The sequence below is a fragment of the Phascolarctos cinereus genome, unplaced genomic scaffold (genome assembly GCF_003287225.1).
Source record: "Phascolarctos cinereus isolate Bilbo 61053 unplaced genomic scaffold, phaCin_HiC Scaffold_7;HRSCAF=346, whole genome shotgun sequence".
In the NCBI taxonomy this organism is placed as follows: domain Eukaryota; kingdom Metazoa; phylum Chordata; class Mammalia; order Diprotodontia; family Phascolarctidae; genus Phascolarctos; species Phascolarctos cinereus.
The window spans coordinates 105,018,312-105,079,259 of NW_027556180.1; the positions used below are offsets into that span (position 1 = coordinate 105,018,312).

The window sequence follows — 60,948 nt, forward strand, 5'->3', positions numbered from 1 at the left end:
AGAAGTGCTACATTTATGAATGGGAAATTTTTAGCATTTGGAATTAAATATTTCTTTCAGGTAAAACCAATCTAGTTTCTTTTAGTCAATATTTGTTTTTATATTATTGTGCTTCATGACATTACACAAAGATATATAGTGCATATTTAGAGTTGTTTCTGTCTAATAAAGTCTCAAGGAAATGTGACATTCAAGAATCAATTTTTGTTCTGCAATGAAACTATTAAGTAGATATAGCTAGAGAAATAGGACATTGAAAGCAACACATTTATATAGATTCATAATATAGATTAAAAAGGGACTGCAAGGTTGGAAAGACTAAAAAATAAGCAGACATATTTTGGAACAACTGAATCTAGAAAATTGAATATTGATTGAAATTGAATAGGACAAAACAAAAGGAATTGTACTCTGGGAAATACCTTGCATTGAAAAGAAAATTAATATTGTACCATCATGTCACTTTTTTTTATAAATATTGTATAGGTAGAAAAGTTAATGTTGATGAAAAAGAAGACTACAAAATAATCAGGGCCAAGAAACTCAGATATATTATACAAAATGTCAGAAGTATAGGGTGATAAAAAAGCTAATACAGACATAAAATTTTAGAAGTGAAGAATTCTTAGAAAGTGACAACAGTAAAGAAAGGTAACTCTTAAAATTCTACATAAAATAGAGGTTCAGAATAGCAATCATGTTGAGTAACACCTCTGAGTTTCAAAAGATGTAACTAAAGTTCATACCAAGTATAGAAATAATTATCGATGGACGAATGATATTTCAATATTTTACTCTCCCCACCCAGATGTTAATTATATGGAAAGTTTATTAAAATCTATTATGATAACTAGTGAGCATAATGTCTTTAGTATAAAATAGTTCCATATCTTTAAATTGGTAGTTTAAAAAAAAATATCCAAAAAGAAACTTCTAAAAAAATAGAAACAAAATTAAGTAACTACTGGTAGATTTAAAGACTGTTCCCTGTTTTCTTAAAATATAACATCCACATTCTGTGTTCTGGTTGTTGCATTCAGATTCCAATGACTCTTAAATTCTCTTGATTTGTTTTCCATTTTAGTTTTTATCTCAGATACATTGTATTTATTTCTTTTAAAAATAATAATTTTACTTTAATTTAGTATTTCTTTTTTTCTCATGGAATCATTAACTTGTTAGGTCCAATAATTTTTTTTTTCAGACTTTTTAATGTAGATAAGATTTGATAGTTTTTGTACTAATCTATTATTTGTCTTTCAAAATGTCACTCAACTCTCATTTACTTTTCATTTCTGGAACAGAACCTCTATAATAGAGAGGCCTTGGACCTTTCTTGGAAGTGAATAAAAAATTTTTCTCTCTCTAGAAATGGGGGATTCATAGTTGAGGCCCTGTACCTGAAGGTGTCAGAGATCTCTCTCCTTCCAAGGTCAGGACAAGGAACCTGCGAAGGTTCATGCTGCACTCCTGGAGTTGAGTTCCACATTAGCCTCCTCCAGGAACCTAGATGGGAACAAGTATCATGAAGTCCTTTTTCTCACTCTAAGGACTAAAGCTTAGATCCCTATCCCACTCCTGGGAGCTGTATCTGAATGGCCAATTCCATGGCTCTTGTGCCCAATGGACAAGTTCTATGATGAAGTCATGGAGGAAGTGGAATTCATTGCTTCTTTCAACACTTCTATCTTGGTTGTAAATTATCATCACTTTTACTAGACATTTTATTGATGAATTCCATTAATATTAGACATTAACTTGGATATTTTATTAAAACATTTTCCCAAGAGATTGTTCAGTCATTTTTCAATGAATCAGCTCTTTCTGACCCTATTTGTGTTTTTTTTTTTGCAAAGACACTGCAGTGGTTTGCCACATCCTCTTTCAGCTCGTTTTTACAGATGAGGAACTGACACAAGCAGAATTAAAAGATCTTGCCTGGGTTTATATGGTAAGTCTCTGAAGTCAGATTTGAATTCATGAAGCTCAGTCTTTTGGATTTCAATCCCAGAGCTGTGTCTGCTGCACCAACTAAGGATACAGGACAATTAAAATTACTTATAATAGATCACTTTGTCTGATCAGCCTTACATTTCCCAGCCTCAGAAAGGGCTCTTACTGCAATCTGTTTCCAAACAATTCTCATGATCTCTTATTGACTTGTTCATTTGTTTGACACATATGTATTGAATGCCTGAATAGGAAGAAAGAAATGACAAATTTCAGGAACAGATCAAAGACAAGGCATGTAAGCTTGGGCAAAATTTGTTCTTTTTTTTTTTCTTAAGGGAAGTGAGAGAATGGAATAGTGAAACTTTACATTTCTATGCCAAAAATTTTAGAAATCATTAAAAGGGCACTTTTTTTTCCATTGAGAAAGAGGTAAGGTCATCTATAAAAGCCAATCTGACTTCATGAAAAACAGGTTATGTCATATTGACATTTTTGTGTAGTATTACTAAACATACACATATTTAAATATATATACAAAATATACACATATTCATATGTCTATATTTACTTTAGAAAGTAACATAAGGGACATAATTTGAATTATCTTTAGAATTGGACAATTTTAAAATAAATACAGTTTTGTTTTGTATGGAATTATAACTGGATGAGTGGAAATGCTGCTATGATACTTCTACTTTTTAGAAGACCATTTGTCAAAGCCTCTCATAAGCTTATAGAAAATGAAGAGGTGAGATTTAGTTGTTAATATCATAGTTATTGTTCAGTTGTTTCAGTTGTATCCAACTCTTCATGACCGCATTTGGGTGTTCTTGGCAAAGATACTTAAGTAGTTAGCCATTTCCTTCTCCAATTCATTTTTTGAGATAAGGAAACCAAGTCCAACAGGGTTATGTTACTTGCCCAGAGTCACACAAGTAGTAAGTTCCAGAAACCAGATTTGAATCCAGGTCTTCTTGATTCTAGGCCCAGGATTCTATCCATTGTGCCACCTAGCTGCTTTTTAGTTGTTGTCCCTTAGATGTTAATACTATTAGATAAAATGGGAACTGATTGGATGACCAGACCCCAAGAATAGTTGATGTTGAGGATATCTCTAAAGGACTATCTCACAGATCTTTCCTTTGCCCTAAGCCATTTAACAATTTTGTTAATGATTTATATGAAGTTATAAATTGCATACTTATGCTTATAAACTATTCTAATAGCACAAAGCTTAGAGGGATAGCTAGCATAATTCATATGAATTTCAAAATTCAAAAAGATCTTAACACAAGAGATTGATGGATTAAACATAAGAAAATGATGTTTATAGATTTAAATGCCAAGTTCCACATTAATTAAAGCAACCACATACAACACAGAGATGTGCACTCACACAATTGTGCTAGTGCAAAACAGGCATTAAGAATTAAAATGAAAAAGATTCTGAGGTCTTAAAACATTGCAAACTCAACATGCAGTGGCATTGTTATATGACAAGCCAAGGGGGAAAAAAAGATATTTTAAGCTTTATTAACAGACATTGAGAATGGAACATAGGAAGAGATGATGTACTCTGCACTGGACAGATCATCTCTGGATCGTTGTGTTCGGTCCTGGCTTAATACTAGAAGGAAAGATACTGACAAGACAGTACATGTCACAAAGAGGATAAACTGGATGGGATGAAGAGGGCCATGAGGTAGCCCCTAAAATCATGATATGAACTTATTGGTTTAAATATCTTTGGATATTAAGATTGATAAAGAGAACCCGTGGGAAATAAGTCATTTACCTTTGATTATAAGAGACAGCATGTGAAAGACTGTTCACTTTAGTTTGAGCAGAACTAGGATTAATGAATTGAAGCTTCAGAGCAGTAGATTGATTGTTAATGAAAGGAAATGCGTATTAGCTGTTAGGACCATCCAAAGGTGGGGTCTGCAGATCCCTTTTTTTGGGCAGGGGTTGGACTGAATAATTGTTGAAGTTTGTCAAAATTTGAGATGTGTTTATGTAGTATCCAAGATCAAATCATTATTATAGAGGGTGAATAAGTATATACAGGATTGAAAAAAATATACAGTTCCTGTCCCTTTAGAGCACATACTCTAGCAGTTTTAATAGGACATGTACATAAATTCCTATCGTACATCAAAAGATGAAGGAGGTGTCAAAAGAAAGGTATAAATTGCTCTCAGTTTTCAGTGGGAGCAGAAATTTTAGAGCTCGATCAATTTGGGAAAGTTTTTATAACATGGCATTGAAATTTGTCTCTTACAAATGCATAAAACCTCAATAGGTAAAGAAAAGAATAGAGGGCATTTTGGGAAGAGAGAATATTCTGAGTAAATGTACTAAATTCGAAATTGTGTTGAAACTCAGAAAACACTGATTAGAACTCCAACTTATTTACTAAGCATTATTCAATAACAATAATACCAATACTAATAGTAATAATAATAACACTTATTTAAAAATCAAGGGAGCTAAGTGACACAGAAAATTGAATGCTGGGCCTGGAGTCAGGAAGACCTAAGTTCAAATACAACCTCAGACACTACCTGTAGACCCTGAGCAAGTCATATAACCTGTTTGCCTTAGTTTCCTCATTTGTAAAATAGGGAAAATAATAGCATCTGTATTGTAGGGTCATTGTGGGCTTCAAATGAGATAATAATTGTAAAGCATTTAGCAGAGCATCTGACACATAGTGCTATATAAATGTTAGTTATTAATAAACAGTAAGTGATCATTTGAGATATTGTTTTAACTTGAGTACATAAATAAAACAAAGAGCTTTGTTTTCAGAAAAAAAAATATTCAACAGTGTTTTATAAAATGAAATGTAAAGAAGAAGGAGACTCAAGGTAGGTTTAACAGGTTCAGAGTCTTTTCCCATAATCTTCACGAAGGAGCAGAATCCACTAGAACCCCTAAATTATTCCTTTTATGTAAAGGCCCTTTCTAACTACTTTTTACCCTGGCTCACACATCAGAAACCACAAAAAAAGTTCAAGCTTCATACTTTTTAACTTTACAGTACCATCAGAGCAGAGAAGCTACTTATTGTTCACCATGGGCATACATAATTATTCATCTCTGTTTATGCTCACTGGATTCTTAGGGAAAAAAATCAAAAGAAAGTTATTTTAGACACAACAGTCAAAATTTCATGGTGATACATTGGTTTGATGTTTCCTTTTATGAAATAAACTCTAAAATGTTACCTAATTTTAGACTAAGAAAAGTACAAACTCACTTTGCCATGTTTTCATCTTTTTATTATTATTTTCAAAGATCACATGCTATTTTTTGCTCTGTTGGATTTAACCAAGAGATATAAAATTTTAACCCATAAAACCCTCAGATTTGCCATTCTAGCATGATAGTAATTATTGACCTTAATTCTTTTCTTCCACTTTCTTCATGAAGAGGATTAATCCTCTCAATTGCCATTTTATTGTGTTGTATTATAGCGGATCATACATTTAGAGCTGAAAGAGATTCTAGGGGTCATTACTACAACTTCCTCATTTTACAGATTAGGACACTGAGGCCCAGAAAGATTAAGTGATTTCCTCAAAGTCATTCAGATAGTAAATTACAGAGTTGATTCCAATCCAGGTCCTCCATTAATGATATAATGTTCTTTCCCTGGAAAAGACTTTCCTTATGTTTTCCCCTGAAATGCCCCTCAGGATGCTTTGTCAGTAATTTGTCTTTAATCCATGACATTTGTGAAATCTACATTGAATCATAAAAAAATATTGAAAGCACACACTGAGAGCCCCAGACTGCACACACATGCATATACATATGCATATCTATGTATCTGTATGTAATAGGGATTAGACCTCAGATTTCACAGATACAGAGCATCTCTAGGTGAGGTAACTCCCTCTATCAATGAAAATCAGCAGCTTCTCTGAAATAATAATCTTAAAGGGTATCCCTAGAGCACTGAGAGGTTCAGTAACCTGACCAAGGTTAAACTGGACTGTAGCTCTTCCAGGCTTCAAAGCCAACTCTCTATCCACTATACTTGCTGCTGTGTGAATGTGTATATACATATACATACCAGCATGGTGTAGTGGAAACACAAATATATATATATATATTTATATTTACATTTGTGTACCACATATGCATCTATTTGTGTGTACACACACATATCTGCTCTGTGCGTATATATATATATATATATATATATATATTATATATATATATTATATATAACACACACAAGCATCTACACCATACACATATACATAACATGCATATATACACATGTATACACATGTATACATACATACATATAATATATATATACATATATATGTAGGTACATTTTATGCTTTTAAAATTGTATTTATTCTTAAATTTTAATTCAGAATTTTATGAATTTTCCACTTCCATTTTAAATATCATCTTTATCTTCTCTTGATGTTTTAGCTCTTTGATATTAGTATAATTAATTCTTAGTTCTTCAGATAATTCATTTAACAGAACTGTCCTTATATGTGTAGGCCATGGTGTTGACACTTGGTACTTGGCACTTAGCCTTTGACCCTCTTCTGAATATGTATAACATTAGAAGACCTAGATTTGATGGCTTATGCTTTCTCACTATGGTGATCAGAATGCCTCTGATTCTTAATTTCTGTACCAAATAATTGGATTCCTGGAATCAGGATTAATTTAAATGTCTGAAGGTCTAAGTCTGAGTCCTAATCCTTCTAGTTATGAACTCTCTAGTCATGGGCAAATCACTTTTCTTCTATGGACCTCAGTTTCTTCATCTGTGAAATAGAGGAAATAATACTTGTGCTACTTACCTCCCTGGATATGTATGTATTATGAAGATTAAATGAGGTAAGTTTAGAAAATATTGTAAATTTTAAAGCGTCATATAACTATTAGTTATTATATTATATAATTACCATATTAGTAACTGGCAAATACATCCCTTTCCTTGCTAGGGCCACATAAAGCAGCTTCTACCTACTATCAACCTTACTGTTAACACTTTAAATCCTTCCATCCTACTTATTAACCTCCAGCAGGCCCTGTAGGTCACATTAAATCCACATCTCACTAGACTTTCCCTTTGGTTATCATTCATAATTAAAACAATTATCGAAGGTAATTTTCATCAGAATTGGAATTTAAAATACTGATTTCACAACGATTCGATGTAATTTTATTAAAATCATTGGATGTCAGATCTACAACAGATGCTAGAGATCATATAATCCATGACCCTCATTTTACAAAAGAAGAAAACAGAGGCCCAGGGAGATTAAAAACATTGAATGAAGGTCACACAGCTAGTTAATGGCAGAGCTGAGACTAGAAACCAGGTCTCCTGGCTCTCACCCCACTGTTCTTTCTGGACAACTTAGAATGGATAGGAATGTTGTATTTCTTTTTCTCTGTGGAAATTCTTCTCTGACTCTGTACGTGAACAAAACAGTGAAATGAGCTAATTGAACAGATAAAATGGAATTACTGTTTCTCAACCGGAAAAAATATGAAAATATTCTCTTTCAAACAACAAGTGCCATAAACGGATGATTCTTTTTTCCCCCCTCTGAGTTACAGAATGAAAGGATTTCAATAGAATTTGATTTGGTATGGTGTGGTTATGCTTTATTCTGCCATGAGAGATTTATATCATGGTTTCTGGACTGAATATATATATATATATATATATATATGTATATATCAAGTTAAAGAGTTTTGTTTCACTGCAGTCAGTGCAAGAACAAAGCAAGGAACTAAATAAATTGTCTAACATCCTCAGCACATGCAAATTGCTATTCAGCTGTGTGTAATTTGACCTAATTATATTAATAGATGTAAAAAAATAATACCTAATCAAGTCAATCATGCCTAATACAGATAACTTATATAACATAATTTCCATATTCATCATTGCTTTGAAAAACAGATGCTTCACTCATGCTAACTAATTTACAATAATTATGTTCCTTTAATAGTATACTGTGTGTTAACCTGTTTACAATAATAGTAACCACTTTCTATTAATTCACTTAACAACTCACAATAGATTTTGTAAGTATGGTTCATTGTCATTGGAATGAGGATTAAATTTAAACAGCTTTCTTGATTATTATCCCCAGTGAGCCTCACAGAGTGAAAGAGGGAAGGCATAAGTATAGAATTTTATAGCTGAATGTGGAATTTCAATGTGGAGAGATTTTGTTTGGTCAAAAACATGAAATTGGCTGAATAGTGGAAAATTAATTCGTTTAAGATATTATTCTTTCTACATCCCAACAAACAACCAGCAAAACTGATTACTTTTGGTATTCTGACTAAATTACCCTTTTATATTAGATAAAAATAAACTCTCTATGGAAAAAAATGTTATTTAGAATAGGATTTTTTGGTATTGTGGAATTCCACTCTTCTACATTTAAAGACATTTTCCTTGTATTTTCAATTCCTTAGATATGCATTTTAATGCTTATATATTAACTATGCTTGACAAAAGTACAATTACACCCACAGACACACACACACACACACACACATACATATATGTGTGTGTGTGTGTGTGTGTGTGTGCATATATACACATATACATATATTATATAATATATATATAATACACATATACATATATTATATATATATATATATATATATATATATATATATATATATATATATTTCACTGCATTGCATACCTATTCAAAGATGACACCACTAAAATCTCACTTGCATGGCAACACTGTCAACCTGGGTTCCCCAGGATTATGTCAAGCGAATACGAACACTAGGGGGGAAAAAAGCTACCAATTTGGAAAGGCTTCAAGTCTGATACCAGTAAAAAGAATGTATGTCAGTCTCAGAAGATCTCTCTACCTAAATAATGAGAAAATTGAACAGACAGTAATGATTTTTTTTCAGGCATATTACCCCACAAAGATTATCTTCTACCTAAATAATGAGAAAATTGAACAGACAGTAATGATTTTTTTTCAGGCATATTACCCCACAAAGATTATCTTCTCAAGTATAGAAGGGTTGCAATCTACATCAGGGAATCCTATACCCATATTAAAATATTGGCTTAAAAATAACTCTTAACAGTCCTGATTCTCCCAGTATTTAACACTATTTTCATAGAATTAATTTGTTGTTCAGTAGTGTCCAAGTTTTTGTGAATCCATATGGGGTAATATAATAGCTAATATTTGTATAAAGCTTAAGGAGTGCCAGGCACTGTGCTAAGTACTTTACAATTATTAATTCATTTGATTCTCACAACAATCCTGGCATGTAAGTACTATTATGATGCCCATTTTACAGATGAGGAAGCTGAGAAAAGCAGAGGTTAAATGTCTTGCCCATGGTCACACAGCTAGTGTGAGGTTGCATTTGAACTCAGTTTTTTTTTTTCCTGAATCCAGGTCTAACACTCTATCCGCTGCACCACACAGTTGTACAGAATTTCAAGGCTTTAGAAGATGTATACTACACATCAAACTTGCTCAGTAGGGTTTTGTGCTTACCTTTATTTTGTTTTTGTGACTCCTCTGATAAAATTTTGTTAGAATTCAATTAAACATCTAAATAAATGTCAGTCATTTGCCTTACGAACAGGAAATGCACATATCTAACTATCTATCTACACACATATATAACTTATTTATATAAACATGTGACATATATACACATATTATATGTAGTAAACCTTATATATGTATTTGCATGATTTGTGTGTACTAATTTCTATATGAATACAATACAGAAATTTGCTCAATATTTTGGTGAGCAGCTACATACCACTTCAATGAATCTGTATTTTTCTTGTTCAGATGATTCTTACAGATGAAGACAAAATTCTTGTACAAATCTTAAGGCATATATCTCTATCTATATTGGCATCAATATTTATGTCTGTTTATATATGTATATATGGAGAGATTGATTTATAGATAGATATTGCTTTTTTTAATCAGTACAGCTCTTTATTTTAAATTTCATTCAACTTGTATAATAAAGCAAAAAGGCAATGATAAATGAATAGTCACTTAAATTAAATATAACATTAATGCCGGAGATAGGACATAACAGATGGGATATCAAATCTTTCTTCAGATAAGAAACAGATTTTATAAATTATTATTGCTTATGCCCTCTGGTATGCCATAAGTGGCAAAGACCTCCAATTATTGAAGAGCAACTTAAGAAACTGGCTTATTGCTACATTATGGTAATAAGATTTATTAAAACATAAATAGCATAATTATGTTACAAGACTAAATTTATGATACATTACTAATGGCATGCATTTGCATTTCCCCCCAAAAAAAAGATAATTGAAAACATATTTTATATATATTACACTTTGTATACACTACCTTTTTTTTCCCCTTAAATATAATGAGCAACATAAAGAATAACATTAGTGAGGGGAGATAAATATGAAATGGCTAGGTAATACCCTTACTAATATCATCATTATCACAATCATTTTCATCATTACTACCATCCTAGTGCCATTTATATTGTATATTAGGGTTACAAAGAACCTTTTGCAAAACAAAATTGTGAGGCTCAGTAGTACAAACATTATTCTCATTTAACAAATGAATGAAATAAAGTTTAAAGGCTTAATTATTCCAACCACATAGCTAGTATTAGAGCTATGACTTGAATCCAGGTCTTTTGTCTCAGAGAAAAAAGTAACTAATTTAAATCATTCCATATGTGACCTTGATCTCATTCTGACCCAACTCCTGTGGTAACTTGCTCCTCCTCTTCCACAATTTCCCAGACTCCACTTGTTCTGATCTGGAGCCAGATGGCTCTACAGGAGAAAGTGAGGCTGGTGACTTTGCAAGCCCTCCCTCAGTTAAATCCAATTCACTTGCATGTCATGGCATCACCTCCCTGATGTCATAGTCCTCTTTGAGAGTGAAGGAGAAACAATAATGTCCCCCATGCTATTGATTCTTTCTTTGTGACAAAGGAGTATACTCAGTTCTCCCTATCCTTAAAAGACTTCACTTTACCCTTCCATCTACTCAAAGCTATTGTCCTATACCTCCTTCCTTTCTCAGCAAAATTCCTAGAGGGAACAAAGCTATCTATGCTAGTTGTTTATAACTTTCCACCTCCTACTAACTATTTTAAAAATTGAAGTCTGGCCCTCAATCCCATTGCATGACAGGAATTGATCTCTTTAAGGTTGTGAAAGCTCTTTTTTTTTTCAGACTTCAACTTTCCTGACATCTTTTTAGCATTTGAAACTATTGAATATCCTCTTCTAGATACTCTGTTCTCCCTGGGTTTTCATAATACTGCTATATTTTGATTTTCTTATTTATCAGGCTTATTTTCCCCAAGGATCCTACTCCTCCTTACTTCCTGTTTGCTTTTTTTTTTCTCACAGATTTCTCCATCCTTCCACTCATCTGTGTTAGCAACCGAGGAGTCATTTTAAGCTATATACTTTTTTTCCCATCCTCTCTCACTCAGTCATATTACATGAATTGGCCTGTCTTATTGATTCCAACTCCTCCGGATCTTTTTCACATCTTCTTTTTTCTCTTCTTATACCATAACCTCTCTAGTGTAGACCCATCACACTCTTCCCCTATATTTAGTCAGTTCAGCTGTGCACTGGAAAGAACTGTGTACTTTAAGATGGAAACATCAATTCAAATGAAGCCTCAGACAATTGGACAACTCATTTAACATCTATCTGCCTTGGCCTCCATATCTGTAAGATGGAGATTATTATAGCATCTTCCTCCTATAGTTGTGGTGAGGATGAAATGAGACAATATATGTAAAGTTATGTTCAAATCTTAAGTGTTAAATGCCAATTATTATTACTATTATATTCTTGCAACATTCTTATAATTAGCTTTAATCTCTCCAGCATCTTCCCTACTAATAGATATTCCATACCTGCCAAATTGATGCTCTTCAGGTCTGACAATATCTTTGCTCACGTAGGTTCAGTGGTCCCTATACTAGAAGGAGTAATCTAATCTTTATATTATATCTTCAGGACCTTGCAAGTTGCTAGAATATAGTAGGCAATGAAGATTTGTTTACTGATTTACTGATTGGTGTATTTCCTATCCCCAATTACAATGTTCTTTCTATTACACCATGCTGCTTAAAATACATTACATGACATTTTATTCCTTCATTCAATAAGTATCATTTGTCCATTTCTCATCAAACATACATTAAATATGTACTACATCACATTCACTGTGCTAGGCTCTAGGTATATGGAGACCAAACTGAAACAGATTCTGTTCTCAAAGCATTTACATTCTATGAAGGAAAAAAAAAAACTTGTAGAAACATAAGTAAATATAAAACATACTGAGTAAATTAAAAGTGGTTTTAGGCAAGGCTAACTTGAATTTAAATGAATCTTATGACAGTGTGTTCAATTTTATGAATTGAATTATATGCATGATGATTAAGATGAACAAGATTATATGTTTTGACTTAACTATCCAAAATGTTCTTCCATTTAAAAGAAATCTGTTTAATAACATTTTTATCTGGTATGGCTGTGAGTCATCCAATAGTACAGTTTATAAATAACTGAACTTGAAGATGTCTCAAAAGGCAATGAAGAAGTTCATGGGATTTAGTAGTCTCCACTATATCAAGCATATAATGATTTAAGAGAGAAGCCATATAAAGTAGAAAATGTGTACTTAAAAAATGATTATCTGGTCATGTGGCAAGAGCAAAGAATAATTGGATGGTCCGTGGCCTCCAAGAGTGTTCTCCTAATGTCAAGAGAAAAAAAAGAGGTGTTTCCTCCAGCATATTGGGAGTATCCTCCCTACCTTGTGCCAAAATATGGGACAAAAGTGATACAGGGTGGGAAGGCATGGATAGCTTATATGTCTTTCACTAGAAGGAATATCCATATAGGTGAGATCATATATCTATATGATATTTTTAGTATGGAAAATAGATAATTTTTCAACAAATAGATTTGGTACAGTAAATAAAATGTATTTTTATCTCTCCAAAATATCCTTTTTGTATTATTCTTTATACATTTTAATTATATCTTAAACTCAGACAGAAGGACTTTCAAAGTAATTCACAAATATATCATTGGAAAATTAGTCCATATCATCCACTAGGTAGAAAATAACATTTAAAATATACTATGTGACAAACAGTTGAACAGTCAAAATATTTGCTATAACTGTGTCTGGTGTTGAAGAAAGCATGGAGGGATAAAAAGCACTTTGTTAGTGGATGATTCCTAGAGAAATTTCTCAAGTGCTAATGCCAAGGATTCTCAATCACAACTGCTAATCATACCAAAACATAATTGAATGAGCTTTCTTTTTTCTTTTTTTTTTCATTTAACACAATTTTCTACCAAGATCTAAACAGAAATCACCAAATTTGTCATGCCTCTAACTATATGTCTCTAACAATTGGGTCACATTAAAACTAGGATTGCCTTGGGGGCAGCTAGGTGGAGCAGTGGATAGAGCACCCGCCCTGGAGGCAGGAGGACATGAGTTCAAATGGCCTCAGACACACAACACTCACTAGCTGTGTGACTCTGGGCAAGTCACTTAACCCCCAACTACCTTGCCAAATAAAACAAAACAAAACTAGGATTGCCTGAAGATTGAAATCACTGTGCATTACATGATCTCTGATTTGGGGATTTTAATGAAGCCCTGTGTTTTCTTCATACCAAAAAGCCTTTTTTTTCATTTAAAAAAAGATTCTTTTGAAAGAAAATGTAAGATTATTTAGTATAATTTAATGCAAAATATAATTATATTCTGGGAACTAAAAGAGTTTTTGCCAATCTAAATGTTTTCTGCAATTTGGGTTTGAAAGCATGACATTCATTTCCCTAGTAATAAGAACCCTTAGCCACAAAAAGGTTTGGCTCTTAGTCACCTCAAATGGAAAGGAAATAATAAAAGACACAAAAAGAATTCTAGTTTTGATTGCCTATTGAATAGACAGTGAAAATTAAGGACTAGATCTGCTTGAATTTTGATGGAAATTATAAAATATCAATATTATGGAGGTTTAATGAAGCACTAATTATTTAATGAAAAAATAGAGAAACAAATACTCATAAACATCAGAAAGCTGAAAAAGAGATACAGAGGATAAGTTTTTCTATCTTATGTAAGTCCAAGATTGGAGTCAAGGAAAACAGCAAGGAAGACTGTTGCTGAAGACTCAGAATTTTGTAGATGATTTTGGTGTCACATTTTAAATGATTGTTATAATATCTGTCTTTGTTTTTAAGAATAGGCATCCCTACCTCACCTAAGCTGGAAGTACCCAATCCTCAGTGGCTCAGTTTCAGTCTTATTAGCTGGGGAGCTTTTGCCTGCTCTGTTTCTGACCAGACCAGTTTGTCTCTCCTTAGGAAACTTAGTGTCTTCCTCGGCCCCTTCCTGGAGTCTCACCATATTAATGTAGAACTTAGCATGGACACCTGAGAGACTTAATCCTCTTCAGCTCAGAACTTCTAAACTCAAGAGATTCTACAGCCTCAGTCTCCCTGGTAGCTGAGATTATAGGAATGTGCCATCAAAACTGACTTAAAATGATTTTAAGAAAAAGTATTACAAAATTACAGTTATTCATTTAATCACTTGTCAAAATAAAGTAACAAATTTTCACCAAATAATGATATATCTATGATGTATTACCAGCAGTATCTAAAATACCAATAGGTACTTTATATAAAATACATGAAATAGTAAGTTACCTCTGTTTGGAAAGGTTACTTGTATTCTCATATTTTACTTATAAATATATAATAAGTTTTGTTAGAAGAAAATGCGCCAGAGAGGAAACTGATGAAATACCTCTCTAGTATTTCATAAATTATTGTGAATCCATCTATATAATGGATCTTAGTGCTACTCTGCAGTTTTCCAGAAAACTTGGAATTTCAGTCACCTATCTTGGCATCATTTTCCTATCTTTTATTTTATTTCCAAGCTTCCTTTTCTTTTTTTTTTTTTGAATTTGATTAAATGTCCCTAGTGTTACACTGAACTTCTTTAGCCAGAAATCTTCAACATTCTTCTTATTTGGTTATTCCCTCTGTCTCAAGACTCTCTAGTTTGGTTTATGATTGATATTGAATTGCTTATTACATTATTTGTGCTGTTTTTACTCCTTATCAATTAACTTTTAGACTTTCCCTTTCAGTACTTAATAGAATATAGAATTTTTGATGTACTTTCATTTTACAGATACCATTCTTCATGTTTCTTTTTATTGCATTTAGTAAGTTTCTCTTTTATTAACTTTTAATACTTCTGATTTTTGTCTATGTATGTATTTCACAGCTCATCAATGATGTTATTTAGTCACTTTTATCTTTGTGGTATTTCATTCCTGTAGCTAAGTGGCACACTGGATAAAGTTCTAGGCCTGGAGTCAGGGAGACTCATCTTCATGAGTTCAAATATGGTTCAGACACTTACTCTGTGACCTTGGGTAAGTCACTTAACCCCATTTGTTTAAGTTTCCTTATCTGTAAAATGAACTGCAATAGGAAATTGCAAACTACTTCATTATATTTGCCAAGAAAATTCCAAATCACAAAGGGTCAGACATGACTGAACAACATTTTATTCCTATCCTTAGAACATTTCCTAGGAAATCCCACTTTTCTTATTGAGACCCAAAGATATTTTTAGAGTCTGAAAAAATTAAAAAAAGAATATTTTGAAATTCTATTATAAATGTGCCCATGTCCTTTTCAAAACCACCCAAGAAATAGACATTATTTTGACAATGTCTTTCATTATTAGTTATTACTTTTGGGGTGTTCTGTGAATTTTCAAAGTCTTCAGCTTTTTTCTTCTTCAGATACCAGTAACTCCTCATTTTCAATGCTTATTCTATCTAATCTTGGTTTAGGAATGAAGTTATTTCTTACAACTGTCCTTCACTCATATATAATAGTTTACCGTTTAACTTTGAGTTGAGGACATCTTTGACAAAAAAAAAGCGACACAAAATATGGTTTTCTATGGAAATGATATTTTAGGTGTCATCTACATACATCAAATATTTTTTGTTTTGTTTCAGTCACTTCTTTAATTAAAACTCATATTTAGTTCCATTTAAGCTAGATGATAATCATTGTAAGACCAGTGATAACCGTAATGACTTAGTGGTGAAAAGGAAATCATCTGTTATTGATTACTTTGATTTATTTTTAGTTTGATTACAAGATTAAATTCCCCTCTTTAGGAAGAGGTAGCCAAAACTAAGCCAGACTAACATAGATAATCTTTTAAGTCTAAGTTGCCTATAGATTTAGTTAACAGATAGATTGAAAAGACTTTATCATTTAGTAGCAGACAATGTCAAGTAAGTCATATTAGGATTACCCTTTCTAAAAACTATTCCCCTTTCTAGCAGAAGGTGGCAGGGTTAATCAAAGATAAGTCCCCTTTTCTAGAAAAGGGGTTGATCAGAGTCTCAGTTGCCTTTTCTGGCTGCTGGAAAAAGGTTAAACAGAGGTTAAGTTCCTCTTCCCAGTCTTAGTGCATAAGCTACATTCATTCATTCGTTTTTTTTGTTTGTTTAAATATGTGTGTATCCATTCATCTATGTATTTATGCACGTATTTATTTATTTAGCTACAGTCTAAATTGAGTAATACTATCTTCTAAGGAAGATGGGGACATGGTTTGGGGGGCAGAGAGAGTGACTGCTAACTGTTGACTAAAAGTTCCTCTTTCTCAATACATTTTCCAGTTATCAAAGATACCACCTGCAAGGCAAGGAATTTCTGAGTTAGCATTAACAAAGCCTGGGAGAAGCAAACTTGTCAGGCAACCTGCTTTGTATAATTGAATTATGTTCAAAACAAGTTTCTCTCATTTTAAAAATTCCTCTTTTCTGTTATAAAAATCAGCTCTATAAATGACTCCTTGTCTCTGACCTCTGATGAGTCAGGTGACCTGATTGACATGCAAATTAAGTCATAGATGGATTTGTAACTTTGTCCTTAGTTTCCTTTTTATTTCAGATAATTAATTTTAAGTAGGTAGAGCTCTTGACTTGCAGTCAAGAAGATCTAGATGCATATACTGCCTCAGGCACTTACAGCCATTTGACCCTTAAAAAATCACTTAACTGCTCTGGGACTCAGTTATCTCACTGTTTAATGAGAACATTTTATACAAGTAGATACAATGACACCTAACTTCCCATTCAACATTAAATCTATGACCTAATGATCCCAGAAAAAAAATGTTCCATCAAATTTCAATTGTCCTTTATGTTATTAAGTTGGTAGTATATTTTAAACAGAATAGCATTTTGTATAGATAATTAAGAAATCAGGGAAAATTTCAAAACAGACATTTATTGAAAGTTTACTGAGTCTCAAGCATTATGCAAAACATATTCTGATTTTCTCACTATCCTTGGGATATCATGATTATGGTTATTCCATGATTGGACTATCATGATATTCAATGACTTTGCAATAACTAATAGTCAGTATATACATATATTTTGACTTTTTGAGTGATCATTCAATAATTAGCAAATTGATAATAAAGTGCTGTTTTTATTCTCTCAGGCTTTTTCGACAAATCTATTTTGCTTCAAAGCTAACATTGTTTTCTTGTTATTATTTATAGGTTCATTAAAATAACATAAATTGTAAATTCTTCACATAAAAATATAACCAAATAACCTGCCTATTTTTGGCACAGTTACTAGTGTTCTTTTCCTTTAGTAATAGGTTATTGGTGGTTTCTATTACAATGTGTAAGATCAAGCTTATAAATAAAAGGATATAGCAAAGTGTTGTGATAATCATGTACAACTGTGATACCATGGAGCCAATCATTATAGATCTCAGTCAACCCCCTTACTTTCCATTTGTTACAGAGAAGCTGGCATTTCACATCCTTTCATATAGCTGTTCTGGCATTCATCATATTACTGGGGTACAAGTTATTTGTTATTTAATCCAACTTCTGTCTTACTTGTGTCAGGATTCTTGAAATGATATCAGTGATGAGAACCCTCCACATTGTGGGTCCTCTCTCTCTCTCTGTCTCTCTCTCTTCTTATTTGTTTACTTCTCAAGCCCCTATAATAAAGCTTTTGGTTGCTGGTGAATTATTTGTTTTGTTCTTTGGGCTGCTTTGTCTTGTTGTATCACCTAATAAAATGACAATTCATGATTAAGGGAATGCAAAAACTTGGACATGCTTTTATTTTCTAGATTCTTTTTGAAAAAATATTTTTTTCTATTGCATTTCATTAGGAAATACAGTATTCAAGTTTTCTACTCTTGATACTAGTTATGTAGTGACATAAAATTCCAGTGCATTTCCACAAATATTCGGGAGCTCTCTCAAGTCACTTCTACCATGGTGGTCTTTCATATCTCTCCTTGGGGAGATTTCTCTATGGATTTAAGGCTAGGCATATATAAGACTGCATTTCCTTCTACAATCACTCTTATGGCAATGGATTCTTCATATAAAACTGTTTGGAAGCCTTCAAAGGTTGTCTTTTTTTATTTTCAGCCAAATATTGTAGGAGAGTACATTCATAATTATTACAGGTGACACCATTTAAAAATTACTATTTTTGATATAATTGATCTGCTAGTTGAATTCTTACCATAAAATGTTACAAAGTATTTTCAGAATTTCAATCTAGGCATAAACAAGTCTTCTTTCAAAATAATTTGAAATATAGATACAGTTTTTTAAATTCATTTTTAATAAGGCATAATATCTTGAGTTTGTATTAAATAAAGGTCATTTAATATATTTGACACACTCATGAATGTCATTTTATGTTCAAATAGCATACCCTGTTTTCTGTCTCTTTTTCCTTCTTTTTTTTTCTTTCTTCCTTTTTCTCTTGTTCTTGCTTAGACCAAATTTGAACTTTGTGCAAATGACACCTCTTTAATACTCTTTATCAATATTGTTTATTTGCCATCCAGCAAACTTAAAATTCATTAATGGCAGGAAGATTCCATTTTTCTAGTTTATCTTGTTCTGTTCACAGTGTTTTGTACAATTGGTAAATATTTGATTAATTGACTTCTTATCTCAAGCCCTCAGGACACATCTTTGATTTCCATCTTTGGCTACCATTGTATCTTTTTTGTCATTTGACTTCCAAGTATTCCAGCAAAGATAAATACGTAGATGCACACATATGTGTGTGTACATATATACATATATATATATATATATATATATACACACACACACACACATATATACATATATGCATGTGTGTGTATATATATACACACATATATACATATATGCATGTGTGTGTATACATATACACGCATATATACATATATGCATGTGTATATATATATATATACATATATGTGTGTATATATATACACACACAAAATATACTTAATTTTAAAATATAATTTTAATTTTTCTATTGGATTTAGATTGAAATAAAAAGAGATATTGGAAAGAAAGTGAATACTCAAGAGAAACTTATTTATGAGTGACTTTAAAGAGCTTTTCTCATGGAGTCTAAGATATAGCTTTACCTTAAAAAAAATATGGAGCAAATCTGATCATTGGCTATAAAATATATTTCTTTTCTAACAGAATAGTCAAATTAAGATTGATTCAATTCAACAAATATTTAATGAACATAAAAGAGTATTTTCAATATCACATAAAACAACAGAAGACAAATTGTAATTGTTAACATTTTATACCTTTTAACTAAACCTTATCTAGCAATTTAAAAGTTGTAAAGTCTAGATTTGTGCAATCAACTGTATGTCAATATAGAACTCACTAAAAAAATGGTCACAAAGATGAAACTGAACTATTTCACTGTGCATTTTTACAGCCAGCACTTATTCGAGACAGAGCCACAGGGCTGACATTGATCTCCCTGTGGATTGACTTAATTGACCATTGATTTCACCATAGGCCAATGTAATAAATCATACTGCACTGCTGGTTGATACTAATTCAGTCAATGTCCCTGACTCATTTCTCTCCTTTTGCCTATCCATCCTCTACAGTGTTGCCAGATGAATCATCCTAAAGCACATAGCTAATCATGTCATACAATCTCATTCTAAAACTTTTAATGGCTGCTCATTATAAAGAAGTAAAATCCTAGTTCAGGGTTTCCCAGAAAGTCAAGGACTTGCATTATTCACCCCCCAACTGACTTTCCCAACCTTATCTCCTCTTATCTGCCATCATGTTCTTTACATTACAATCATTACCCATTTTCTCTGAACATGGCCCACATTTTTCTCACTTTGTTTCTGTGATCATGCTGTCCAATTTATCTTTAATGTTCCTCCTTCTACTCCAGCTCTAATGGTATCATCCTTCAAGGCCTAGGTCAAATTCCTACTTCCCCCTGAGAGTTTACCTAATCAATAGAGGAAAGCAAGTTATTTTTCCTCTTGAATTTAAACCTATTTTACTTTACATTATTGTTATGTGTCTGATCTACCAAACTCTACTATAAACTCTATTAAGAAAGAGAAAAAAAATTGATTTGTCATTGTAGCACATTTCCATAGTATCTATAACATTGAATTCTATATAGTAAGTGCTTAAAATCTGAATGAGTAAGAAGATGTACTGACAAAATTTATTGTAAACATATATTAACTTTATTGGCATACTGTCCCAATGATCCATATTTCCATCCCAATTTAAAATATAAATAAATAATTAATTGCAAAGATTTAATAAGTTGTAAAGAAAAAAAAATAATGTATCCTTAGGAAACTAATATGTAATGAAGAAAAGAATGTCAATAGAAGGTAAACCAGTTCAAAGAAAGCTCAGCCAGAGATCCAATCATGCAAATTCATTTCAAAGATATTTAAGAATTAAAATAGAAGCACACACAAAAAAGGTAAAATGGAAAAGATCTGAAGAAAAGTTTATCTTAAAAAATATTTTAGCTTCAAGGAAAATGAAGCCACCTCACTTGGAGTCCAAAACTACAATCCTAGAAATGATTATCACGAAGGTAAAATTCATAACAAAAAGAAAAAAAATGTAGAAAAATAAGTATGTTAGAGTGAGTGTATACCAAAGTGATACTTTTTATGTTTGTTGATATGCAAAGTATTTTAAACAGGAAAAGATGCCAAAGCTGTGTAAAAATATCCTACCTTACCTTGTTGATACAAAAATAAGGCAAATTAAAAAAAAACAACAATAACAATTCTGACATATATGTCAATCTTGCAAAATATAGACTTTCTGTGATTCATGTAAATATGAATTAAGGGCATACATAATGGAAGTACTAGTTGGGAACAAGCAAGATTGTGAAAGCAATATTCAACAATATATTTCATTGTTACCATTTTTACAATTTGCAAAGCAGTTTACATATATTATCTCATTTGATCATCACAGCATCTTTGTGAGTTAGATGCTTTTATTATCCTCATTTTATATAACTAAAGAAATGGAGAGTAAGTAGAAATAATTGACTTACTCAAGATAGCTAGTGAAAGTATCTGAAGTAGATTTTAAAGTCAGGTGTTCCTGAATCTAACTCAAGAGTTTTATCTACTATGCTACTTAGTTGGTTGAAAATCTCATTGCAAGGGCAGCTAGGTGGCACAGTGAATAGAGTTCTGGCCTTGGATTCAGAAGGACCTGAGTTCAAATCCAGCCTCAGACACTTCACACTTACTGGCCATGTGACCCTGGGCAAGTCACTTAACCTCAATTGCCTTACCAAAAAGAAAAAAAAATTCCATTGTGTTTTCTGATTATAAAAGCATTTAATTCATAAATTCAAAAAAATCTTGTAAGATTTTTCCCTGACATTTCAAAACTACTTAAAGTTCCTTATAAAACACAACAGCAAAGAAAATTCTGTTTAGGGACTCTATACATAAAACAGGAAGATGTAATCTCAAAGATGTCTGACACTGATGGAGGAGATTCAGTGCTGTGTCTGGTTTGAAGAGGTTTCTCTGTGGATAGTCAGGTCCTCCAGATGTTCCTATTAGGGAGATGATGGTATAATCAAGGATCTGGAATATTGCAGAGCCTTTTCTAATAAATTTTTGACAACTCCAAAGATTTTAATATGACATCCACATAGTAAAGAGAATGTGGATGCATAATAACTGTTTCCTAGTTTAGGGTTTGCAATTAGATGGTCATTCTACATAATTTATCCAACTGCAGTTATTTATAATTGGAGCAGAAAGAATAAATGGATCACATATTGGACCTAGACTTAAATTGGTTAAGGAGAGCAAGCTAGATGGTCTTTGGAAAATTAAATTGCAAAGATCTTTTAATAATGTTAATATTCTCCAGGAAACAAATAACCAGCTTTTTCCTTTCCTTTCTTTTCTTTTTTTTTATATCTAGCCTAAATATCAAGCCTAAAAGTATGTTTAAATAATGAAAATTTAACACTACACAACAGATGGTTGAGAGATACAGTTGGACAAAGTAAAATATGTCTTCAATGATGAACTTCAAGTAAGAATAAGTGTATAAGATATCCTTAAGGGAATGTGTGATAGGGAAAGAAGATGAGTAGCTCTTGTGACAAGATTGAGGAATGACAAATGATCAGCCCTAATTATCCACCAGTATTTTTGTGATATCTGGAGAAAGCAAATGATATCTCTAATATTTTGAGTCAGTGACCTGTGTTTAACTGATGGGACATCATGTCCAAGTGTGGAATAAGAGGGTCAGGAACAGGTGGCTTGAGATAGTATCTCTTCTTATATCTTTTCTCCTCTTACCTCATGCCACAGGCTAAAAATGCACAAGTACGATGATTATCTACGTTATTTGTGTTACTTATCAGTAAGGGAATTTGTTTTTAGCATGGAAAACTACAAGGCCATATTCTATTTCTTTTTCACTTCATTGATATGAAAACTAGAAAGAGAAGAGTCTTTTTTTTTTTTTGGCCTTCCATCATTTTGGTACATTTCATTTATTGGAATGAGAGTGTCAAATGAGTTTAGTAAATCTCTGACTTTCCTTCTCTTTCCAAAAAAAGTTATATTTTCAATGTGAAAATTTTAGTGTGTTTTCTTAGATAAATCCCTGAAAATACAATCATAGTTATGAAGCAGCTATATTTGATCTGTATATGTGCTAAGATATTGACAAAATAAGTTAGAGGTCCTATGCTTTAGCTATTTATAAGATGATAAAGTGGACAGTTTAAATAATCATGTAATATTGGCAATGCAAAGTTAAATAAATAAATGAAACATGATACTTTTACATATAGCCAATGGCTAAGTAAATCATGAAGACTAAGCATACTTGGATGTCAAGATACTTCCTAGTGTTTAAGAAGGAAGTCCTTCAGGATTTACACATTTATGGAAATGAAGTCTGTTACTGTTTTCACCATTAGAAGACTTTAGAAATGCTTTCCAAAGAGTCATACTGGAAGTAGGAAAAGTATTACTCATATTCATTTGAATGTAGAGAAAATAGTTAATCATTTGTTTACCAGAATGAAAAAAAAGTCATGTTGAATCTCATAATAGAACATAACATGATTACATGATAAGGGTGCTTTTTTTAATCCTATAATTCCTATAACAGAAAAGATTCAGACCTTTCACATTTTATGTCAGTAGACCATAGAATACTTTCAGTAAGATTTTAATGTTTTCTAGTGACCTCAGCTGACACTTTCCCTCCTATAATTGCAACATTTTTTTTTCATTATTACTGGATACATGATAAAATGATGCTATGGTCTATTTATTTTTAAGTGGCCCTTCATCGTGCCAGAAGATGGCATTGGTGACTATTTTTGGAAATGAACATCTCTGTGATAGAGCTTCCTGATTGAGGAAATAGATATTCACAGAACAAATCTGATTGAACAAGAATTTAATTCCCAGCACCTAGAATGGTGCCTTGAACATTACAGATACTTAGAAAAAAATTTCTTGAATTGTTGAGTTGAATGTTGAACATCAAACAGTTCTATTATGATGTTTGATGAAGTTTGGCTAATCTCTCTTTTGATCTTTCTTAAAGGATGAAGATCAGGGTGTATACCAACACCTAAAATTGAAAATGTGGTTTTGCTATTGCTTGATTTTTATTGAAATTTAATCTTCAAAAATATGCATAATTTTTAAATCAATTTAATCTAAAAGAAAAGATAGCTAAAAATTAGTCATCTTTTACTGAAATGAATTAAGATGTGTCAAATTCATACAAAGCTAGTCATAAGCATCAAAAATGAATTCAGTTCAGAAAAATTTGAAGGTAATTTTTCGTACAGATTAGGAGAAATCATGTGAAAAGGAATGAACTAGAGAATGCAGTGTGATCTATAATAACTAGAAACTATTAAAGGTCTCTGCTTATGTGTACTATATGCATGTATGCATGTATGTATACACACATGCAGCATGCATATGCATGTTCATATACACATGTGCATATATACATGTATGTGCACATATACATACATACAGAGAGAGAAAGAAGTTTTATATATAGTGTTTCTATAGTTCTATATATAAGTATATATATATATATATAGTTTCTAATAAGCCAGTAATATGCAACTGATGCTTCTGTCAGATATTAATTTGTCTTGAATGTGATGTGGTTATCATGGTATTAAGTGTAAGCCAGAATAGTAATTAGCTTATATTAAAGCTTAATTACACCGTAATCAATCTTTCAAGTATGAGATGAATCCATGCAAGACCAGGTGTTATTGACCTGTACTGAAGATTTTGAACTAGAATAGGAATATAAAACACCATCTAGATGAGCTGAGGTGATAAACCACAGGTAAAAGTCTATAAATAATTATGTTTGCATGCATGCAAACATTGACATTTTATCTTAAGGGCTTTTGAATATTCTTGTCAATATTAAGAAAAACATTCTCTTTTGCTTTTATATCCTTGATTCTCTGACTTATACTTTGGAATTTCTCTGTTGTGAATACTCTATACACCTATACTGGTTACATGAGAATTAAGCCATTTTTTTAAACTGATTTAGAAATATTTCAAGAAAATTCAACACTAAATCAGAATATATTCAATAGGAAAAAAACAGATAGGCTTTAGATTTAATCATGAGTCATGGACATAATTATCACTATAGATATAGAACCAGAAAGGTGACCATTTCACCTAATGCACTAATTTTCCTGATGGGAAGTTCTTTTGTTGGCATCTAATTGTCCCCAACCCAAGCTATTCCACTGGAGCTATGAGTATCTTTGGGCAATCTCTGAATTGTTAAGGCTGATCTGGAAAACTCACCCAACATTAAGTTCCTCATGATTACCTGGCAGTCATTTCCTCTAGGATGGAATTGATTTAGTATATTTGTGAATGGGCAAAGCACCATGGAAACTATTTTCTTCCCTTAAACTTTTCTTCCCCCATAAAGAGTTATTTCTATATATTTTTTAATAATTTTAGACCCTGATTTCACTATATAGCATTGTAACTATACAGTCTCAGATTAATCACTTCATAAAACACCAGATCAATGTCTCTGCTTTCACAATCAGAGGGCCCCTAATGGCATATGGTACTGATGACTCATGAGTTACAGGGCTTATGTGATCTTGCAGAATAAAGAGGTTCCTGGAGCATATTGTAGAAATTCAGAGGAGTGCAGTTGGGTGGGTTTAACTATGGATAGTGAATGGGGGTGGATAGTGGAAAAACAGAAACCTCTAGGGTAAATTTGCAGCTCTGATGGAAGTGCCCAGGGATCTCAAAAATATAACAGCAACTCAGAAAGGTTTGAGTGCTCTTTCATCTTACTCAAAAGATTGCTGTTAGATGAGACCCCTTCTGGGAGCCAGGCTGGCAGAGTAAAGCAGTAAATAGCCATGAGTCTTCCATTTTCACCACCAAATAATCATAAATTAGCACCCCAAAAACAAATCATGGAATAGCAGAACCAGCAAAAGATGAGGGAAACAATCTTTTTGTACCAGAAACTTGGAAAATAGGCAATAAAGGTCTATCTCACTTAAGAAAAAAAGTAACACAATCCAGGACAGGAAGTATCTCAGCAAGCCAAGAGCAAGTTGTACCTCAGCAAACAAGCAGTAGATCCTGAGCACCAGTGCATTGAAGCAAGCAAATGCCAACACCAGAAACTTCCCACTCTACCCCCGAACACTGCTCACATGACTCAGCATGACCAGAGGAACTGGAAGACTGCAGCACTGAGAACTGCCAGGGGCTTCAGTGTAGCCCCTGGCAAAGAGACAACCTCCAGTGGCCAGACTCCACATGTTTCAGCATAACCCTGGGCAAACAGACAGCAGCCAGCAGCCAGACTACCATATGCTTCAGTGTTGCCCAGGGAAATGCAGAAACACATTACCAACTTCAGCACATACCATAAATGAACACTAGAACCCTGGCTCAGCATCAGGTAAGCTACTAGACCCCCTAAAGGCTTCAACAGTGCCAGCCACCTCTCACCATAAGACCTTGGCACAGGACCAGACATGTAGTTCAGGAGTGGGCCTCAGAGCAACATGAATGTAGCACCAGGTAAATAGCCAAGGCTGTCAGGCCCTGGCATGGGGAACCTGAGAGAGTGCCCCTTGTACCCTGGGAGCAGAGCTCAAATTTAAAAGAAATGTTAAAAAAAAAAAGCCAAAAAAAAAGATGAACAAAGAAACAACAAAAAGAATCTGACCATAAGTAGTTATTACGGTGACAAGGAAGGCAAACACAAACTCAGAAGAGGACAACAATATCAAAACACCTATGGGCAAAACTCCAGAGAAAAATGGTGAGTAGTCTCAAGCCCAAAAATAAGTAATGGAAGAGCTCAAAAAAGAGCTTAAAATAATATAAGACAGGTAGAAGAAAATTAGGAAAATAAATGAGAGTGATGCAAGAGAATTAAGGAGGTAGAAGAGTCAATAGTTTGGAAAGAGAACTACTTAAAAAGTAGAATTGAACAAATGGAAGAGAAGATACAAAAATCCACTGAAGAAAACAACTCCTTAAAGGACACAATTGGCAAAGTGGAAAAGAAAGTACAAAAGCTCACTAAGGAAAAAAAGACTTTAAAAGTTAAAATTGGGCAAGTGAAAGCTAACAACTCTGAGACATCGAGAAGCAACCAAACAAATTTAAAAGAATGAAAAAAAATGGAAGAAAATGTAAAAGACCTCATTGGAAAATCAACTGACCTGATAAATAGATCCATGAAAAACAGTATCAGAATCATTGGGATACCTGAAAGCTATCATTAAAAGGAGAATCTGGACAACATCTTTCAAGAAATTATCAAGAAAAACTGCCCTGATGTCCTGGAACCAGAGGGCAAAATAGGTATTGAAAGAATCCACCAATCACTTCAGGAAAGAAATCCCAAAACAAAAACTCCAAAGAATATTATGACCAAATTTCAGAATGATCAAGTCAAGGGAAAAATACTACAAATGGTTAGAAAAATAAATTTCAAATATTGGGCAGCCACAATCAGGATTACACAGGACTTGGCAGTTGTAACATTAAAGTCAAGGTCAAGGAACACAATATTCTGGAAGGCAAAGGAGATAAGACTAAAACCAAGAATCACCTACCTGACAAAATTAAGCATAATTCATCAAAGGGAAAAATGGTCATTCAATGAAGTAGAAGGATTTCAAGCTTTCATAAAGAGAAGAATAGAATTAAACCAAAAATTTGATCTTCAATATCAAAGTGCAAGAAAAGCCTAAAAAGAGAAAAAGGGGAAAAAAAAAACCATAACAGATTCAATAGAGCTAAAGTATTTATATCCCTACGTGGGAAGAGGATAGTTACAAATGCATCATTAATAGTACAGATAGCAGGAATATACATACATAGAGAGTACAGGTATAAGGTGAATTTGAGGGAAGGACATACAAATCAAGGAATAAGAAAAAGAAGTACAATGGGGCAGAATGAAGAGAGAAGTAGAATGGAGTATAAATTATTTCACTTGAAGTAGCAAAAAGACCTATTACAGTGTAGCAGAAAATGTGAGGATGGGCTATGGGCATTGCTTGAACCTTACTCTCATCAGTATTGACTCAAAGATAGAATAATACACAAAATCATTTGAATGTAGAAATCAATCTTATATGACAGGAAAGTAGGAAGGGAGTAAATTAAGTAAAGGATGGGGATGGAAACTGACAGAATAGTGGGCAGATCAGAGGAGGTGGTAGACAGAAGCAAAACACTGGTGAGGAGGGAAAAGGCAAAGGAAGAGAGAGGGCAAACAGGAGGAAGAATAGGATGGAGGGGAATACACAATTAGAAATAATAACTGAATATTAATGAGATGAACTCTCCTATAAAATGGAAGTGGATAGCAAAGTGGATGAAAAATCAGAATTATACAGCATGTTCTTTATAAGAAACACACTTGAAGCAGAGAGACATACAATATAAAGATAAAGAGCTGGAGCAGAATCAATTATGCTTCAGTAGAAGAAAAAAAAGCAGGGATAACAATCTTGATCTCAGAAAAAAAAAAGCAAAACATAAACCTAATTAAGAGAGATAAGAAAGGAAACTATATTTTGCTGAAAGGTACAATAGAAAATGAAGTAATATCAATACTAAACATTTATGCACCAAGTAGTACAGCATCCAAATCCTTTTTTTTTTTCAGCCAAAGACAAGGTTTATTAGAACATCCATCATATTTGGGCAGATTCTTAAGGAGTCTGAACATGAGTAAGCAGTGGCTAGATTTTAGGAATCTGAGCAGTAGCTATATTATAAGAATCTAAGAGGTGGCTAGTTTATAAGACTCTGAGCCTTGGCTAGATTTTAAGAATCTAAGCATCTTAATGGACACAAAGTGGACCTTATATACAGAAAGCCTGTGGGAGGGATCTAGGAGTGGCCAAGTAGTTTGGGGTGATGGGAGGAGGGGCCTAAGGAGATCTGGATGGGAAGGAAAATGGCTAGGGGCTGTAGAGAGGTAAGACAATGGAGGGGAGATTGGGTGTAGTCACAATGAAAGGCCAGTTGACTGGATTATAGCCTCAGGTGAACACCAGAGATTTGGCCATGTGGGAAAGTCCAGGGTTTTTCCTTTCTTGGGCCCAGATCCCATCCTCATCATTCTCCCCTCAAACAAATTGGACCCAAATTATTTTGGAGTAAGGGGTGAAGGTATCAGCTTCTGAAACTGCTTCCTGATGGCAAGGGGTGTAGAGCTATCCCTGCCTCAAGGGGGTCGCAAAGAGGAGGTTGACTGGAACCAACACAGGCTGCATCCAGGGGGCAATGTGGGGACATTGGATGGTACTCGCTGTTTGCTACTAGCTGTAGGTGAATGGCCCATAGTCTGGAAGACAAATCCAAGTTTGGAGGCTGGCTTCATTACTTTGAGCAGGATGTGCTGAATCTGGGTGATGCTTCCAGGCAAAGGTTGCCCCAGAGTCCAAGGCCATTGCCTGTTGGGCCCATCCTGTAGCTGCTGCCCCTCCTCCCTCCTTCCTTTCCCAGGTGGGGAAGGGTGAAATCAAAGGTGGGGGATGAAGGGTGAAACTCTCTTAGGAGAAAAGGAATTAACAGATACCCTCTTGACTCAAGGGAAGGGAGTGACCAGGTTGTACCAGGTGTTTCAGAACTCCTTAATGATAAATAACAAAACCTCTAGAATCTTCCAAGATATTTTTAGCTGTTCTAACTTTCCTTGTAACCTCTATGAAGGAGGATTCAGAGGTTCAGAGGGAAGGGAGTAAGTAAACCTCAGGGAACCAAGATGGAACTGCAGTTTGCCCCAATTCCCTAGTGCCGAGGGAATTAACGGAATTGAGCATACGCTTCTGGATAGGGCATCCATCCTCGTCCTCTATGCTGTGGAAGTTGTGCCCAGGTTCATTGCCTTGAACCAAGCCAGTGGACTGAGAGCCTGAGAGTGTCATGCCAAGTATGAGACAGCCTTGTAACTGTCTGCCAGAAAAGCACCTCCAAGCCTTGGTGCTTGGAAAGTGACCCAAACTGCAGAGCAAGAAAGGAGGGGAGGGAGAGGCTTATATACCTTTCGGTCTTGGATGGAGAAGAACTTGGGTTTAGGCAGTTTCCCCATATGGGCCACCAAAATGATGTGGTTTAGGAGTTCAGGGGTCCTGGGACCCCAAAGTCACAACACACAGGTCCTGCTTGAAAGAATTCAACCCAAGCCTTCTTTCAGCCAAAGACAAGGTTTATTAGAACATCCATCATATTTAGGCACACTCTTAAGGAGTCTGAACATGAGTAAGCAGTGGCTAGATTTTAAGAATCTGAGCCTTGGCTAGATTATAAGAATCTAAGCACAGCATCCAAATTCCTAAAGGAGAAGTTACTTGAGTTACAGGTTCATAACCAAACAAGAAGTAGAGGGTATTATGGAAAGTAAAATAGATTAATTTGATTATATTAATTTAACTGTTATTATATTAAATTTAAAAAGCTTTTGCACAAACAACTTAGAAAAAGAAATTGAACTTGCCATCAATGAACTCCCTAGGAAAAAATCCCCAGGGCCAGATGGGTTCACAAGTGAATTCCACCAAACATTTAAAGAATGATTAATCCTAGTACTATATAAACTATTTGGAAAAATAGGTAAATAATGAGCCCTACCAAACTCCTTTTATGACACAAATATGGTGCTGATATTTAAACCAAAAAGAGCTAAAACAGAGAAATAAATTTATAGACCAATTTACATAATTAACATTGGTGCAAAAGTTTTGAACAAAATACTAGCAAGGTGATTATAGCAATATATCACAAGGATCATAGGGGGATTTATAGCAGGAATGCAGTGTTGGTTCAGTATTAGGAAAACTATCAACATGATTGCCCATATCAATTAAAAAACCACCAAAAATCATATAAATATCTCAATAGATGCGGGAAAATTTTTTGACAAAATAAATAGTATCCATCTAAAACTATCAGTAAGCATTATCTGTAATGGGGATAAGTTATAAAACTACACAATAAGATCAAGGGCATAGCAAGGATGCCCCTTATCACCACTGTTTTTCAATACAGTACTGGAAATTTTAGCTATAGCAATAAGAGAAGAAAAAGAAATCAAAGGGATTAGAATAGGCAATGAAGAAGCAAATCTACACAAATAATTTGTGTCCTACCATTTTCCTGTTTTCCCAGCACTTTTTTGTCAAATAATGAGTTCGTGTACCAAAAGCTGCTCTCTATCACTTGTTTGGTCATAAGTTCTTCCCTTCTTCATAGATCTGACAGGTAAACTATTCTTTGCTCTTCTGATTTGCTTATATCACCCGTTGTGTTTAAATCACAAACAAATGAAGAAACACTCTTTGCAGATGATATGATGATATACATAGAGAACCCTAGAGAATCAACTAAGAAAAAACTACTTGAAATAATTAACAAAGTTAATTAGCAAAGTTGTAGGATATAAAATAAACTCACAAAAATCACCAGCATTTCTTTAAAAGTCTTCTTGAATTCTGTTTTGTAGGCCCTGTTGATTTCTCATGTGTGATCATTGCTGCAAGTGGTGAAGTTCTCAATAAGGCTTGCTTCATCTGTGCCAGCACCCTTGATGGCTTCTTTTATTTCATAAACCAGTGTCTTCATCGAAGCCAGGATGGTCTTCTGAAAATCCCCTCTAAGTTTTGATTTCAGATCCTTGGTAAGGTCCTTCCCATATGCTGTTTTGAAGGAAAGAAGGATCTGCTGCCTCTGCTTGTTGGAGCAACTTCCAAGGCAGTCTAACATGTCCTGTTCATCATCCTAAATCCTTTCACAGCTTTCTGCAAGACTTCTGCATCCCACAGGGGATCAAAGCAGGGAGCATCTGTGATGGTGCCTTGTTTTCCAAACTGTGATAGAGGTACAGCTAGGGTGACTGATCCTGAGAATCCAGGGTAGGCTGGCACTAGTTGCTGTTACTCAGGTGGTTGCGCTGGCTGCTGGAAAGGTGATGGCATTGGGTGTTGCCCTCAATAGGTCATTGGCAATTGACCAGTATAGGTCCCCGGAGCCTGCTAGCCAGGAGGAGGCATATATTAGCCTGGTACAAGGCTCCCAGGGTATCCTAGGTAAGCTTGCATTCCTGAGGGTGGATTTCACCAGAAGGTGGGCACATTCCATAAGGGGGCACTGGTTGCTGGGTCGGGGGGGCCCATACAAACCTCCCAGGAAGAATGAGTGGGAAACCTCCTCCAGATATTCTAGGACATATATTTGCCATGTTGACACCTCCAAATGTCCCTGACATGTTAGAAGCCATTCCTGAAAGATAATCCTGGTTGAACTGCCCAACATAGTTGGCCACATTGTCCAAACCAATTGGAAGCATGTTGGGGTGATAGGATTGCCCCCCCCAGGCATTGCCACCAGGGGCAGCTTGTGGGTAGCCACCTCTGAGGAGAGCATAGCCTGCATAGCTCATTGCTTAGACCTCTCAGTGCATCCGTCTCTCCAGCCAATGTTTCTCTGTCCCACCATCTGACTCTCTTCCCAGCCACCCTAAATCACTCATGATTGGAGAAATACAAATTAAAACAACTCTGAGGTGTCACCTCACACCAATCCAATTGGCTAACATGACCAAAAAGGAAAATGACAAATGTTGGAGAAGACATGAGAAATTGGAACACTAATGCATTTTTGATCAAGTTGTGAACTGATCCAACCATTCTGGACAGCAATTTGAAACTATAACCAAAGAACTATAAAACTGATACAGCAATACCACTACTAGTTAGTATCCCAAAGAGATCATAAAAAAAAGAAAAGGAATTACATGTACAAAAATATGTATAGTGGGTATTTTCATGGTTGCAAAATACAGGAAATTGAGGGAATGTACATCATTTGGGGAATAGTTGGACAAGCTGTGGTACACAAATGAAATTGAATACTATTCTGCAATAAGAAATAATGAATAGGGAGGTTTCAGAAAAAAAAAATCTGGAAAGGCTGATGTAACGCGAAATAAACAGAACTAGGAAAACATTGTATACAGTATCAGCAATATTGTGTGATAATCAACTATGAATGACATAGCTCTTCTCTGCAACACAATGATCCAAGATAAGTACAGAGGACTAATGATGGAAAATGCTATCCACATCCAGATAAAGAACTGATGGACTCTGGATGCAGATTGAAGCATTCTTTTTTTTTATTTGCTTTACTCTTTCATGTTTTTTTTTCCTTTTGATCAGTTTTTTTCTTTCACAACTGTGACTAATATGGAAATATGTTTTACATGATAGCACATATATATCCTTTATCAAAATAACTACCAATTTTGGAAAAGGGGAGGGGGAGCAGGGAGGGAGAAAAATTTGGAACTCAGAATCTTGTAAAATGAATACTAAATTTTTCTTGACAGGTAATTGGGAAAAAAATAAAGTACTACTTTAAAAAGAAAAAAAGAAAGAAAAGGATATGATTTTAAAAAAAGATTGCTGTTTTTTATCCCCTGATTCAGTCCACCAGCGTTGTTAAAAAGGGCTTGAGCCTCAGAGAAAGCAAGTATTTGGGTTCCTTCATGCAAGGTTGTGTAAAGGGTAAAATGACAATATTCATCCAGGACAGGAAATGGAGAATTTAGCATTGCCAGAAAGATTGGGGGAAGGGTTTTCTGAAGTACCTAACCCAATGTGGCCCTTCATCAGGGAATGGGATCTTGGTCTTTTGGACCTGTGAAAACAGGTGTGAAGAATAACAACAAGTTCATCTGAGGACTCAGCTCAATGAGACTTAACCAATAAAACTCAGCTAATAATTTACCAAGCAGTTAAACTTAATCAGTACTTCTTATCAAAAGAATTTTTGAATTTTCAATGCAATTCTATTTCTAGATTTTCTTTCCCCATTGTCAACCTGAGATCACTTTCTCAGTCCCTATGCATCAAATTTATACTCATGCACATTTTCCCCCTCTTTATCTTCTCCTGCATATTGCTGCTTGCAAAACAAACGAACAAAGAAAAAAAAACAATATTCCTTTAGCTTCTATTTTAACTAGTGCAATTTTTCATTAAATTTAAACAAAATAGAAATACATTAAACAAACAAAAAACACCTATTCAATTTTTTAACCACCAATTATAACACCCATGCCTTGAAAAGTCTAAGAAATGCAAAATCTTTTGATAAATAAGTAATGTATACCTGTAATTGTGATTCATTTTAGTAATACTAATGGCATTTTGATAGTAGTAAACATATACCATAGAGATCATTTTATATAAATTGCTTAGATTTAGTTAAGCATATAAATATTGCTAATTGCCAGAAAAATATCTTTTTAACAAATTCATTATTATAATGATGTTACTGTCAATCTTTTTTTTTCTTCTCCTGATTTACAGAATCAAATTTATGTGCAAAGTATAGATTTTTTGCCATCCTAATGAATCTATGAGTTACATTAAATTCATTAAAAACATTAATTTAGTTCTAGGCATAAGGAGCCAAAAAAAAATTCCTTGCTATCCTAATTAAAGAATATAATGTTTTCAGATGAGTACAATCTTCAACTGAATATTGATCTCATGAGTTTAAATGCTGCTTTGAGGGATTCAGATGATAACCCACCCATATCCATTCATAACATGGTCAGCACAGTACCTGGGACATAGTAAATACTTAATAAATATATGTTGCCTGCCTGCTATGCTATCACTAGTGTCCTGTGTATGACATTTTCGAGGGACAGTCTGCTTAATGTACTGCGGGCTGCCTTGCTTTCTCCTGACATTTCAAGGTTATCAAATGGAATATTCTGTCATTCTTCTTCATATAACCATGTGCCTTTTCATTGCCATGTGAGTGATATTTGTTTTCATTTTTGAGATTTTTTTATATTTATATTTCACAGCCATAATATAATACCAGAATATTCTTACTAAAATGATGAACACTTCTAAAAGTTTTTGATTATTAAGTTTTCATGTACATATATGTGACATATCTATATACATATAAGTATAGAAAATATATGCATATGTCTATGAAAATATACACATATAAGTAAGAGATATATATGTAAATACACATACATAGATTATATGAAAACCAATAAAGAGAAAATTAGTGAGCTCAGAATTCAACAAGAAGATGAAAGTAAGCTGTATGGTATTCAAGTAGCAAAATTCCTTTAGGTATATAAAATATATATGTGTATGTGCTTGCACACAAATATACATATACACACACACATTTCTATATAGATGAACACACATATATGTGTGTGTGTGATAAAATGTGTAATTTTCTAGCACATTCAAGATATTCTTTACTCACATGGTTTTTTCTGCATAGCTGGTCAGGCAAAATTTCTTTGAGTAATTAAAGATCTCTTATATGATGCTGTATAATATTCTGCCCCTAACAGTTACTAAGTCTTATAGAGTCTACCTTCATTTCAGCTTTTGCTTGTGTCTTCTTTCTACTCAGATAGTCCTTACTCTCATTGCCTCTCATCTGGTCATCTGTAATAAAATCCTAAATGATCTCCCAGATTTCAGTTTCTATCCTCTTCAATTCATCACCTATTCTCATCAAAATTGGCTCAAAGAGAGAATAATGTAGAACTCATTTGGGTACAGAAATACCTAACCATCCAGGCAAGTAGGAAGGGAAAGGAATAAGAAACTGAAAGAAGGGGGTGCAGTTTGGGATATGTAAAAGTCAGAAGCAAAACACTTTTGAAAATGGATGGGGTGAAAAGAGAGAGTGTGTAGGATAAATGGGGAAAATAGGATGGAGAGAAATACATAGTTGGTAATCATTACTGTGAAAAAAAGTTATTGACAAGCAGTTTTCAGACAAAATAATCAAAACTATCAATAGTCAAAAGAAATGCAAATTAAACAAGTCTGAGCTACCACCTCATGCCTCTCTGATGAGCTAATATAACAGAAAAGGAAAATGATAAATGTTGGAGAAGATGTGGGAAATTGGAACACTAATGCATTGTTGGTGGAGTTACAAATTGATCCAACTATTCTGAAAAGTAATTTGGAACTATGCATAAAGGGCAATCAAACTGCACATATCCTTTGATCCAGCAATACCACTACAAGTTCTATATCCCTAAGAAATCATAAAAAAAGGGGAAAGGATTCATATGTAACAAAATATTTATAGCAGTTCTCTTGTGGTTGCAAAGATTTGGATATGGAGAGGATGCCCATCAATTGGGCAATGGCTGAAGAAGTTGTGGTATATGAATGTTATGGAATAGTACTATGCTGTAAGAAATGATGAACAGGAAGAAAAACCTGAAAAGACAGAAAGACTTGAAAAAACTTGATGCTGAGAGAAGTGAAAAGAACTAAGAGAATATTAAGCACCACAACAAAATAATTGTGTGATGATTAACTATGATAGACTTAGCTCTTCTTTGCAAGATGATGATCCAAGACAATTTCAAAATGCTTGTGATAGAAAATATTAACCACATCCAGAGAAAGAACTATAGAGTGCAAATGCATGTTCACTTGTTTGTTTTTGTTTTGTTTTGTTTCTTTCTTATGTTTTCCCCCATTTTGTTCTGATTCTTCTTTTGCAAAATGAGTAATGTGGAAATATGTTTAACATGACTGTACATTTATAATCTATATCAGACTCCTTGCTCTCTAGGGGAGGCGGGAGAAGGGGGAAGGAGGAAGAAAATTTTTAAACTCAAAATTTTACAGAAATGAATGTTGAAAACTGTCTTTATATGTAATTAAAAAAGTAAAATACTATTGATATTTGAAAAAATAAAAGAAAGATGATTTTGAATGATTTTGACTTCTCCCTGGACAAGAAACAAACTCTTACACTACTCAGTCAATGTGTTTTTAGCCTAATATAACTGTCTTTTCTTCCACTAAGGAGTACAATTGTAACTTAAATCTGTATCTGTATCTGAATCTGAAATCTGGAAATTTAAAAGAAAATTATACTGAAATTTTAAACAGTGACAATGAACAAATACAAAACATGGGGAGAAGGGGCAGGAAAAACATAAAACCAAGAGCTAAATTTGTCTTGATAGGCAACAATTATTTTGTTAGCTGTTTTTCTCCTTTTAAATTTAAGAATGTGGCCCAGGGCAAATAGGTGTTTTTTTCTGTTTTGTTTGTTTTGTTTTGTTTTTTTGGTAAACTCATAGCTTAAAAAATGCTGATATATTTTGTTTTAGCACAACTATCTTTTACCTATAAATACCCTATTTACACTGCTATACAAATGAATTCCTCACACCCCTAAATTAAGCAAAATTGTTTAATACTTGGATTATAACCCATTATTAATGAAAATTTTGACTTTTCTTATTCCTTGATTATTAACATAATGGAGATCTATGAATCTTAAATTTGACAAGATGATACCAACATTTTCTCTTTTATTTGGTATTTTATTACTTCTAAATGTTGTGTTTATTTCTATTGCAATTATTATTTTGTTTAATATCCTTTTAATTTAGATTCTTTTACTTCTTTTATGCAAGGCTTCATATGTTTTCCCAAATTCTTCATATTTTCTAGCAAAACATTATTGATGTACTTACAGGAATAATCTATTGTATTCTAAAAAGTAGTCGGTTAAGGTATTGCAAAATTTTGAAGGTGCTGATATTTTTCCCAGACTTTACTTATCAAAAATAATGTGTGTATACACACACACACACACACACACACACACACACACACACACACACACACACACTTCTCATTGCCAGAAACCTACTTCAAATATAGGCCATTGGGATCTCTGGATCAAAGGTGGGAACAATTCATAATTTTTAATTATTTGCTTACTTAAATTCAAATTAATTCCTAAAACAACAGAACCAATTCATAGTTATACTAGTAATGAACTGATATGCCTATTTTCCTACATTTTCTCCAAATGCAAAATTTCCCATATTCATTATTTTTGAGAAGTCACATGATGAAGTGAATGCAGAACAGCCTTGGAGCCAAAAAACAAACAATGAACAAGCAAAATCCTTAATTAAAATCTTGCCCCTGATAAATCCTGGTAAATAGTGTCTTGATCTTTAATTTCTTCTGATGAAATATATATGTTTTCCTTATCCTCTGTTTTCCCAATATAAATCCTGATTATTACATCAATTTCCCAATCTCAATTCTTGTGTAACATTTCTTACTTTTTTTTGCTATTTTTTCTATAAAATTAATTATGTTAATGAACTTTTTTAACTACAGTAATGGATTTTTAAATAAAAAAGTTACATGACAGTAGTTAAATACACATTCATATGTCTATCTATCTATCTATCTATCTATTTTTATTTCTTTTTATCTACATGTAAAATTTTTAACCACAAACTTGGAGAGGTATAAAGTTGATTAAAATGTCATTTAAGACTTGAAGTGAAAGGTTTAAATGAAGTATGATTATTCAGTCTGAATAAACACTGAAGACTTATTTGACATCATGAAGCATTTAAATGCTTAATACCAAGGACCATGACAAAGTAGCAACATTTCTATAGCATATTTTTATTGTTTTACAAAATGCAACTGAGCAAGAAAACTTGTACTGAAATTGAGGATATCATGTCCCACCACTAAGTGATGGTGGGCTTAAGCCCACCCTAAGCCTTTGTACCCACATATGGAGTCAGCTTTGCTATTCTTGAAGTGGTCTTTGCTAGCTAATTATATTTAAACCATGTTCTCTGCCCACCTTGGATCCTGGATGACTCCTGTTAAACTATAAAATCCTATCTCTAACTATCTTTTAGGCATACCAAATTGTAGGTCCAATAGACATCTTAAACTCAATTAGGTCCAAAATGAGCTCATTACTTTTCCTCTTAAACCCTCCTCCATTGTACCACCCTACCTTCCCTATTACTGTAGAGGACAACATCAACCTCTTTGTCCCTCAGGCTTACTACCTGAGAGCCATCCTCGATTCCTCACTATCTCTCACCCACCATACCAAAATTGTTGTCAAGGCCTATCAATTCCACCTTTGCAACATCTCTGTAATATAGCTCCTCCTTTCCTCTGACATTGCCACCACTCTAGTGCCTGCTTTCATCACCTCATGCTTTAATTATTGTAATAGCCTGATTGTGAATCCACCTGCCTCAAGTCTCTCTCCACTGCAGTCCAGCCTTCGTTCAGGCACTAAAGTGATTTTGCTAAACTGTAGGTCATGTCACCCTCTACCATCATCCCCTACACCCACTCAATAAACTGTAGTGGCTTCCTATTGTTTCAAGGAGAAAATGCAAAATGTAGTTTGGCATTCAAAGTGCTTCATAATCTAGGCCTCTGCTAAATTTTCAGTCTTTTTACACCTTACTCCTGAGCAGGAATTTTGTGATCCAGTGACATTGATGTCATGGTTGTTTTATGAACAAGACACTCAATCTCTAAGATCTGGGCATTCTCTCTGTCTATCTCCCATGCCAGAATCACTCTCTGACTATTACCTCCTTGGCTTCATATAAGTCCCAACTAAAATCCTACCTTCTACAGGAAGCTTTCCTCCAATTTATGCTGTAGATACATTGCTTTATTTATATTGGTTTGTATGTTATCTCCCCAATTAGGCTGTAAACTCCTCGAGTGTAATGATCATCTGTTTTGTATCCTAAATGTTTATCGCAGTGCCTGGCACACAGTAAACACTTAATAAATGTTTGCTTATCCATTTACTATCTGTAGTTATTTGTTTATTTACTTGTTTATTTAGTTTTTCAAGTATTCACTTATTTGTTTGTTATCATGGAAAACTTGGAACCCTGACCTTTACGTTATTCTCCATGATACCAAGATAGCACATATAAAAGGAACCTGCAAATAGAAGCAAAACCAAATCAAAGAGAAGGACGGTCTACCAGTCATTCACACAGAATTCATTGATATGTCCTTTCACAAAAGTGTTGTTGTAATGCCCCAAAATGATGCAGATGTTTCCCTGCCTTCCAGCTGACATTTCTAACAGAATATATGTTCAGTCAGTCTAACAAAATGGAAATACTTCAAATACAAAGTGAACAATTGACTTTTTTCCAAGCCTAGAAAAAATTAGAGAATATTAATAACAGAAGACTGTCTACTGGATAATTATTTGTTTTTTAGCCATAGCTTCTCACTAAGACCTCTTAATAAGCTATGGAGATTTTTAGACCTGTGTTAGTAGAAAGTCCACGCATACCCACTTATTCAGAGGATTCTTGAAATGCTAAAGTCTGCAGTATCTCAATAATTATAGGGCTGCCAGATGATATAGTGGATAGAGCATCTGACATGGAGTCAGGAATCCTTGAGTTCAGATTTGACTTCACACACTTACTAGCTTTGTGACCCTGGGAAAGTCACTTAACCCTTATTGGCTTCAGTTTCCTTCTCTGTAAAATGGGGATAATAATAGCACCTACTTCCCAGGGTTGCTAGGAGTATTAAATGAGATAATTATAAAATACCTAGCACAGTTCCTGGCACACAGTAAGTGCCTTATGAATTTTAGCTGTTATTATTACTAGTTGATGGCAGTAGTGCCTTTTCTTGAAGTAGAAAGTAAGAAGCTTAATTCTCTCAAGTATGACAAGTTAAATCTCAGACAAATTATATTTATATATATGTTTATATGTATATGTACATATGCATATGTATATGTATATATGCTTATATGCATATATGGATGTATGCATGTGTATTACACACATACATACACATGTATATGTATATGTATATGTATATGTATATGTATATGTATATGTATATGTATATGTATATGTATATGTATATGTATATGTATATGTATATGTATATGTATATGCATATGCATATGCATATGCATATGCATATGTATATGTATATGTATATGTATATGTATATGTATATGTATATGTATATGTATATGTATATGTATATGTATATGTATATGTATATGTATATGTATATGTATATGTATATGTATATGTATATGTATATGTATATGTATATGTATATGTATATGTATATGTATATGTATACGTATATGTATACGTATATGTATGTATATGTACATATTGTGCAGTGGATAAAACACCAGCCCTGGAGTCAGGAGGACCTCAGTTCCAATAAGGCCTCAGACACTTAATAGCTGTGTGACTTTGGGCAACTCACTTAACTCTAATTGCCTCCCCCCCAAAATACAAATATAATATGTCTACATATGTACATATAGAAAAATTATAAATTATGATAAAAGCTTAGGGAAAGACAATGTAAGTCCTATATAAATATAGTTGCATGAACATAGACATATAAGTAGTTTTCCTTTTGGTGTCAAGATTGATTATTATATATTACTTTTCTAAAGCTTTAAATGATCCTTTTCCATTAATATATATATTTTGAGCTACATTAGACACACTTGAAAAATCATACAGTTTGCCAGATAAACAAGATCATACATGCAAAAATAGATTCAAAGTAACATAGAGGGAGCATGGTATCAGGGAATGAATAGTGGGTTCAAAGTTAAAGGACGAGAGTCTGATTTCTACCTCTGTTGTGAATTATCTGTGTTACCTGGGGTAAGCAACTTAATCGCTCTGGGTCCTTAGGGTGTGTGTGTGTGTGTGTGTGTGTGTGTGTGTGTGTTGTTGTTGTTGTTGTTGTTGCTGTTGTCATTGTTGTTGTTGTTGTCTACAAAAGGAGAGAATGGATGTTATGGCCTATGAGGTCACTTTTGCCTCTAACTCTATGACGTCTGAAGTAGCTTACTGAACTAAGCTTGATTCAGAATTCTGTCATATTTTTCATTTTTCTCAAAGCAAATGTAATTTTGATGACAGAAATTTTAAAAACTGAACAAATAAAACCTGGGATCTTTTATATCTTATCTTTTGGGCCATGATTGGCAATGTCTTTTCAAATAGATAGAAGGAAGGTGGTAGAAGAAATCATTATTCAACAAAGGAAATGGATTACAAAATTCTACTTTAGCTCAGTACTATTGAAAGTTATATTTATTTGTTAAGATTGTGACATTTATAAATATATGTATATACATATATGTATGCTCTATTTTTCTGTTTATCTGTTTATCTATCTATCTATCTATCTATCTATCTATGAATGAAGAAGGTCTGACTTCTATGTTAGGAGTCAACTTCTATCTATTTCACCTACCCTGATTCATTTAAAGGTTGCTTCCTTGCTCATCCTGTTTACCTGATTCCACTTTTTTTGTCTTTACCTTGTGCTAAGCAAACCTGCTCAAAGTTTCCATTCTTTCACAGTCCCATCTCTGCTACCAATTACCAATAACTACAGACTTAAAGCCAAAAGTTATTGGAAGAGCTTATATTCTTACTATAAAACTACAACAATCAGCTATGCCTCTGGGTTGCCAGAGGCAGATGTCATCCAAACTGAGTTGAAAGGAGTAATGACCTTCTGGGACCTTGACATTAATAGTACAACCTGAATGAAATATGTCTCTTTGGAAAACTCTATATTTGTCCAAAATTGGAAGGTAACCTTATTGTAAGGAAGTTAAAGCCTGGATCCCAAATGACTTGGCCTCCTTGCTTCTGTGCAGAAATAGAGTGCAAAGTGGTAACAGATAAAATGTTATCTTTGTTGTTTATGGAATACTCTGAAGTTTTAAAAGCCACTTCTCTTTCAGCCCCTAAGGAGTTTTAAGAATGAGGAAAAGGTGAGCTGAAAATATGCACTGCCTTTAGATTTGAGTGGCAAAACAAAAAAAAAAAAACCAAAACCTGAAAAGTCAAAAATTCCATTAAAAACATGATTTGCAACCATAGCTATATGTTCTGTTTTATGCCCTGAAAAATCAAGAATACGTCTTTGTCATCAATGAAACTGAAACTGGGACTACCAACTTGGATTTAATAGTAATAGGGACTGTATCATCACTGTTAAGTAAGTGTAGAGTTGGTTCTTTGCTAAACATTTGAGTGAAAATATCTTACTTGAAATTTTTTTGGGTAAAATGTGGGATCATAGAAGTTGAAGGGGTGGGCAGAGTAAGTCAGAATATTGAAAGATATTTGCTATCTTCCTAGGCAAAGTAAACAGAATGAATGCATTGGTTCAGTTAGCTAACACAAGAGGAATTACAAAACATACCAATTAGAGTGCAGAAGCAGCCCTTCTTTCTCAATAGTGGTCAGCTCGAGCCCCTGACTCCCCACACTTGGCATTGATCTTGGCACCACTTATTCCTGTGTGGGAGTCTTTCAACATGGGAAAGTGAAGATCATTACTAATGACCAAGGAAACAGGACCACCCCAAGCTACATCACCTTCACCAACACAGAACATTTAATCCATGATGCTGCAAAGAATCAAGTTGCAACAAACCTCTCCAATACTCAATACATCTAATTGGTCATAGATTTGGTGATGCAGTTGTACAGTCACACATGAAGCATTGGCCTTTCATGGTGGTAAATGACACAGGCAAGCCTAAATCCAAGTGGAGTACAAAGGGGAGACCAAAACTTTCTATCCAGTAGAAGTATCTTCTATGATCTTGACCAAGATGAAAGAAATTGCTGAAGATTACTTTGGGAAGACTGTCACAAATGCTGTGGTCATAGTACCAGCCTATTTCAACAATTCCCAATGTCAGACCACCAAAGATGATGGAACTGTTGCTGGTTTCAATGTTCTCCAAGTCATCAATGAGCCAACTGTTGCTTCTCTTGCTTATGGCTTGGAAAAAATGATTGGTGCCAAGAGAAATGTGTTGAACATTGACCTTGGAGGTGTTACTTTTGATTCTTCCATACTTATCAATGAAAATGGCATCTTTGAGTTCAAGTCCAAAGCTGGGGACACCCACTTGGATGGGAAGGACTTTGACAACCAAATGATCAAGCATTCCATTTCTGAGTTCAAGCAAAAGCACAAGAAGGACATCAGTGAGAACAAGAGGGCTGTTCACCATCTGCACACCACTTGTGAACATGCAAAGTGTAACCTCTTTTCTAGTACCCAGGCCAGTATTGAGAATGAATCCCTCTGTGAAGGTATGGACTTCTATATATAAATCACCCAAGTCCTTTTCAAAGAGGTTAATGTTGATCTCTTCCATGGCACACTGGACCCTATAGAAAAGGCCTTAAGAGATGCCAAGCTAGCTAAATCACAGATTTATGACATCATCCTGGTGGGTAGTTCCACTCTCATCCCCAAAATGCAGAAGCTTCTGCAAGACATCTTCAATGGCAAGGAGCTCGACAAAAGTATCCATCCTGATGAGGTTGTTGCCTATGGTGCAGCTGTCCAGGCTGCCATGTTGTCCAGAGATAAATCTGAGAATGTAAAGGACTTGCTGCTGTTGGATGTCCCTCCTCTTTCCCCTCCTCTTTCCCATGGAATTGAGACTGCTGGTGGAGTTATGGCAGTTCTTATCAAATGTAATACCGCCATTCCTATCAAACAGACACAGACCTTTACCACCTATTCAGACAATCAGCCTGGTGTTTGTATTCAGATTAATGAAGGTGAGAGAGCAATGACAAAGGATAACAACCTGCTTGGCAAGTTTGAGCTCACAAGAATCCTCCCAGCACCCAGGGGTGTTCCTCAGATTGAAATAACATTTGACATTGATGCAAATGACATACTGAATGATTCTGCCATGGATAAAAGCACAGGCAAGGAGAACAACATCACCCTCACCAATGATAAAAGTCATCTGAGCAAAAAAGACACTGAGGGTATGGTCCAGGAGGCTGAGAGAAAAGGTGTCCTTCCAAGAATTTTCTTGAATCTTGTGTTTTTAACATGAAGGCTACTGTAGAGGATGAAAAACTGCAAGGCAAAATTGTTGATGGAGACAAATAGAAGATTCTTGACAAATTTAATGAAATAATCAACTGGCTGGATAAGAAAAGTCTGCTGGGAATGAAGAATTTGAGCATCAGCAGAAAGAATTGGAGAAGGTCTGCAACCCCATCATTACTAAGCTATACCAGAGTGCAGGGGGCATGCCAGGAGCCATGACTAGTGTGTTCCCAGTGGTGGAGTAGCCTAATCTGGAGGTGCTTCTTCTGGACCCACAATTGAAGAGGTTGACTAAACATACCAGAAGAAAGAGCATTCCACACAGCTTTCCAAAAACTGAAGGACTCAAATTTGTAGCCAAGGAAGTAGCAGTTAAAAAGTAACATTTAAGCTTCTGTGTAAATCTAGGCATTCTGAATACTTGAATGTGTGCAAAGGGAGAGAAGTGAATAACAGCACTTTATCAGTACTTTGAACAAGTGGAAATTCAAGTCTTGTTCTGGAGAATAAAATCTATTTAAAATTGGCACCTAAAAAAATGAAGAACATACCAATTAAAACAAAGGAACTCCTTTTTTTCCTCAACTTACTAATTAAAGTTTGACTTCTCAAATCATTACCTCACAATATGCTTCATAATAATTTTAAATACAAACACTGGAAAGCAGTAACTGAGAAAATAGACTTAATATATTATGGGGCTCATCCAACCCTAGTTACATATATGTGTGTGTATGTGTGTGTGTATGATTGTGTATATATGTGCATATATATGTCTGTATACATAGACATATAAGAAGTGAATTCATAAGTATTTATGTAGTGCCTATTATTATGAAAGGTAGTGTAGTGGGTTTTTTTTTTAATTTTTAAGTATGATTCCATCTGCATTCAGACTCATAGTTCTTTATCTGGATGTAGATAGCATCATGAGTCTTTTGGAGTTGTCTTAGATCCTTTGCATTGCTGTGAAGAGCCAAGTCTATCAAAGTCAGCCATTGCACAATGTTCTCAGTTCTGTCCATTTCACTCTGCATCAGCTCACATAAGTCTTTCCAGGATTTTTTTTGAAGTCTGTCTGCTCATCATTTCTTATAGCATAATGGTATTCCATTACATTCATATACCACAATTTATTTAGCCATTCTCCAATTGATGGGCATCTTCTCAATTTCCAATTCTTGTCCACCACAAAAAGAGCTACTATAATTTTTTTTTTTTTACATGCGGGTCCTTCTCCTGTTTTTAAGATCTCTTTGGGATACAGACTAGAAGTGGCATTGCTGGGTCAAAGGATATGAACAGTTTTATAGCCCCTTGGACATAGTTCCAAATTTCCGAAATGGTTGGATCAGTTCACAACTCCACCAGCAATGCAATAGTGTTCCAACTTTCCACATCTTTTCCAATATTTATCATTGTCCTGTTTTGTCATGTTAGCCAATCTGATAGGTATGATGTGGTACCTCAGAGTTGTTTTGATTACATTTCTCTAATCAATAGTGATTTAGAATATTTTTTCATATGACTGTAGATAGCTTTACTTTCTTCATCTGAGAACTGCCTGTTCATATCCTTTGACCATTTATCACTTGGGGAATGACTTGTATTCTTATACATTTGACTCAGTTCTCTATATATTTTAGAAATGAGGCCTTTATCAGAGACACTGGTTGTAAAAATTCTTTCCCAGTTTTCTGTTTCCCTCCTAATCTTGGATGCACTGGTTTCATTTGTGCAAAAACTTTTCAAGTAAATGTAATCAAAATTATTCATTGTGCATTTCATAATGTTCTCTTTTATTTGGTCAAAAATTATTCCCTTCTCCACATCTGAAAGGAATACCATTCCTTACTCTTCTAGTTTTCTTCTAGTACCAGTCTTTATATTTAAATCCTGTACCCATTTTGACTTTATCTTGGTTTATGGTGTAAAATGTTGGTCTATGCCCAGTTTCTGCCATGCTATTTTCCAGTTTTTCCAGCAGGTTTTTTTTTTGAATAGTGATTTCTTATCCCTGAAGCTGAAGTCCTTGGATTTATCAAATAATAGATTAGTATGGTCATCGACTGTTGTGTCTTGCATACCTAACCTATTCCCCTGATCCACTACTCTGTTGCTTAGCCAGTAGTAAGTAGTTTTGATGATTGATGCTTTATAATACGTTTGAATATCTGGTACAGCTAGGCCACATTCCCTTCCATTTCTTTCCATTAGTTTCCTTGATATTCTGGACTTCTTGTTCTTCAGATGAATTTTGCTACTGTTTTTTTTTTCCTAGTTCTATAAAATATTTTTTAGTAACTTAATTGGTACAGTGCTGAATAAGTAAATTAATTTAGGTAGAATTGCCATTTTTAATATATTAGCTCAGCTGACCCATGAGTAACTCATATTTTCCCAAGTATTTAGATCTGATTTTATTTGTGTGGAAAGTGTTTTGTAATTGTTTTCATATAGTTCCTGGTTTTGTTTTGGCAGGTGGACTGCCATATATTTTATAGTATCTACAGTAATTTTTAATGGAATTTCTCTTTCTATCTCTTGCTGCTGGGCTTTGTTAGTAATGTGTAGAAATGCTGATGATTTGTGGTGTTTGTTTTAAGAGGACTTGCAATTTTGTTGTTATTGTAGGGAGCTTCTGATCAGCCAGTAGCCAGTACGGTGAATCATAACCCATTGAAGACAAATTGAATTATGCCTCTCATTTGAGTATCAGTTTAGCTATACTACCTTGGTGAAGCTCAACACAAGAAGGCTGGCTTCTAAGTTATTTTGGCAACATAAATTCATGAAACTACCTGCTATTTTAATGAGATATCAGCATCGGAATAAGTAGAGGGAGCATACCCACATATGGAGTCACACATTTTTAAATACTAAAGAATACTTCAATTGATTACCCCCAACCACTCCATCTTAATTTTACAAATTTGAATCTCTATTTTTCTCATCTTTGAATTTTGCATTTCTAAAAATATAAAACTGGTGTGTGTGGGGGTACTCTTCTTCTTCTTCACCAATCCACTTCATATAATCCTGATGTCTCAGCAACTCTGGAACAGTCTTAAACTTATGCACACAGAGATATGTTCCTGTGACTTCTGCTATGCAAGTGATTGGATTTTTAAAGGATATGCTGGGGAGGAAAAGCTCTAGAATATTAAATTGTATTAAAAAGGTTTTAAGTATATTCCTCAAAGGTTCTTTACAAGGACCGGGATATCTCAACACGGAAACTCAATATCATTAACTTGACTAATTTGTGGTAGCAAATAAAAAAAAAATACAAAATGGCTGTCAAACCCATTTAGATACCGTTCAACAAGTACAGGAACTATATCATGTTAGGCTTGCTATCAATATTGATATAGTCAAAAGGAAGTTCCTCCATGAAGATGAAAAGGAAGAAATCAATTCATGGTCCTCTTCAAGAACTAAGGACAAAATACAACCTGTGAATAGTCTGAGCTGCCCAAATGGGGACCCACTGGCCAGTACCAGTCGGGCAACTCAGCTCATTCTCTCCTCTCTTCTCTTCTCCTCTCCTCTTCTTGGGTATCATGCCCTTACCGGATTGTGTTCTTCCCAAAGGAAGGTAAATTTTAATGGCCAAAAGCTATTTAGTTAATTTGGGGTTTACTGACTAGGTTTCTTTCTCAAAGACCAGGCCTTAAACCCAATTCACTCTAGATCTCATTGATTGGACAATAATATGTCTCTTGCCTAAGCAATAACCTTAATGGTTATTATTTTGGGCCCTCCTGGCTCAGAGGGAATATAAATAAATAAATATTTCTCTTTTGGCCAGCAACCCTGAGGGGTCTTCCCCTCCCCATTTGATTTTTATTTATTTATTTTTTTAATTAAGGGCCATCCCTTGACTCACTTCTTTTTGGTGAGGCAATCAGGGTTAAGTGAATTGCTGAGAGACACACAGCTAGTAAGTATCAAGTGTCTGCGGCTGAATTTGAACTCAGGTCCTCCTGACTCCAAGGCCAGAGCTCTATCCATTGCACCACCTAGCTGTCCCCTTGACTCACTTTTTTTTTTAGGCAATTGGGGTTAAGTGACTTACCCAGGGTCACACAGCTAGTAAGCGTTAAGTGTTTGGTCTGAGGCCAGATTTGAACTCAGGTACTCCTGACTTCAGGGCCGGTGCTCTACCCTCTGCACCACCTAGCTGCCCCTCTCTTGACTCACTTCTTAAAGGAGCCTATTCACTGAATGGGCTTTGTCTCACTCAAAATGAGAACTTGAAAATACCTTAGCTTGAAAAGGTCAAGGTCGCCCACCGCATCCTGGGCTATCTACATTTGTGTTGATTGACATCTGGCCACTGAACCTGGATTGCTCTGGAGGACAATGTGAGGCTGGTGACTCTGCACAGCCCTCTCTCACTCAAGTCCAATTCAATTGCAAGTCATGCAAGTCTCTCTGATGTCATAGTCCTCTTCAAGATGAAGGATAAACCACAACAACCACAAAGCAGTGAACAGAACAAGTCTTACATCTAAAGATAATTTGAACTATTGCTTCCTAGGACACTTGGTTATGCTGCCTTCAGATACTCATGATGCATATTTGTAAAAAGTCAAACATGAAGATGCTTCCAACTTCTATGTTAACATCTGTTGGAGAGGTTAGGGAACCTTATGAATAGCTGGATAAAGACAGTTAAGATTGAATCTCCATTCCTTATGACACGTTGACTTCAAAGTAAAGATGAATTTGGGAAGGAGGTAAAAGATTTGTCTCACTTCTCACACGGGAGCGGAGGGAGAGGTGATACAAAATCTTCATATATAAGTTCATACAAAGTAAAAAGAAAGTGATTTCAAGAAGAAAGGAGAGGGAAGGGAAGGTAAAGGGAAGGACAGAAAGGGAAGGGGAAAAAAATGGAATACACATTTATATAGCACCTACTATATGCCAGGCATTGTGCTAAGCACTTTACAACTGTTATCAAGGACTACTTACTCAACTACTAGGAAAATCAGGAAATATAGGACATAGCACCTTAGTCATTTAAGTTGTGCTTTGAAGTAGGGAATTCTTTAAAAGAGAAGTATGATAGGTTAGTCCCTCTCCCACCACCACTCCCATTCATGTTTTATATGAGGAATAACTGATAGGTCATTTTCAATGAAATGGAGAATCATGAAGATGGCTAATTTGAAAAAAAAATCTGAAACTGTAGCTGGTAGTCTGTCACATAGTGCAGGTTTTACAATACCAGGCTGTGGATTCTGTATTTTATCCTAGAGGAAGTAGGGGGCCATGAGGGATTATTGAACTGGGGATGATATGGTCAGATCTGTGTTTGAAGAATATCAATTTGGTATCTATGTGCAAAATAGATTGGAAAACAGAGATTAGAGGAAAGAATGATTAAAAAGTTATTCCAAAAGTCTTGGTTAATACAGGTAATGAGGGCATAACTAAAATATAATTCATATGAATAGAGAAAAATAACATATTTGAGAGATATTGTGAAAGTGGGATCAACAAGACAATGGATATGGAAGTTGAGGAAGATATAAGTCAAAGGTGATTCCATATTTGTGAATATGAGTGACTGGAAGAGAAAGTATGTCTCAGGCTTCAGAGTCAAAAGTTGCCAAATGCTTATATCATCTAGTGTTTGTATAATATTAATACTTTGTTTGAAAATAGAATTTAGAGAAATCAAACATGACAAAAATTGAAAAATATTACCAAAATGAAATTAATTACATTTTTACCAAGAGAAAAGACTTATTATTGATATGGAACTTATTTCAGAATCAGTGTTATTATATAGTCAGACCATCTTTTTTTTTTTTAGAATAAGGATCAAAATCAATGACAAATTACAACAAAAGAATAAAAATCAAATGGCATGTTCCATAAGTCAGTAAACTGTATCCTGACCTATTTAAACAAGTAATTGGTGCTGAAAATGGTAAATGAATATAATAATTATCAGAATAATTTTCTTTTTTTCATTTTTTATTAATTTATTTTGCTTTATCAACAATCACTTCCATATGCTTTTGAGTTTAAAATTTTTCTCTGTCTCCCTCTCCACCCCCATCCCTGAGTCAGCTCACAATCTGATATAGGCTATACATATACATTCCTATTAAACATACTTTCACATTAGTGATGTTGTAAGTAAGAATTAGAAACAGTAGGAGGAACCACCAGAAAGAAGAAACAAAACACAACAGAAAAAAAAAAGCAAATAGTATGCTTCGATCTGCATTCAAACTCCATAGTTTTTTTCTTTGAATGTGGATAGCATTTTCCATGATGAGGTCTTGGGACATGTCTTAGATTCTTGTATTGCTGAGAAGGGTTAAGTCTATCAATATTAGTCATTGCATAACATGGCTGTTACTGTGTACAACATTCTCTTGGCTCTGTTCACTTCACTGAGCATCAGACCATACAAGTCTTTCTAGGTTTTTCTGAAGTTGGCCTGTTCATCATTTCTTATAGCACAATAGTATTCCATTACATTCATATACAACAACATGTTTAGCCATTTCACAATTGATGGGCATCCTCTCAACAGAATAATTTTCAAAGTTTAACGGATATAACTCAGTGATCATAGGAAGTCCAAAATAATATACTTGATTCTTCAACCAATAAATATCTTAACTCTTTACAAAGTGGGGACACAGAAATGTCAAGTTACACAACAATTTGGAATATAAGATCATTTATAAAATATTACAAAGCAAGATTGAGGAAAGTTATGAACAATAGGACCTCAGAGCATAATGAAAAGGAAAGAGAAAAACAAGTTCATATAAAGTTTGTTGAGACATTCCATCAAACCAGATCCTTTTGAGATAGTTTAAGGCTATTTATCAAAGAAGGAAAACAAATATTGAAAAACTGAAGAAAAAAGATCTAAAATAATTTCTGTAACAAAAAAAAATAACAAAACCATTTTTTTTTATTCCTGGAAATTGAGTTATCAAGCTGAGATATGCATATCATTGTCTCCAACATGCTTACTGAGGACAGATTAATTTCATTAAAGAAAATAAAGATGGAGAAAAAAGCAGCTGGTTTAGACCACGTAAGAATAAAAGAAAGATATGATGTCATTTATACAACTTTGTGGATTAGGAAGAATCAGTTTTTAAGTTATCGAAAAGAAAGGAGTATATGAAATAATTGAAAAAAAATCTTATGCTATCATCCAGGAAAAGGTACATTAAGTAAACTCTAGTAGCTACCAGATCATATACTAACATTCCCATCATTTAAAAGTTTTAGGAGAATAATCTAAATATATTTGAAAGACTTCCTCAAAGAAGAAAGTATAAGGCAGCAAGAAGACTTTCACAAATTATAAGCTACATGGAGTCAGATCTTTACAGCCACAAATTTGAACATGGAGGGTTTGGAATAATATGTACTTGACTCAGTCTTCTTTTTCCTCTTGGGTCCCTAATGCTATATCAAAGCTGTGGAAGATATGAAAGGACTGTGCAAAATGCCTTAGAAATATATTAATATTGAAAAGTTGATTGAGAGAATAACAAAAATTAATTACCCATATACTTATTCTTCTATCAATATAAAATTTTATTAGAGTCAACTATACACAAATTGAGGGCATCTTTGATAATGGATTTGGTAAATAAAAAATAGACTTATTAGCTATGTTCAACAATAAACCTCTCACAGCTGACATAAGGAGTTAGAGAATGCTAGATTCTACAGTGTGTGTGGTTTGTTGAGTACGAGAAAGCAGCAATTGATTTGGTAGTGAGAAGTGTTCCCTCACAAGCTATTATTTCAAAAACAAGTTGCACTGAGGAGGTGGAGCCAAGATGACTGAGTAACATACATACTGCCCATAAATGCTGCAAAGACCAAAGAATGAAGAATATCTATTGATTACATTTCGATATACATTTGTAAACATACCCTATAAAACTCCTTCATTAGAATATATATATCTCAGTCTTGGTGACTAAAGCTCCACATATCCCTCCCCTAACTTTTTTCTTTTTAAGATAATCTGACTACACTATATTGTTTTCACTATAGTTTGTCAATGGTTTCTTTATAATCAATAGAGATTCATAAATAATATTTCCCTTAGGCAGATGCTTGCCTAATTAGAACTTTGAATAGTCACTTAACATCTTGGAAAAGAACTTTTCAATTTGAAAAAAAGGTTCTTATAATTGTTACAAGAATGAAGTTATCTTAGTACAAGGTAGTATTCAATTATTTGAAGAACCATTTTTACATGGTAATCATTAATCTGAAGTAAGCAGTTATAGTTAGTTATAATAAGAGCATCTTCTGCTTAGGGCTTATAAAGTGCTTTTATTTTCCCCATATCAGCTTTGTGAGAAAAAGAGTATTACTCTAGTTTTCCCAGTGAGGAAATTGATTACAGGGATATTTAAAAAAATTATCTTTGGTTCCACAGTTGCAAAGTGATAGATTTTTTTCAAATAGATTTTTGTTGCTGTCTTTACTTTTTATATTGCCTCAATATCCCCCTAACAACTAGCATTTTAGATCATTTATTTTCATTCTTTCATTAAATAAGCATTATTAAATACCTACCTAATGCAGGTTCAGTGACTCCACAAAAAGTAACTTAACTGATATGTCTCTTTTAGGGAACAATTTTGTATTTGGCCCTCATTCTAGTGTATTGCTACCCAGACAAAGGTAAAGCCCCATAAACCTGATGGGTTTTTTTCTTTGTTTTTTTTTTTTTTTAATTTAGGTAATTGCATGGATAATCATGCAAAACATTTCCAAAATACTCATGTTCTGAAAAAAAGTTCTTCTCTTCAGTGAATATTTGTGCCTCTTTTTACATTTGGCTTTTTAAGACATTCTTCTCCTCATTCACTTTTTGTACCTCTTTACCATTTGGCCAGTCTGTTTTTTTAAGGTGTTATTTTCCTCAGTATTTTTTTTTTGTGTCTCCCTTACTAAGCTGTTGACTCATTTCTCATGATATTCTTGTATCACTCTCATTTTTATTCCCAGTTTTTTGCTCTACCTCTCTTACTTGATTTTCAAAGTCCTTTTTGCATTCTACCATGGCCTGAAAGCAATTCCTGTTTTTCTTGGAGGGTTTGGATGCAAGAATTTTGACTTTGCTCTCTTCTTCTGAGTGAGTGTTTTGATCTTCCTTGTCACAATAGTATTTTTATGCAGTTTTTTTTCCTGTTGTTTGCTCATTTTCCCAGCCTATGACTTTTAACTTTGTTAAAGTAGAGCTCTGCTTCCAGGGTGGAGGGTGCACTATCCCAAGCTTCAGGGGTTTTGTGCAGCTGTTTTCAGAGATCCTACAAAGGATGTGTAAGTTTTAGTTCTTCCAAGGGGATATGATCTAATGAGATGTGTGTTTACTACTCTCCTGGCCTGTACTGTGGTCTATGAATGACCACTAGTACCCTGTCCTGCCTTGGCACTTTGAAGAGGGTACCTGCCCCACTGTGACTTTGAGCTCTGGTGTGCTAGTGCTCCTCCTGGTCCTTGAGCTGTTTACCCAGGACATTGACCCAGATTTGAGGATAAATAAAGTAACAGAGTCCTTCCTCTGTGTTGTCAAAGAGACCCCTGACTCTCTTTATGATCATTTGTTAGACTCCCCCTTACTGTCTGTGGGCTGAGAGTTATGGAAGCAGCCACTAAAGTTGCTGATTCAGTAGCTCCCACATCTGTCTGGCTACTGGTTTGCTAGGGCTAGTCTGTGTTGATGGGGCCTGTGCTGGACTGTGCTACATTCTCACCCTGCTACAACAGATCTTTCCTGCCAACTTTCTACATTGCCTCATCCTGGAAAATTGTTTCACTCCATCTTTTTGTGGGTTCCACTGCTCTAGAATTTTTGAGTCACTATTGAAAAGTATTTGGAGGGGTTTGGAGGAGAGGTCACAGGAATCCCTATCTTTATTCTTCCATCTTGGCTTTGCTAGCAGATAGATTCTTTTAAACACAGTTATAAAGTGTGTTCAAGATGTAGCACTATCACTTGAGAAAAAGAATTAACAGTAGTTAATATTTGACAATTAAGATTAGCAAAGAGATAATAACCTAATTCGATGAATTTGTATCCCAAGTTCCAGATAATCTATATGATAAAGAAGCATCCTCCAAATTTTTTGATCACACATCCTATCAGTTTAAAATATACACCTATTTAATAATTTATAAATTGTATGTGTTCTGCTACAGTAAGAATGTCTGATATAATATACAAAAAGAAAAAATAAATTGTACAGTTAAATAATATTTGGTGCTACAGGTAATGGGGAACCACTGTACTTTAGTAAGTAGGAGAGTGACAAGTCCAGGTTGTTTAGGAAAATCATTTTGGCAGCATAGAGAATGGATTGGAGTGAGAGAGGCTTGAGGCAGGTTGATCAATTGAAAGAATGTTACAATATTATAGGGAAGAAGTTATGAGACTGTGTGAGTGGCAAAAAGGGAAACTCCCCAAGAGAAATTATATTATGGGACCTTGTATAATTGGTTGGACAGTGGTGCCTGTGACAGTGGACTTTGGAATATGGGTGATTTGTGTGTGTGTGTGTGTGTGTGTGTGTGTGTGTGTGTGTGTGTGTGTATGCGTATAAGAAAGATACTATTATGAAAGCTGTAATCCACATCATAATCTGTTCATGCTAGTTTACTTGCTACAACTTTCTTTACCCCATCCAAAATGAAAGAGGGGATATGATTTTTACAATTCCTTGAATCCCATATGAAGCCTACCTCAGAGGCATTTAGATGGCACAACAAATAAATCGTTGGATTTGGAGTCAAGAACACCTGAATTCAAATCCAGTCTCAAATGTTTACTAGTTGGGTGACTCTAGGGAAATAATTTGACAAATGTCTGCCTCAGTTTCCTCAATCGTAAAATGGAAATCAAAAACCACCTACTTTACAGGGTTGTGAAAATCAAATGAAATATTTGTAAAGTATTTAACATAATGCCTGCCATTTGGCAAGTGTATAATAAATACTTATTCCCCCTCACCTTACCTACCTACCTTTTGAATGACTGCTGCTCTATTCATGAGGAGATCTGGATGTTATGAGATTTCCTTAGAATTTTCCCAATAGCGCCTACACAATTGGGGTTTAAAGTGGTTAATTTTAGTTTTGAATTCACTAATTAACTGGCTGAAGGAGTCGGACAATATTTGATTTGTATCACAGTAGCAGGATTGGAAGAAAGAGTCAGTGTAGTAGAATAGGTGTAAGTATGTTCATGCTGGAGAAAAGATACATGACTGGTGGTGTTTATGAGTTTGGTGAAAAATACCTACACATTTCTATTAGAATCAGTCTTTGTACACTCTGCAATATCTCTACCCCATGAAGCTATTTCCCCAGAAGGCCCTACACTTTGGAAACCATTGCTCCAGGATTCTAAAATTGCTGGTGCGTACTTTAAAAAGACTTAAAAGGTCAAGAAGAGTAGGTTGTACATAATCCATCCAAGCTTTACTGAATATTACTTCCTTTCACACATTTTATCTTTCAGTAAAATTGTCCTGCTTGCTGTACTCCATTCATGACATTCCATATTCCTCATTTCTATGTCATTGTTCATGTCAAGTTCCTAGAATACATTTCTTTCTCATCTTTTTAGTATTTCATGTTTCTTTCAGAATTCTACTATGGTAATTAATCACCTTTAATGTGGGGCCTTACCTGAATCCCCCATTTTTATTGTGCTTTTCTCTGAAATTTCTTCCCTTATATTTATGTTGTAAACTTATTTTTGTACATGTGTTACCCTCAACTAAATACAAGCTCCCTGAGGGCAGAAACTTACTGTTTCATGTTGGTCTCTGTGTCCTTAGTGACAAATAGAGTCATATATAGGGATGAAGAGCTCTAGAGGTTTGGGGTGCTTCTGGGAACCCCCGAGATTGCGATGCTGGGCGCTGCCTGAAAGAATTCAACTCAAATCTTCTTCCAGCCAGAGGAAAAGTTTTATTAGTTATAAATCACATGGGCCAGGTGAACCCGTAAGGCCGAGCAGGCATGAGAAAGTCTCAGCCTTTTGGGCACAAGATTCTTAGAGTCTGAATGGGGGCCAGGGTAGATCTTATATACTAAAGTGACTTTGGGTGGCCAGAGAAGGGGGCTGGGAAAAGGGTCTAGGTGAGAATTCAGTCTAGAAGGTCTGAGAGATTGAATAGACAATGAGAATAGATAATGAAGGAACTGAAAGGAATCTGAATGATATTAAAAAGGTGGGGCTAGGGCTTTCAAAGGGAGAAAAGGGGAGTTGACAAGGGGAGTCCATAAGGAACCTAAAATGGGAGCCAGATTCTTTTTTAGGGTAGGGTAAAAGGCACATCTGAATAAGATTAAAAGGTAAGGCTAAGGCTTTCAAAAGCAGATGAGGGACTGGGGCCCATAGACAAATGGGAGTCAGATTCCCTTTGGGTTAAGGGGCTTGGACCACACCACATCAGGTACAGCTATATAGAAATAATTAAATGTGTGCATTTTTTTTTTACTTATTTTCTCCTATATCAATTGTCTCATAGTGGCCATAAAAAACCATCACTGCTGATTTTTACTTCACTGCTTTGCTATCATATTTTCTTAATGTAGCTTATCCTGAAATGTAAAGGAAAGTTGTTTATTACAAACTGATTAATTAAATAATTTTAAAATATACTCCTTTCCCAAAAGTCTTCATGGTATATTAGCATAAGTTTAAACATGCAAATAAATTATCATTTTTAAACCTGAATAAATAAAAGAGAGTATACTCCTACAGGCAAGTAGGATTTCTAGTTAGTGAATAAAGACTGTTGTCTAACTTTTCCTCTCTTTCTGGTGTCTGCTGGTAAGAATTTAATGTATATTCTCTTTCTTTAACTTACAATTTATCTGTTGAGATGGAAATCTCAAGCATTCTAATCAATTTAAGTTCTTCAATTTATGTCACAGTCAATGGCTGAGCATTCATGCTTGCTAAGGTCAATTACCTTCTCAGTATACTTCCCTGTAGATTTCCTTTTGCTGCTAACTCAAAGTTGACACGTTGGCTGCTTCTACATCAAATCTGTTCCTTAGACCATTTTTCCTTTTCAATTTCTTCCCAGTGACTCCTCATTACTCTCTGTTAGCAAACAATAAGGTGGTCTGTGTTTTTTGTTTCAGATCCCTTTCTCACTCTCAAATATTCCTTTCTGATTTCCTCAATGCCTTATCCCTGATTTTGATGCTAAATTTATAGGAATACCTCTCTCTGCTTAAACTGCCAATACATTCTTGTAGAGTGAAGGAGGAAAAGAAAGATCCCAAGCCTCAATGTGAAACTGATTTGGGCTATGAGGATATGCAACTGTAAAGGAAAATGCTTATAGTCAGAACACAGATTAAACCAGTAATGGAGTTGAGACAATATTTTGGTATCTTGAAAAAAAAGCACTTGATTTCATTGAAATGGAGAGATATTGGTTTGATTTCTGTCATTGACACTCAGTGTGGAAGTAAGTACTCTACCTCTGGAGTTGTTTTATTGTCTGTAAAGTCTGAGTTGTTATTATGATTGTGCTCTGCATAAATCACATAGGCATTATCCTCCCTAGGCTTACATAAGCTCAGTTTCCAATTCATTGATCAGATAATCAATCAAACTTTTTAAATACTGGGACAATTTCAAGTGATGAATGGGATTTAAAATTCAGCAAACCACAATTTTATCTCCATTTCACTGTTATTTATTGGTAATGTTTCGTGTTTTGTGATGCAAACTATTAAACTTCATTTAAATTGTTGTGAATTTTAAAACTTAATAAATAAAGTGTATTTAACATTAAAATATAGAAGTATCATTTTTAAGACCAATGTCCTGAATTATAGCACCTTCTCAGTTTGAGTCTTTCTCTTTTTTCTTTAATTTTATTCTTTCTCTTTTTTGCTTTCTCAAACAAAAATAAAAGAAATATTTTAAGTTCCACAACTTACACAGTTAACCTCTGTCATTTAGAATACACCCTGTGATTTATTCTTCTCTCTGTGCTATCAACTAAGGGATACACGTTTTGAGTGAGTTTTCTCTTTGATTATAGAACATTATTTCAGAACATTTTATTAAATAATGTTATTTTTGAAGATTTAAAAATCAGACTTTTGCTTAAAAGTTACTTTTTTTTCTTTGCTAGCTATTGAAAATTGTTCACATGAATTTCAAAGTCACTGTTTGAACATTGCCAGAAAACCAGCCTGCAAGGACTTTTTCTTCTGTTTTGTATATAGAGGCAGCATCTTTAAACTAATTATCTGAACCTCTTTAGACATCTTACCTGTCACTTTTCCTCTGTATTGTGTTTCTCTCCATAGGTTCCATTAGCTTATCTCTCCCTTTTCATAAATAGAAACTTCCTACATTTGTTCCTTAAAATTTTATTAGGTCAATGCCATTTGCTATAGCAAATTTGCTTTTTGGCATTAACTCACAAAATATTAAAGTAAATCCTCAGTGGATGGTCGTTTATATTAGAGACTTCTCTATTATTGTCTTAACAGAAATGAAATTTCAGATTATGACATACTTGTTAGGATAGTGATGAGGACTAGACCAGTGATTTCATAAATGTAGGAACTTCTCAGATGAAGAAATTTCCTTTACTGAAGAGGTCTAGAGTTTTGGGGTGTGGCTGGAGCCCCAAGATTGCGTTACCAGCCCTTGCCTGAAAGAATTCAACTCAAATCTTCTTCCAGCCAGAGGAAAAGTTTATTAGTGATAAATCACATAGGCCAGGTGATGCCTGTGAGGATGCACAGGCATGAGTAAGTCTGAGCCTTTTGAGCTGGAGATGCTCAGCCCTGAATGGGGGCCACGGTAGATCTTATATACTAAAGTGACTTTGGGTGACCAGGGAAAATGGTCTGGGAAAAGGGTCTGGGTGAAAATTCCAATTGGAATGTCTAAGAGATTGAATAGACAATGGGAATAGATAATGAAGGAACTGAGAGGTATCTGAATGCGATTAAACAGGTGGGGCTAGGACCTGTAGACAAATGGGAGCCAGATTCCCTTTGGGGCAAGGGACAAAGACCTCTGCTCGGGCCACACCCCATCATTACCAAAGAAGGACAGCACCATCTCTGTAATGTATGCTCTTAGAGAGTGGTCAAAAGCATGGAAAGATTCAAGGACTATCTCTTCTACATGGCATACCACATAGGAAGTTGGCTTTGCAGCCAAGAGGATTTAGGCAAACTTTTTTTTTTAATCCAGTGTGTTTTATTTTTTTAAACTTTTTGTATTTTCCTATTCTTCTTCCCTTTACAAAATGTTTTTGACTCTCTGTTCAGTGGCTTTCTTCTATGTTTCTGGTTTCTTAAGATTGTTTTGTAAGAATTAGAACCAATGGGAGAAATCACCAGAAGGAGTAAACAAAACACAACAGAAGAAAAAAATGGCAAATAGTATGCTTCCATCTGCATTCAAACTCCATAGTTCTTTCTTCTTTGTGAATAGCATTTTCCATCACGATGCCTTTAGAGATATTTTAGATCCTTATGTTGCTGAGAAAGGTTAAGTTTATCAATGTTAGTCATCGCACAGCATGGCTGTTATTGTATACAAGGCTCTCCTGGCTCTGCTCACTTCACTCAGCATCAGACCATACAAGTCTTTCCAAGTGTTTCTGAAGTCAGTCTGTTCATCATTTCTTATAGCACAACAGTATTCCATTAAATTCATATACCACAACTTCTTCAGGCATTCCCCAACTGATGGGCATCCTTTCAATGTCCAATTCTTTGCCACCACAAAAAGAACTGCTATAAATATTTTTGTACATGTGGGTCCTTTTCCCATTTGTATCATCTCTCTGGGATATAGCTCTAGAAGTGCTATTGCTGCGTCAAAGAGTATGCACATTTTTATAGCTCTTTGGGCATAGTTCCAAATTGCTGTTCAAAATGTTTGGGTCATTTCACAACTCCGCCAACAATGCATTAGTGTTCCAATCTTCCCACATCTTCTCCAACATTTATTATTTTCCAGTTTTGTCATGTTGACCAATCTGATAGGTGTGATGTGGTACCTCAGAGTTGTTTTGATTTGCATTTTTCTAATCAATAGTGATTTAGAATATTTTTTCATGTGACTATAGATGGCTTTAATTTCTTCATCTGAGAACTGTCTGTTCA

At 34.4% G+C, this 60,948-nt stretch overlaps 2 pseudogenes; one reads left to right on the top strand and one right to left on the bottom strand.

Moving 5' to 3' along the window:
- Nucleotides 1-31,405: 31,405 nt before the first annotated feature.
- Nucleotides 31,406-32,423, bottom strand: LOC110212461 (annexin A11 pseudogene; annotated as a pseudogene).
- A 10,962-nt stretch (nt 32,424-43,385) lies between these two features.
- Nucleotides 43,386-45,119, top strand: LOC110212455 (heat shock cognate 71 kDa protein pseudogene; annotated as a pseudogene).
- The last annotated feature ends 15,829 nt before the right edge of the window (nt 45,120-60,948 follow it).